Source organism: Anguilla anguilla, chromosome 6 (assembly GCF_013347855.1).
Source record: "Anguilla anguilla isolate fAngAng1 chromosome 6, fAngAng1.pri, whole genome shotgun sequence".
Taxonomy (NCBI): domain Eukaryota; kingdom Metazoa; phylum Chordata; class Actinopteri; order Anguilliformes; family Anguillidae; genus Anguilla; species Anguilla anguilla.
Window position 1 is genome coordinate 1,927,912 of NC_049206.1, and position 69,739 is coordinate 1,997,650.

General features: G+C 48.7%; 5 protein-coding genes across 10 annotated transcripts; all 5 read right to left on the reverse strand.

Moving 5' to 3' along the window:
• Positions 1-205: 205 nt before the first annotated feature.
• Positions 206-16,673, reverse strand: LOC118228870 (AT-rich interactive domain-containing protein 3A-like). 3 transcript variants are annotated; one of them, XM_035420409.1, is made up of 9 exons: positions 16,436-16,673; positions 11,202-11,980; positions 10,823-11,093; positions 4,362-4,434; positions 3,780-3,963; positions 3,146-3,393; positions 2,276-2,599; positions 1,121-1,213; positions 206-776 (listed from the first exon to the last, which is right to left on the reverse strand). In XM_035420409.1, exons 2-9 carry the CDS (start codon positions 11,537-11,539, stop codon positions 592-594), a joined length of 1,716 nt encoding a protein of 571 aa, XP_035276300.1. In that variant the 5' UTR covers positions 11,540-11,980; positions 16,436-16,673; the 3' UTR covers positions 206-591. The 3 variants fall into 3 exon arrangements, with proteins under 3 accessions (XP_035276300.1, XP_035276301.1, XP_035276299.1); XM_035420410.1 differs by having other exon boundaries at positions 1,121-1,210; positions 11,202-11,983; XM_035420408.1 differs by having other exon boundaries at positions 11,202-11,983.
• A 2,563-nt stretch (positions 16,674-19,236) lies between these two features.
• On the reverse strand, positions 19,237-28,204 carry LOC118228895 (calponin-2-like). Its single transcript, XM_035420458.1, has 7 exons — positions 27,955-28,204; positions 23,011-23,132; positions 22,370-22,436; positions 21,922-22,059; positions 21,425-21,541; positions 20,731-20,877; positions 19,237-20,570 (listed from the first exon to the last, which is right to left on the reverse strand). Exons 1-7 carry the CDS (start codon positions 28,015-28,017, stop codon positions 20,001-20,003), a joined length of 1,224 nt encoding a protein of 407 aa, XP_035276349.1. The 5' UTR covers positions 28,018-28,204; the 3' UTR covers positions 19,237-20,000.
• Positions 28,205-32,286: 4,082 nt separating this feature from the next.
• On the reverse strand, positions 32,287-40,788 carry LOC118228898 (solute carrier family 35 member E1-like). Of its 3 annotated transcripts, none has more exons than XM_035420468.1 (7): positions 40,328-40,788; positions 38,934-39,004; positions 38,567-38,704; positions 37,896-38,021; positions 36,982-37,227; positions 35,799-36,048; positions 32,287-35,700 (listed from the first exon to the last, which is right to left on the reverse strand). In XM_035420468.1, exons 1-6 carry the CDS (start codon positions 40,653-40,655, stop codon positions 35,812-35,814), a joined length of 1,146 nt encoding a protein of 381 aa, XP_035276359.1. In that variant the 5' UTR covers positions 40,656-40,788; the 3' UTR covers positions 32,287-35,700; positions 35,799-35,811. The 3 variants fall into 3 exon arrangements, with proteins under 3 accessions (XP_035276359.1, XP_035276358.1, XP_035276357.1); XM_035420467.1 differs by having other exon boundaries at positions 35,791-36,048; XM_035420466.1 differs by having other exon boundaries at positions 32,287-36,048; positions 40,328-40,787.
• Positions 40,789-42,112: 1,324 nt separating this feature from the next.
• Positions 42,113-51,159, reverse strand: LOC118229537 (mediator of RNA polymerase II transcription subunit 26-like). The gene is made up of 4 exons (XM_035421570.1): positions 50,769-51,159; positions 45,548-45,625; positions 44,497-45,126; positions 42,113-44,451 (listed from the first exon to the last, which is right to left on the reverse strand). The coding sequence occupies exons 1-4, from the start codon at positions 50,838-50,840 to the stop codon at positions 43,453-43,455; spliced, it is 1,779 nt and encodes a 592-aa protein (XP_035277461.1). The 5' UTR covers positions 50,841-51,159; the 3' UTR covers positions 42,113-43,452.
• A 2,571-nt stretch (positions 51,160-53,730) lies between these two features.
• LOC118228872 (CREB-regulated transcription coactivator 1-like) lies at positions 53,731-69,447 on the reverse strand. Of its 2 annotated transcripts, none has more exons than XM_035420416.1 (13): positions 69,212-69,447; positions 66,261-66,377; positions 65,916-66,044; positions 65,104-65,165; positions 64,879-64,973; positions 63,449-63,531; positions 63,296-63,339; positions 62,031-62,227; positions 61,242-61,366; positions 60,630-60,857; positions 60,245-60,319; positions 59,962-60,142; positions 53,731-59,076 (listed from the first exon to the last, which is right to left on the reverse strand). In XM_035420416.1, the coding sequence occupies exons 1-13, from the start codon at positions 69,335-69,337 to the stop codon at positions 58,871-58,873; spliced, it is 1,668 nt and encodes a 555-aa protein (XP_035276307.1). In that variant the 5' UTR covers positions 69,338-69,447; the 3' UTR covers positions 53,731-58,870. The 2 variants fall into 2 exon arrangements, with proteins under 2 accessions (XP_035276307.1, XP_035276305.1); XM_035420414.1 differs by having other exon boundaries at positions 59,950-60,142.
• Between the last annotated feature and the right edge of the window lie 292 nt (positions 69,448-69,739).

A 69,739-nucleotide genomic window follows, 5' to 3' on the forward strand; every position in this document is an offset into this window, starting at 1 on the left:
GTACTGTACTGTAGTTTACTGTACTGTACTGAAGTTTACTGTACTGTACTGTAGTTTACTGTACTTTACTGTACTGTACCAACACAAGCTTAAGAGGTTAGGCTCCACAGCCATGAGGTCACAACAGTGCTTTCTTATGCCACTAAGAATAAAATAGAGAATGTATTTACAAATGTCTTCTTTTTTGAAACCCTAAATATATATATTTTTTTACCAACGGGTAATAATATCTGTACGAAACAAAATGAATAAAAAATTAAACTCTTTTTTTCCTCTGTTGGGAGAGGCTGCATTGTGTGACAGCAGGTGTGTGTAAACAGTGCATTTAAAATAAACAGCCTCTTCTTTTTTTTTTTCTTTTTGTTCTCATGTGAATCCGCCCTTTTGTGCAGGAAATAAATAAAATTTCTCACAGGCTTTGAAAATTATAAACTGCCTCTGATATCTCAAATCAACCTGGCTGCTAAAAAGTAGAGAAAAACAGGAGGAAAAAGAAGTGGAGAAAAACAGGAGGGGAAAAGAGGCCTGAGCGGGAGTATCCAGGCGGCCTGCGGTTTCCGCTCTCTGATTGGCCCGAGTTTGGAGGCCGGGCTAGGTTCCTGGCTGTGGTTGGCTGTGAGGTTGCTGTGGCGACGAGTCGCCGGAGCAGGATGAGGTAGGTGTGTGGGCGGCGGGCCGGGATTCGGGGTGCCCGCTGGGCGCCTCGCTCTCACCAGAGCCGGACGATCCGGTAGGCTGGCACGGGACGGGCCCCACCACCTGGGCGAAAAGCACACCTGGGGGGGGGGGGGGGGGGGACCAGACACACGTTAAACAGATTAAACAGGATATCTTCACATGTGAATCCTGAGTGAATCCTGAGTGAATCCTGTCTGAATCCTGTTTGAATCCAGAGTGAATCCTGAGTGAATCCTGAGTGAATCCTGAGTGAATCCAGTCTGAATCCAGTCTGAATCCTGAGTGAATCCTGTCTGAATCCTGAGTGAATCCGGAGTGAATCCAGTCTGAATCCAGTCTGAATCCAGTCTGAATCCTGAGTGAATCCTGAGTGAATCCTGAGTGAATCCTGACTGATTCCTGTCTTAATGCTTGCATGTGAGTCAGTATGAGAGTGCCTTACCGGTGTAGACCACCCCATTGAGCTCCAGCGACATGCTGATGCTGCCGGTGCCGTTGGTGGTGAGGTTTAAGGCGGAGTCCCGTCCGCCCTCTGCTGGGAAGACACAGGCCACGCCCTGTTACCCAGGCAACAATGAAACGCCAGTCTAGTCTTATCAGAAAAGCTGTGTGGGTAAAACCCACAGACTAACGTCTCTCCCGGGAGCTCCAACGGCCGACACGTCGTTCACTCGCTAAGGGAAGAGCGGCCAGTCATACCTGTGAGAACAGCCCGCTGACTGAACCCCTCTGCGTCCGTCTGGGGGACACTCACACACACCATGCACTCACTCACACACACCATGCACTCACTCACTCACACACACCATGCACTCACTCACACACACCATGCACTCACTCACTCACTCACACACACCATGCACTCACTCACACACACCATGCACTCACTCACTCACACACACCATGCACTCACTCACACACACCATGCACTCACTCACTCACACACACCATGCACTCACTCACACACACCATGCACTCACTCACTCACTCACTCACACACACCATGCACTCACTCACACACACCATGCACTCACTCACTCACACACACCATGCACTCACTCACACACACCATGCACTCACTCACTCACACACACCATGCACTCACTCACTCACACACACCATGCACTCACTCACTCACACACACCATGCACTCACTCACTCACACACACCATGCACTCACTCACACACACCATGCACTCACTCACTCACTCACACACCATGCACTCACTCACACACACCATGCACTCACTCACTCACTCACACTCACCATGCAAACCACATGCTCTCACTCATGCATATCATCTCTCACCTTCTCACTCACACACTCACACACTCACACTCACCATGCAAACAACATGCTCTCACTCATGCATATCATCTCTCACCTTCTCACTCACTCACATACACTCACTCACTCACACACTCACCATGCAAACCACATGCTCCCACTCATGCATATCATCTCACACCGACTCACTCACATACTCACTCACACTCACTCACTCACTCACCATGCGAACCACATGCTGCCACTCACACGATCTCTCACGCACACTTGATCACTCGCACTCTCTCTCTCTCTCTCTTGCTCACTCACCCTGTGTGCTGACGCGGACGCTCATGGGCATGTGCGCGGCGGTCATGGCGAGCAGGTTGTGCTGCAGCGCCCTCTGCAGGAGGCGCTGGTGCTCCTCAGCCTGTAGGAGGCGCTGGTGCTCCTCGGCCTGAAGGAGGCGCTGGTGCTCCTCGCTCGGCAGAGCCATCTTCTTCTCCGCCGGCTCGCCCGACTCCAGCCTCTCCCTCAGCTGCTCCAGAGCCGCCATCTGAGCCGCCATGGCCGCCTGCACCGCCGCCGCCGATGACCCTGCCAGCGCCAAGGGCAGCCGGCTCGCCCCCGGCACCGCCATGCCCCCGGCGTCCTCTGGGGGGCAGCACACAACACCGTCACCATGGGAACGAGCCGGAGCGCCATTCCATTCCACCAGACACTGCAAATCCTCAGAGCCGTAAAGCTCTTGCAGTGGATATGGGGAACCCTGATCCTGGAGGGCCCTGATCCATTCCTGGATTTTGTGTTGACCGATCAGTCCTGGCTCAGTTAGCTACAGCAGTTTTCTCTCCAACCCTAACAAAGCACACCTCATTCAACAGCGAGAGCAGGGCTGCCCAACCCTGTTCCTGGAGATCTACCATCTAGTAGGTTTTCATTAGCACCCTAATTCGGCCCCCATGACTGTATTAATTAGCAGCTGAAGATCAGTAGCTGTTGAATGAGGTGTGCTTTGTTAGACAAAAAGAGTTAGGTACAGAGTTGTTGCCACTGAGCTACACGTACAAATGTTGACCACACCCCCTTACTCACCGACCACACCCCCTTCCTCACAACCACACCCCTTTCCTTACCGACCACACCCTCTTCTTCACCAGCCACACCCCTTACTCACCGACCACACACCCCCTTCCTCACCTTTCTTGATACGCTGCATTGGGGCGAGGGTGGCCCCATTGGTGCCCAAAGCCACTCCCAGACTGGGGGCGGAGAGCTTAGGGGACGACAGCATGGTGGGCGTGCCATTGGGCGAGTAGGTGAAGAGGGCGGAGCCGAAGCTCTGGCGACGCCCTTCCCGCCGGTTGCTGTCGATGGCGGCCTGCAGCTCTCCGGGGTTGCTGAGGCCCCTCTTGTCACATTCGTAGGGGTACAGGTACTTCATGTATCTGCCACAAGGGTCAGAGGTCACAGATCCAAAAATTACGATAAAAACATAATGGGCTAACTCTCTGGCTTAAAGAGTTACGAAACGTTACATAAACATTTAAGTTGAAATGCTTTCAATAGGCTGTTCTATCGATCAAACGTATACCTTTTTTAAAGTTTATTTTACTTGAAAATACTTTAAAAAAGTTAAGAGAATTCTGGAATTTTTGAGAAACTGTAATATTATCCTCTATTCTCTGTGTGACTGGTTAGAAAGCTCCGGCCGTTCTCATAAAGAGCAAGCGAGAGCACTGCTGTCACACTGCAGGCTTTACAGCAGGGAGCTATACAGCGAGCGGGATTCAAACCCGCGACCCCCAGGTGCCGAGGCGGCGGCGGCGCTCACTGGGTCCGGAGCGTGAACGCGGCGCTGGTGATGGAGGTGGGCAGGCTCAGGCCCTTGGTGATCTCCCGCCACAGCTTCTTGTTGATGACCTCCACCAGACCCCCCTTCTCCGTCACCAGCTGGTACAGCATGAACAGGTCCAGCACCTGCTTGGCCATGATGGGGATCCTGTTCACAGGGGACCCTAAGGTGGGGTACAGAGGCCATATAATATTACTATTGCTATTACTGCTACTGCTGCTGCTACTGCTAGCACTGCTACTGCTGCAGCTACTGCTACTACTGCTACCACTGCTACTGCTGCAGCTACTACTACTACTGCTACCACTGCTACTGCTGCAGCTACTACAGTGGCTGCTGCTACTGCATTTTTTTCCCCATTGCTACCACCTACTGCCCCTAGGTGGCAGTGCTGATTAATTTATAAGACAGCATTACAGAGCTCAGCAGCGAAAGATCAGGCCTGCATTCACGGTCGATATTGAGGTAAGACACTTACAAACGCGCACGCACGTGCACACACACACACACACACAAACACGTGTGCACACACACGCGCGCACACACACTTGCCCTGCCTACCTCTTCGCTGCATAAAGCCGAACAGGTCGTCCAGGAACTCCTTCCGCTGCGGGTTGCTGTCCAGTTCATACAACTGCAGGAGAAACACTGTGAGCACATCTACAGTCACATTCACTGACCGTCAAACACTGACCTCTCACTGTGAGCACGTTTACAGTCACATTCACTGACCGTTAAACACTGACCTCTCACTGTGAGCACGTTTACAGTCACATTCACTGACCGTTAAACACTGACCTCTCACTGTGAGCACATCTACAGTCACATTCACTGACCATCAAACACCGACCTCTCACTGTGAGCACATCTACAGTCACATTCACTGACCGTCAAACACTGACCTCTCACTGTGAGCACATTTACAGTCACATTCACTGACCGTCAAACACCGACCTCTCACTGTGAGAACATTTACAGTCACATTCACTGACCGTTAAACACTGACCTCTCACTGTGAGCACATTTACAGTCACATTCACTGACCGTTAAACACTTTTTGACTACAGTTTGTGCTTTTTCTCATATTTTGGGGGGGGATTAAAAATGTATGTACCAAAAGAAAACACGGTTAGTTCACAGGCCACAAGCAAGCTGTGAAACCTCAGCCCTGCTCATTTGGGAGTGGAGCTGGAAGTACGGCAGTTAGACGGTCTTAATCACAGGAGAGCACAGGGAGGAGGATTACACTGAATCATTCAACAGCTCTCTTTCCCCCCGCCTCCCTCTGTCTGAACCAGACGCAGTAGGAAGCGGTCTGTGTGCCACGGGTTATTGTTTCATGTGTGTGTTTGTGAACCAACAGATCCACATTGGGTACTATTAATGACACTCAGCATGTACATCATCGCACGCACGCAGGCTCACTCTCTCACACATGTTTCCTGCCTAACCCCAAACCGTCCCACTCAGTGTTTCTACGGGGGTCAGAGTAAGTGCATGGCGATGTGTTTCTAGTCCCGCACGGTTAGCCAGCTCAGCTCAGAGTTCTGTAAACTCTGTGCAACACGAAACAGCAGCACACACACTCAAGACTCTAAAAAACTCCTCGTTCCGTGGGACGTGAATACGTACACGCAGCGTGCATCTGAACTGCTGTGCGCAGAGATAGCCTTTAGCCACGCTAGGAGCCGAACACAGCGTGCATCTGAACTGCTGTGCGCAGAGATAGCCTTTAGCCACGCTAGGAGCCGAACACAGCGTGCATCTGAACTGCTGTGCGCGGAGATAGCCTTTAGCCATGCTAGGAGCCGAACACAGCGTGCATCTGAACTGCTGTGCGCGGAGATAGCCTTTAGCCATGCTAGGAGCCGAACACAGCGTGCATCTGAACTGCTGTGCGCGGAGATAGCCTTTAGCCATGCTAGGAGCCGAACACAGCGTGCATCTGAACTGCTGTGCGCGGAGATAGCCTTTAGCCATGCTAGGAGCCGAACACAGCGTGCATCTGAACTGCTGTGCGCAGAGATAGCCTTTAGCCACGCTAGGAGCCAAACACAGCGTGCATCTGAACTGACACACCTACACCACACACACGGCCTGTCCCCGTCACCCGTGGCAACCTACACCACACACACGGCCTGTCCCCGTCACCCCCGGCAACCTACACCACACACACGGCCTGTCCCCATCACCCCCGGCAACCTACACCGCACACACGGCCTGTCCCCATCACCCCCGGCAACCTACACCGCACACACGGCCTGTCCCGGTCACCCCCGGCAACCTCTGCAACCCACCCAAGCCCTCCATTCTTTGTGTCTGTACTTTGACACCAAGTTTCTAGGAAGAATACTCGTTTTAAAAAAAAAAAACAACATTTTTGCCGCTCTCTCTAAACAAAACTGAAATGCTGCAGTGTTTTACAGTTTCCATTTTAACCTCTCTCGCTCTCTCACAACACACACGCGCACACAGTGAATTTACATAACCCCTCTCTATTCAGGCAGCTCATTTGTTTGTGTAAGATCATGACTGCAGGCCTGCATGTTTCAGACGGAGGAATGCTGACAGGGACCGAAGACTCGAGTCACATGATCACACCTCCACATCAGCGCTAAACCCCCCCCTTTAGTCTACCAGTGCCAAGGGGCAAACAGAGTTCACCTACGAAATACACCAACTCCACAAATGCCCAAGCCTGGATTTAGTAAGCACTCAAACTTATGAATGCGTTCAAATCATTTGGTGGAACTAACACTGTCACGATGTGTAGCGGGGTTATAATGAGCCAGCCTGGTTCCAGTTCTACAGTGGGAAAGCGCTATAATGAGCCAGCCTGGTTCAGCTCTACATTGGGAAAGGGCTATAATGAGCCAGCCTGGTTCCAGCTCTACAGTGGGAAAGGGCTATAATGAGCCAGGCTGGTTCCAGTTCTACAGTGGGAAAGGGCTATAATGAGCCAGCCTGGTTCAGCTCTACAGTGAGAAAGGGCTATAATGAGCCAGCCTGGTTCCAGCTCTACAGTGGGAATGGGCTATAATGAGCCAGCCTGGTTCAGCTCTACAGTGAGAAAGGGCTATAATGAGCCAGCCTGGTTCCAGCTCTACAGTGGGAAAGGGCTATAATGAGCCAGCCTGGTTCCAGCTCTACAGTGGGAAAGGGCGATAATGAGCCAGCCTGGTTCCAGCTCTACAGTGGGAAAGGGCTATAATGAGCCAGCCTGGTTCAGCTCTACAGTGGGAAAGGGCTATAATGAGCCAGCCTGGTTCCAGCTCTACAGTGGGAAAGGGCTATAATGAGCCAGCCTGGTTCAGCTCTACAGTGGGAAAGGGCTATAATGAGCCAGCCTGGTTCAGCTCTACAGTGGGAAAGGGCTATAATGAGCCAGCCTGGTTCAGCTCTACAGTGGGAAAGGGCTATAATGAGCCAGCCTGGTTCAGCTCTACAGTGGGAAAGGGCTATAATGAGCCAGCCTGGTTCAGCTCTACAGTGGGAAAGGGATTTAACAGTCCAACTCTATCTTCTGGATTAGAGAGGACCAAGTAGCTCACAGCCAACAACACATGCCTAAACTGCCTTTGTGTCACAGTACTCTAACCTTCCAACACAACCTCCCACCATACATACTTCAGCCCCTAAATCACCCCCCCCCCCCGAATTATAACATCCCTACACCCCACCCTGTCCTGTACTGAGAACTACACCCCCCACACATTCCAGTATAACTGTGACATGCATGCCTCTTCCATGTATTCAGTGATCCCGGTTTGTAATTTATGGGGTGGGGGGGAGGCAAAGATAGCACAGCATTGCGGCTACAAAATATCGTAGCATAGTGGCTATACGGTAACATAACGTAGCAGCTGCAAGATAGCGTAGCAGCTATACGGTAGCATTGCCCAGCGGCCATAAGGCAGTGCAGCGTATCGGCGATATGAAGTCAGGGATTGGCCGGCAGAATCATACGCTGATGGCCGAGTGAACTTTGTGACTTTCAATTCTGTAAAGACATCATAACAAATAAATGAAATGTTTTCAGTTTTCAGCTTCTTCTCCATCGGGTCCTTTTTTTAAAAATCAGTGCCAGTACGGTGCCTCGACACACACAGGGACCATCTGAAAGCTGATAAACAGGTTTGTGATAAAAACCCAACAGTAAACGGGGGGGGCTTTGCGCCATAGCAACCAGCTGTCCCTCACAACAGTATTAAAGAGCAAGAATACTCATTTTTTTTAAGTAAAGAACAACAACTGCAACCAGCTTTTGATTTAACAAATCACTCCACAGACAAGGGGGCTCACACAGACAGACCCTCATTCTCTCTCACATAACCCCGTTTCACTCAGAGATTACCTAAACCATCACCCCTCCCCCAGGCCCAAAAAACAACCCCCTCAAACTTAACCTTTTCCTCGCCGCGTCACTCACAATCCAAGCCACACCCCCTTTACCAACGGTCTGTTTCTAATGCCCGGATAAAAACAATTTAACAAAACACTACAGCAAAAACAGTACTATGTATTACTAATGAAAATGAGCATTAATAATAACAACACTAAAAACGCAGAGGCTTCCACACGGCTTTTAACAGCCGCCCAATCCAAAGCCTCTCTTTCTGCGGAACTGGTATTTCTGACGCTTTTTGTGCTTTGATTACCCAGCTCACGTTACAGCAGGTCCGAGCGCCACAGCGATGCGCTTAGGATCCCCCCTCTGTACGGGCCCCGCACACGTGCGGCCGTCTGCACGCGGAGAGCTGGCAGAGTAACGTTATCCCAGCACGCACGCTACGGGCCCCACAGCGCCACTCGGCTTCCTGCCACAGCAACTGCGAGCGGCGCGTTTCTTCTCCTCTACGACAGCTGCACGCGAGAGCGCGAGGAACCCCAAAGCTTCCCCCAACAGCTGAAGAGCACGCTACAGTACACTGCTGTGTGTGTGTGTGTGTGTGTGTGTGAGCTATTTGAGTGTGTGCACACGCATGTATCTTGGAGTGTGCACGTGCGTGTACATGCAACGCAAGCCCAGCGACGTCCATTCTTTACTAGTAATCTTACGCAATTATCATTAAAAATGTCTTCATCCTAGTCTAGGATTCCTAGAACAGTGAGAACATATTAAGAGTGTGGGCGTGGTACAGTCTGCCGAGTAAGACAGAATAAGCAGCTCAGGCATACACAGCGCTTAACGTCATGCGTTTTTTTTTTTTTTTTTTTTTAAGTTTCGTTCGGCTCGTGTTAAAGTGCGCAGACGGTAGTAAAAAAAAAACCTGCGTTCATTCAAAATAAATTGAATTGATTTTTATACGTTTTCTGACGGGGTGGTGTTGTGCGGTGGTGTACGATAAGCCACTTCAAACACCAGGGAAAGGCCCGGATTTCAGTAGGAAATAGCAACGGTAGGAGAGTACTGACACGTCGCTATTGTGATTAGCCCACACACTGTCGCGTGCGTCTGACAGGAAAGGCAATAGCAGCCCCTGTCAGCGCGCCCCCCCGCCCCGCATTTATTGTTCAAACTGGACGAGCGGCGCTTTCTGTCTAACCGCATTTCTCCGAGCGCGGAGGGTTACCAAGCAACAACCACAACCGCGAGATCCGTCAGTCAAGAGCTGCTCTGAAGGCTGTACATAACCGCCACTCCCCTGTTTACGATAAGCAGCTGCTCTTTTTCATTCTGTTTTAAACGACTCGGATTACGGACCCGATAGACAAAAGGAGCGATTGTGCCGTTGTTCAAAGCCTTTCTCCTTGAAAGTCTGGAACGAAAAGTCTTAAAGACAAACGCGACCGTTTTATTGCCACGTTAGTTATCCATGTAACGCAGCCTACACATTGCGCTCAGCCCGCATTTTAGGAAGATCTATGACCGGGGCGGAGGGGGTTGAGGGGCGGTAAAAAGTATTAGCAGAACAGCACGTCCATAAATTGCCACCACAGGAGAGTCCACCTCTTGTACCACAGTTACGTAACGTCAGTTCAGTTCAGAGGTAAATTCCCGGCAGTGACTAAATATAAGCTCATTTGTCTTGTTAAACCCCCTCCCCCCCTCAACCCGTCTGTGCCAAAGTGCATATGTTCCGTTCATCCAGCTCCATTCACGTGTGTGCGTGTAATTCAACCAGCAACTGCATCTCAAACAAACATCTTAGGGCTACCTAATCACAGCCTCAGAAAAACTGCTAAACTGGCATCAGAGACGCAACAACACGGGGGGTGGGAAATCCACATTTCACCGTTTAACTTTACGCTCAGACACTCAGGTATCCTTTCTCCATATTACACTAGCTATTATCAAAGTCGGGTAAATCAATGAAGTCAATTTTTCATCTTGCCTACATGCGGTCAGGGCAGAGCACGTTAGGCCGAAAATGAAACGGCAAAATGTAGTTCCTCAAGAACAACCCCTGACCTGTACTCGCTGAAATCTATGCTGCAGTTAAAAGCAGCACCAGTGGCTGAATCTCATGCAGTGCACAGGTAGAATAAAAAGGTGTTGAATGTACCTTGCTGAGCTGCACAGAAATGGTTACCAGTGTTATATAAATGACAAATGCAAGAGATGTTTTAAGGCGCTAAGGTGATTCCATATCTGAACTACAGATATAGAATCACCTGTGTTCACCTGACAGGGGCTTACCTGTGTTAAAGCTCACCTGACAGTCAGGCTTACCTGTGTTAAAGCTCACCTGACAGACAGGCTTACCTGTGTTAAAGCTCACCTGACAGTCAGGCTTACCTGTGTTAAAGCTCACCTGACATAGGCTTATCAGTGTTAAAGCTCACCTGAGGCTTACCTGTGTTAAAGCTCACCTGACAGACAGGCCTACCTGTGTTAAAGCTCACCTGACAGACAGGCCTACCTGTGTTAAAGCTCACCTGACAGACAGGCCTACCTGTGTTAAAGCTCACCTGACAGACAGGCTTACCTGTGTTAAAGCTCACCTGACAGTCAGGCTTACCTGTGTAAAAGCACACCTGACAGACAGGCTTACCTGTGTTAAAGCTCACCTGAGGCTTACCTGTCTGAACTGCTCCTCGTAGGTCCAGTCTCCATGGTCCTGGGTGCCCGCCTGGCTGTGAGGTCCCAGAGGGGGCGTGGCTGAGGTGTGGGGGCGGGGCTCTCCGCCCAGCCCCGCCCTCAGGGCTTGAGATTGGGGGAGCAGGTGGCGGTGTGGCAGCAGCAGGATCCCCCGCCCCGGGGTCAGCGCCCCCCGGCCCGTGGGAGACCCCTCCTCCCCCAGCTCGTCTTCAAAGTCCTCCTCCAACCCCCCCTCGTCCCATTTCTGCTTCCTGCAGCAGGGAAAACACTTTAAAATATTCTCTAAAAAAGGCATAAGCAGGAGAAAACTGACCCCAGATCAGCACTCCTACCCCCAACAGCGGCCTGCCTCTACTCACCTGAGTTCTTCATCTGAGCCCATCATGCCCTTGTAATCCTCTTCTTCCTCCTCTTCCTCCTCCTCCTCCTCCTCCTGCTCCCCCTCCTCCGCGCTGCTGTGATTGGACGAGGGAAGGTCGCAGTTCCTCTGTAGCCCGGTGGCCACCGCCCTCATGGCTGCCAGGGCCTCCATCTGAGCGCGCTCGGGGGCGGGGCTTCCCCTCGGCTGCTCCCCGGCATTGGCCGGGAGGGAGCCGTCTGGCTGCTGCGATTGGCCGGCCTGCTGCTGCTCCAGTTCCATCTGCAGTTTGGCTCTCTGCTGCCTGTGCAGGTTCTCCATGACAGCCCTCAGCTTCATCTCTGGCCACGGCTCCGCCCACAGACCACCTGACTGTGGCTCCGCCCACAGACCCCCTGACCACAGCTCCGCCCACAGACCACCTGAGCACACCTATGCGCGCACGATCTAAGGCCTAGTTTCGGGGAGGGGGGGGGGCTTGGTTTTTGAATGTGCTCAGTTATTTTGACACGCACCTTACACCAGAGGGCTGACTTTCACATTCAGAAGATGAATATATAAGCCCCGGGCTTTGACCTCCCTCCCTGGCCGCCAGTGTGGTTTTCCTGTGCTGAGGGCTGGTTTCCTGGTGACCGTGCGTGTGGGCGGAGCCTGACAGAGGAGATGGGCGGAGCCAGCAGCGGTGTCTGGGTCTGGCACAGTGCCATGCAGCACCCGTCCCTGCTGGGCTGTGGTGCAGAAGTGCACTCTGGGTAATGCCGCTTGGCAAGCCTCCGTCAGCTGCTGTGAGAGAGAGAGAGAGAGAGAGAGAGTGTGTCACAGTGAGATGGGTAGGTGGAAGCAGAGGTGCACTGTGCACTGTGCACTGGTTACCTCTGTCAACTTCATTCAGGCAAAATTTCATTTTCATACATTTAATACAATAAACAGATGAATAAAAGAAAGAAAAGAAAGTAAATATGCGCTTCTCCATCATACTCAAACACAGTGTAGGTAAAAGCAGTGGCAGCTTTGGGGAGGGGGGGGGACAGAAAAGCGTGCTTAGGTACACTGGTCGACGTGAGGGTGGAACTCTAGGGAAAGATTAACCAGGACCATGACTGTGCAGCCCCCGTTCCCATGGCTACCCTGCAGAGGGCTCAGGCTTCACACTCACACTCACACTAACACTCACACTCACTCACACGCCCACTTGTTCTTGTGGAAACTGTTTTTCACTGGATGAGACCTTGGCCATGGTTTGAGAAGAGAGAGGTGTTTAAACAACAAAAATAATAACATCATACAGCACCAATAGAGCCATTAGAACACACTAGAAACTGTCACCGCTTCAGTTCCCATAGACACAAATCTGACCAATGTGATCCTGTGCAGTGGCAAGTGTCACCTTTTGCATTAGTGATACAACGGCCACATAAAAGCCAAATAACCTTCAGCCTGCTTCAGAAAGAACAGTTTTGTGTCGTTTCACAACAATAATTCAGCGTCACTCAGAACACTCCATACAGAGTAGCACCAATTAGAATGATGAACACACCTAAGCACCACCTACTAATTTAAAATGAATGAGCCACGGTGTGCACGTGACCCCGCCCACCCGGGGCCTGCATTTCCAGACGGGCAGCGTGCCAGCCGCCCGTGTTTCTTATCTTGTACAGTCAGCGTTGAGCGATAAGGTCCAACAGAAAGTAGCATCATCAAATCAAGTGGACAGTTAAAACGTAGGCACACGGGCCCACATCACCTTCAAAAACCAAAGCCAGTCCACACTACATCAAGCGCTATAAAACGCATGAATAAATGCATTAAATCGGCTTGCTTGTCTGCAACCTTTCAGGCTAAAGGCACAGAGCAGAGACTCACAGTCTCAATGGGGTCATTAGACTGACTCTGGGGCCATCTAATAATTAACCAGTATAATCTTAATTGAGAGGCCTCCTTATTGGACGCTTTTTTTAAATGGAATGCCGCAAGACCCAATGTTGTGAACCTTTGAATGAACCCGCTCCCCCCCCCCCCAATCTGGTTTTTCCTCTCCTGCGTGTGACCGCCGCAGGGTGTATGTGAGGGGGGGGGGGGGGGGGGGGGTTGCTCAGTGCTACATGAGCTCACAGGAGTATCTGGAGCACCAAGGGTTACAGCGTCCTACAGTGTTACCCAGTGTTCTGTAATCTGTATTGTGTGTATATATGTCTGCCTGTAGTGGGTGTGTGTGTGTCTGTAGTATGCGTGCATGTGTGTGTGTGTGTATATGTCTGCCTATAGTGGGTGTGTGTGTGTCTGTAGTGTGTGTGTGTGAGTGTGTGTGTGTCTGTAGTGTGTGTGTGTGTGAGTGTGTGTGTCTGTAGTGTGTCTGTAGTGTGTGTGTGTGAGTGTCTGTAGTGCATGTGTGTGTCGGTCTGTAGTGTGTGTGTGTGTGTCTGTAGTGTGTTTGTAGTGTGTGTGTGTGTGTGTATGTGTGCGGACAGATCCACCAGCTGACGTCGACACCAGTCCCGTCTCATGGTGCCTTCCGGCAGCGGGTGGGGGCGGAGACACAGGGAGGGGGCGGAGACACAGGGAGGGGGCGGAGACACAGGGCGGGGGCGGAGACACAGGGCGGGGGCGGAGACACAGGGAGGGGGCGGAGACACAGGGAGGGGGGTGGAGACACAGGGAGGGGGCGGAGACACAGGGAGGGGGCGGAGACACAGGGAGGGGGCGGAGACACAGGGAGGGGGCGGAGACACGGGGCAGGGGCGGAGACACAGGGAGGGGGCCGGGCTAATTTGCATGAGTCTCAGGCAGCGGTCCAGTATGGCGCCGGCCCAAAGCGTGACATCACAGCGGCACGCTCCCCCAGAGCCCGTTCTGGCCGGGGGAGGGGCGAGCGCTTTTATAAAACGGGTTTGGCAAGAGATCAGCTGACATCGGGCCAAGCCCTTTAGAGAGAGAGAGAGAGAGAGAGAGAGAGAGAGAGAGAGAGAGAGAGAGAGAGAGAAGAGAGAGAGAGAGAGAGAGAGAGAGAGAGAGAGAGAGAGAGAGAGAGAGAGAGAGAGAGAGAGAGAGAGAGAGAGAGAGAGAGAGAGAGAGAGAGAGAGAGAGAGAGAGAGAGAGAGAGAGAGAGAGAGAGAGAGAGAGAGAGAGAGAGAGAGAGAGAGAGAGAGACTTCTGTGGACTGCTTAACCAAACAGCACCTGCGTTCAGAAAGGCACAGAAAGAGGTGCAGGCGCTGTGGCCCTCCTACTGCTCCAGTGCAATCCCAGTCTTTCCCTTTCGGCTCTGTTGACAGATATTTTGAGAGAAAAGCTTTTGGTGTGTTGCACACCCGCACACCTGTCACCCAGCAGCACACGTACGTCTGGGTGCAAAATCTCCTCCTCGTGTGTCAGAAGACGTTCAGAAACCATAGAAACACCAGAGAAATCAGCGGCTTGCAGGAGCTATACCAGTGAAATGTAAACCCAAACTTGTCCTTTCGAGACAAAGTTACACATACACCAAAGAGATTCAATCATTGCTGGCACACAGTCGACACACAGAGACACACACACACACACACACACACACACACACAAATATAATCTCAGGGGCCTGTTCATCTGTTCCCACCATTGGCTCTACAGCTCACAAATAACCAGCATCACCATGCAAGCTGCTTCCAAACGATAATGCAAGAGATAGCTCTCAACACACAAGCCAGGGGGAAAAAAACTAATCCAACCAAACCTAAAATGAATCCCCTTCTTCCAGCTGACATGGATAAAGACCACTCTAAACCACTGGGCGTCGAGAGCCTTCTGACTGGGTCTTCAAAGCATCCCTCTGGTTAGCCCAGAGGTCAGAGGTAAGGTCACACGCCTGCCCTCCGCCATATTCAAAGGTTTCTTGTCAACCAACCAAACAGCAAAAAAAAAAAAAAAGCACTACTGACAGCCTCGTCCCCAAGGAAACGGGAGGAAATAAGTGATTGTTCGCTTTTGCGCAGTTTTGCAGTTGCAGGGGAACAGCGGGGTTTGGACCGCAGCTGGGTTCCAGAGTACCGATCGGCGATGGAAAATCTATACAGTCGATGCCACGTCGATAGCTGACAATGACTGGCACGTGCCAAGCTTCTGGAAAATTACGCTATTTTCCGTCCCCCTAACCGCGTCACTCCGCCATTTTCAAAGGAGTTTTCGTGACCTAAAGAGCAACAAAACATCTCCATTTCGGTTTTTTTTTTCGGCTGAACTTTGAGTCCTAAGTATATCTATATCCTGTTACAGCTTCCTGCCATGCAATGTAATGAATCGTACCACGTAGAGCTCCCTAAACATTAAACAGTGGCAGGATCATTCGAAATGTGGATTAATGTATCGAATCATAATTTGTTATATACAAACAGTGCATGCGTGCTCGTGAATTAATGCAAACAAATTTGACAAAGTATCGTAAAACACAAATTTCTCTTTATAATATCTTTTAAAACACTGCACATGAACTACATAAATGTATTACTTCGTTATTTATACTAGGCCTACTGTAAGTAAGCTACTGAAGATTTCTTGTTTAGACTAGGCCTAAATTGTTTTCCTACGTGTCCCCACTCACCAGATTGCCTTCTGAAACGCCAATCAAAGGATACGTTCAAATGAATTTAAAACGAAATTTTAATCTCAAAGACAGACGTGTTACAGGCTAAATTTGAATGTTAAATTTCTAATTAAATGTCGCTTTCAGAGTTCAGAAATGTCCAAACACATCAAATATGAAATGAAAACGTAGTGCTAGAGAAGGCTGAATATAGGTCGCAGTGTTTAGACGCAAAGTAGCCTACAGAAGCAGAGAAAACAAGTAGCTAACTCCCATAAAAGATGACAGCCATGTCTTCCATAATTATTTCCATCTAAAACAGGTTAAGCGAAGTCAAGAACGTGTCCGTTTTTACGTGCATTATGTGGTGCGAAAGGGGGTCCAAATACCACCGACTGTCCTCGTAATTTCCAATTTAATTATTTGGTAAATACAGTGAACGGGAGGTAGCTTACATTTCGTGAGGTATAACGGTAGATAAAATCTTTGTACGGCAAATAATCCGTTTCTGGAAGCTGCAAACAAAACTGACATTGATTTTGACTGTTATTCAAATACACACACGGCGCTACTGGGGGAAACACCGAAACGAAGACTCGTAAGGAAAATGCGTGCGATAACGCGTTCTCGCAGTTTCCTCTGCAAATGAGTTGGCAACCACGAAAAAGAAAGAAATCTTACCAAATTCGCTTCCGTTTTGTTTTTGTACTCTTGACAATCGAAAGAAACATTCCTGACGCCCCTGTGAATACAACTCGTTCCTGGTGTTAATGATACGCTTCACAGGAAATGTGCTTGATGTGGAACGTTATTAGTTATATTAGCATTCGATCGCATTGCTACATCTAATTCGATTGCGAAGTATGGCTTGATTTAAAAGTAACATTGTATCTTCGGTAAAGATAAGGCGTGCTCGCGGTCTTGGAGTAATATCATTGGTTGACAAACAGCAATTAGATGCAAATTCCTAACCTCTGAGTAAGGGGCGGGGTCAGCCTATCCTGGTTAAATAAAGGGATTGTCAGCAAACACGTTGAAATAATTCAGCCAAAACATATACTCGCAAAATGAAAATTATTAAGAGGATATTTTCGTTAGCATGTGCACTTTTGAACTTAGGTTATTGTCTTGGTCCTTTAGTAGCACACACAGTGTAGAATAATGAAGTTATTTTCGTGTCCTAATGCCACGGCCCTTTCGGCGATTGACCCTAACCCTATTACACAATTTCACATTTGGCAGATTGCCTGGAGTCGTGTGTGTGTGCGTACCACATGCTGAGGTTTTGGCGACGTTCCCTAAAGTAGTGAAACCTGACAGCGGGTGCGCGCTCTCTCTCTCTCCCCCTCTCCCTCTCTCTCTCTCATTACCTGCTCATATTGCAGTTTTGAGATCGTTCGACCTCCTTAGTCGCAGGAGGGGGGAAATGATCTAGCTGAATTTCGCCCATCGCATGTAGGCTATACGCAATACAGAGCTCCAACCAAACTTCCCAATCCGCTCCTTGTAACATCCAATGCACATATAGCTGCGGGAATACGGCAGATTAATTGTGAAATGTCTGAGCCTTAAATAGCAGCAGTGCACAAAGCCTTTACATTACCACATGTATGACGCTGATGGCTCAGCTGTGTGTAGATTTTCTCTTTCATTAAAGCCAAAGAACCAATGGAAAGCCAATTATAAAACTCCACCACGCGTGAAAAAAAACTCACCCTCCTCGTTCGGGTAAAAACATTCCTATTGAATACATATAAAGCCATAAGCAGTGACCTTCACTCGGAGTGCCCGAGAAGCATGATGGTTAGAAAACTGAGACTCTGGGTTTGAATCCGCGGTGGGTATGTGGTGCAATCTATGCACCTACTTAGGGCTGCAATTAGAAATACTTAATTCATCTTTGCATAGTTTTACATCCATCCATCCATCCATCCATCCATCCATTATCTATGGGGGGTGCTGGAGCCTATCCCAGTGCGCACTGGGCGAGAGGCAGGAATACACCCTATGCAACTGTATGCTATTGCTTGATGAAATTTCATAATAATAATCATAATGATTTTCATTTATATAGCGTTTATATCACAATCACCCAACCACCGCCAATGTGTAGCACCCACCTGGATTATGCAGGGCAACCATTCTGCACCGGAATGCTCACCACACGTCAGCTGAGCTGGAGAGGAAGAGCATTTGCAATTTAAACCAGGGGCCGATTCGGTGGAAGTACAGAGAGCGAAGTTGGGGCCCTCGATTTAACATCTCACCTGGAGGATTGCATCTCCTACAACCTCATTCACTGCACTGAAAAAGGTCTCACACCAAGTATGAACCAGAACCACACCTGCTTAGCTTCAGCCATTCAGTTCAATGTTATACAACCATGTGTATGGTCTTTACTAAAATCTTCAAAATAGCTCGGATTTTCTCAAAGAAAAAGCCTTGTAAATTTCGTCCGACAGATGAAGCTGGATTCGCACATGTGGTTTATTTGAACTACTGTAGCGGCCTCTAGTGGACAGCATTTGTTATGCAAAATCAGTCGTTCTTTACAAATTAAATTAGTACCCCACATTTTTTTTACCGTTTTTTATAACTTGTATTTCATGCAGAATTTTTTCTAATCAGCGTCACAGCAGAAAAAATATACCCTGTACTGTGAAAACCCTATAAGAAAATATTTAAACCATCTGATGCGCTGATGTGCTACAAAAATCACACGGCAAAAATCACGTTCACCTTTTAAGAAAAAACTATTTCTGATTAGATTTTAAATTATTTGATAAATTCTTAAAATGTTGGACTTTCAGTAAAGATAAGCCTTGCCTCGATTACATACCCCAGGAAACATGTTGACCATTGTATTTGTTGTGCAACAGGCCTTAAGACACACATCTATGATACGCTGACCTCCTGATTTAGCCATGTTATCCGTTTTGCGCGAGTGTTGAGCTGATGTCATGGATGATGATGTCATGGATGATGTCATGGACTCACACTCCACACCAGGTCTATGCATCCTGCGCAAGGCCTTTATTACGGGCACGTCTGCCCACATCCACACTCAGACCCGTGTCATTTACGGCATGCTCGCCGTCTTATCTCAGAAAAACATGAAATACATTTTTTTTTTTAAAAGGATCTGAAATACATTTACAGGTAGCGGGAAGAAGCCACAGAAAAAAAAAGCTGTTCAAAGAACTTTCCGGAATGATTTCCCCTTCGGGAGAGTCTGGGCCAATGACAAGCGCTCGTGACAAAAGCTGAAATACCTGAGTCAGCAGATGAAGCAGGGAGCGTGATGGAGGTGTTCACATGATCAGGTTTTGCCAAGCCCACATGCGTCTGCGTTGAGTTTGATCCCTTTTGAGTCCACGTGCGGTGCAGACGACTTTTGACGGAATGAAATCAGCCCGGTTCCAGTTCTGAGTTCGGAATGCTGTTTTTTTCCTGATACCCCCCCCCCCGACCCCTACCCCCCACCCCATCCACCTTGCCTGTGGTTACAGCAGCAAAGCTTCCATGCAAGTTACTGATTACACAAATATTTCAAACAAGCCCACAACAAATGAATTCTCTGAGATACATTGGTAGGTTAAATAATCAGCGTATGTGGGAGCATGCTTGGCCACTGAGAGTATGCATGTTTAGTCACCAAGGTTCCTTGGATGTGGTCTAAAACAGAATTCTGTTGCTCACAACCATCAGCTTCTGAGGACTGGAACAGGTTGCCTATCTAAATGACAGGTCGTAGTTGCAGCTGTATTTTAAAATGCTTACGTTTCTGACATTGTTTTTCTTGGGAATGTTATGTAGCATATGTAGGGTAGGATTACATATGCATAAGCGTCTAATAGCGTGCAATGCGTACATAAGTCTGCCGCATGACTGACAGCTGATGTGTGTGCAGTCGGTCGCTTCCTTCAGATTGAATCCTTGAAAAGCAGCGTGTGGTCCAGCATTAAGGAGAGGTATATTTCTGTGAGTCTGCCGCTGTCTGGACATTCAGAGGCTCTGATTGGCTCGTTTTCATCTGTGCAGCCATCTGGAGGAGAGAAATATTCTCATCACAGTTTCTTGTGTGCAAAAAAATAATCAAATAAAACAAGGCAGAGGGTATGGGAGAAAGATTTCCTGTTTGGTTCTTTTTTTTTTTTGGTCATCATTCTTTCGGGGGCACTCCATCAATTATACAAAATAAAACAAGAAGGAAGAAATCTTATTTGAAGCGAGAGGCGGGCTGACTCTAGTCATCTTTGTCCTCTTCGGTGTTTCCATCAGGTTCCTGGTCCGGCTCCTGTTCCCGTTCCAGCCCCTCTTCCACTTCCTGTTCCAGCCCCTGTTCCTGTTCTTGTTCTTGTTCGGGTTCCGGTTCTGGTTCTTGTTCCCGGTCCTCTTGCGGTTCCACCTCCTCATAATCCTGGTTCTGGTTGTCGTGGTACCCCAGGTTCTCGTCCCCGTGGTACTCTGGGTCCTGCTCGTGGCAGTGTTCGGGGTTCTCTTCATACGGGCGCTCCTGGTGCCCGTTCCCCGGGTACGCCTGCTGTTCGTCGTCCTGGTAACCCTGGTAACCGTCGTCCCGGTACTGTTCCAGGACGAGGCCGCCTGACTCCGCCCCGTTGAGCTCCTGCTCCTCCTCGCTCCTGGGGCAGTACTTGGAGCTGTAGATCTGGCGACCCAGGCCGAAGTTCTGGCCGCTCTGATTGGCTCCCTGCGCGTAGCCCATCTGCAGGGACATGGTGCTGTTGTCGCACTTGTCGGTGCCCAGCTTCTGGTCGTAGATGGCACGGCGGGTCCCCGGGGCAGTCATGCCAGCCTGCGGGAGAGGAGGCAGCGTTTCAGCAGCTGTGCTGGGTGTGGGGGGGAGGTGTTGAGTGTAGGTAGAGGTGTTGAGTGTCGAGGGTGGTGATGACTGTAGGGTTTGCTGTGTTGAGTGTGCCAGGTAGGTTTGAGGGGGGCGGAGCCACAGGACTCACCTGGCTGGCACCCTTGTTGGTGCCCATCTGCAGGCTGATGGTGGAGTTGTCCATGGGGGGGAGGATGTGGGCTTTGGGGTCATACAGGTGCCTCCTGGTGCCATAAGCATTCATACCAGCCTGGCTGGCACACTTATTAGTGCCCATCTGGAGAGAGATGGGGGGTGGGGGAGAGAGAGAGGGGTGGGGGGGAGAGAGAGAGAGAGGAGTCAGAACAGAGCACACACCAGCACTTCCACACTCAACAGAGAGCAGCCCCAACCCTGCAGCCCGAGCCCCTCCCCCCTCTGTAGCCCCGCCCTCTCCTGACCTGCAGCCTGATGCCCCTCCCCCCTCTGTAGCCCCGCCCTCTCCTGACCTGCAGCCTGATGCCCCTCCCCCCTCTGTAGCCCCGCCCTCTCCTGACCTGCAGCCTGATGCCCCTCCCCCCTCTGTAGCCCTGCCCTCTCCTGACCTGCAGCCCGATGCCCCTCCCCCCTCTGTAACCCCACCCTCTTCTGACCTGCAGCCTGATGCCCCTCCCCCCTCTGTAACCCCACCCTCTTCTGACCTGCAGCCTGATGCCCCTCCCCCCTCTGTAGCCTCGCCCTCTCCTGACCTGCAGCCCGATGCCCCTCCCCCCTCTGTAGCCCTGACCTCTTCTGACCTGCAGCTTGATGCCCCTCCCCACTCTGTAGCCCCGCCCCCTCCTGACCTGCAGCCCAATGACACACTGTCCAGCCTTCATCTTCTCCTCGTTGAATGATCGCTCCTGCCGGTCGGCGTACTTCACCCCGATGTCCACACAGGACTGCAGGCCCTTGGTCTTCGCCTGGGGGTAAAAAACACAGCGGATCACCTCTCTGGAGATGCAAAAACCACACCACAGTTCAGCGAAATCTCAGCCGTATACTAGACACCACAGTGTGGAAGAACTTGACTGGCCTGCACAGAGACCTGACCTCAACCCCATCCAACATCTTAGGGATCAACTGGAAAGCCAACTGCTCACTAATGCTCTCCTGGCTTAATGGCAGCAAATCCCTGCAGCAACATGTGTCAACATCTAGCATAAAGCCTTCCCAGAAGAGTGGAGGTAGTTCTAGCAGCAATGGGTGGACCAACTCCATATTAATGCCCATAATTTTGGATGGGATGTTGGATGTGTCCACACATTTTGGCCGTGTAGTGTACGTGTTCTGGGGGCCGTACCATGCCGGCGAGAGCCAGAAGGGTGGTCTGCACTTGTGTCATGTTCCCGCTCTCGAACAGGTCGTTGGCCTCGAAGATGTCGTGGGGCTTGAGCCCGTAGGCTGTGATGGCTTTGATGAAGTTGGACAGGTTCTCCAGCTGCGGTCAGAAGGGCAAAGTCAGGCATGAGAGAGACAGCAAGAGAGGGAGTATAACAGCAATAACAGCAACAGCAGCAACAGCAGCAACAGCAGCAGCAGCAACAACAGCAACATCAACAGCAGCAACAACAGCAACAGCAACAGCAACAACAACAGCAACAGCAACAACAGCAACAGCAACAACAGCAGCAACAACAGCAACATCAACAGCAGCAGTAGCATCAACATCAACAGCAACATCAAGGGCCCCCCTGCCTCCCTGCCCCCCTGCCCCCCAACCCCCCAGCCCCGGGGTGCAACCGCTTCACCTGGTGCCAGTTTTGGGAGGAACGGCTGATCTTCCTCACCGATCCCGGCTGCAGCTTGTTGATGAGCCTGTGGGGCCAAACAGAGAGGGGCGGGGCCAGACAGAGAGGGGCGTGGTCAGCTGAGGTCCTCACTACGGTCAACCACGCAGAGAACAGCCCGGCTGTGGGGACCAGCCGCACGCCCAGCAGTTCAGCATGTGAAGGCTGCGGGTTCAAATCCGCTCTCTCCCCGTCGGGGCACTGCTACACGTGATGACTGGTTAAAGTCAGTGTCAAAGACGCCACATGATGGGTCCACCCATTTTGAGTTTCATGGAGCCTCACTGCTGCCATTGAACTCTTGAGAGAGGTGATGTGCAAATAGAAGAAAATGTTTTTTTTGTTTTTGTTTTTGTGTTTGTTTTTTTTCACAGCTGTTCTTTTGAAAAATATTCTTCCAGGGGGGCATGCAGAGGGTTGCAGTCCCCCCCCCCCCCCCCCCAAAATTCAAACTAGTTACACCTTTGGCTGCCAGTCATTGTACTAGCGAATAACAGCCGAACACACACATAGACTGTATTATTTATGTACGCGTGCGATGAAAAGACGCGCGACGGATAAACGGCTCGTCGCTAAACGGAGGGACGCGGAGTCGCTCTCACTCGCAGAGGATGGTCCCGTTCTTCAGCCCCTTCTGGAAGTCCTCGCCGACGGCGCTGCCCGTCACCTCCTCGATCCACAGCCGAAGCTCCTCCTCCCGCCGCGCGTCGTACTTCTGAGCGATCTGCGGAACACGGCGGGGAAAATGGCGCACGGGGGCGTGACTGCGAGGAACCGCTCTGATGAACCGTGACGCAGTTATACACACTTACAGAGCAGTGATAATACAGTTATATTAATGGATTTATTTATGTATTTATTTAGGATCCCCATTAGCAATGCACAGTGTGCAGCTAATCTTGGGCAGGCTCAGTCCTGGGGTGACGGCAACCCGCCGCAGGCCAGGCCCCGCCGCGCAGGCTACCGGCGCTCTGAGCGCTGAAAACGTCAGAAGCAGCGAAAGTTCTGCGACCTGCCCGGTCTCTGCGGGGAGAAGGTCCGGCAGCACCGGAACCGGGCCGCCCCAGTCACACCGGGGGCCACTTCCTCTTCAGGAAACAAGAACATCCTGCACGCCCTCTCCGGCACAGGAAGTGGAGGGTGGTGGGGGGGGGGGGGGGGGGGAGGTTTGACAGGAGGGGGCCTGGCTGACACAGCACAGAGACGCAGGTGGGCAGGTACTGGTCTGATCCAGTCTAAACCGGAGGCTCATTACAGGCTCTACAGCAGACACTACTGCACACACTCTTCCCACGAACACACAAGCAGCCAGCAGCATCTGAACCAGTCGTTCCCACAACTGAACACTGTGTACAGTAAACCGTCAGCTTTGTGCACAACAGTCAGGTGGGTTCTCTCAGGAACTCACTTGTTTTTTGTTTTTTTTGTTTCCTTTTCTGTTTCTAAAAACGATAATTATAGTTTTGAAAATGACACACCCAAATCTAAACAAATTAAAATATAAAAGGATTCTCAGTGCACTGAGCACAATAGACACTCAAACACACACACACACGCGCACACATAAGCACACAATGCCACCCAGTTCCAAAAAGAGTTCCAAAGGATGCAAGAACGACTGCAGAAGAAGAAGCACCACGCAACACGCAGTTTTCAAAGCTGCGCGCCGTGGAAACACAGGGGGGCTGTCTTCACGGCCAAGTGTGAGGGGGCATTATACCTGCAGCAGCCCCGCCCATCGCTGTCAGCCGCACACCTGAACTCACAGGAGGCCTGATGCACAGGAGACACACGCCAAATTCACACGTCGCAAATTCATACGCCAAACCGGAGGCGTCCACGCCGACTGACAGCCATGCTACGAACAGTCCCAGGATATGAAAACAGCCATTTACCCAACTGCATTAACAAACACGCAGAGTGTGGAATGCTAGTTCCACCACCAGTTCACCACAAATGCTTTGGCACCAGAAGAAATGAAAGCAAAGAACCTTGGAACATCTGCTAAGAATTAAACCTTTTTCCCCATTTGAGCAGGCATTTCCAAAAGGGCTGAATTAAGAGACTTTCTCTGCATTCTTTCTTTTTTCTTTTTTTCTTTTCTTTTTGAGAATCACATGAGGGAGGAGGCTTATCGGGAGTTCAGAAATTTTGTAAAAGAAAATTTCACAAAAAAAATCTGCAGTTTGTCAAAGGAAAAAAAAAAAATAGAAGAATCCCCCCAATATCCAAGCACATTCACAGAAGGTGTCTAAACTAAATATTTTATCGTTGTCTTTGACAGGAAATACCATCTGCCGTTCATTCCCCCCCGAACCCAACCCAACCCCCTCTGCAGAGGACACTACACTCTGCACCATACACAGTGTTACAGCTCCAGAGCGGACCCAAAATGGCTAACATGGAGAACAATGTGTTCTGGGAGTCTGGGGTCTTGGGTTCGAGGGTGGGGGGTGGGGGTTAGGGCAGCGAGGGGGGAGGGGGGTGGGGGGGCCCTGACAACAGTCTTCCCCGAGCCCCATAAATCAGGCGATGGAGGAGAGAAAGTTCTGGAATGTTCCTGAACGGAGACGGATCCAGCCGGGGTGGGGGCTTAAATAAACGCTGGGCGTCCCGCATGAGCGACTCAGGCTGGGGGGGGGAGTGGGGTGGAGTTTGGGGGGGGGGGGGCCTCTTTTGTCTTAGCACAGCCAGGAATTCAGAGTGACAGAGCCCTTTTTCAGTTTACTTATAGCAGGAAGGAACAGGGAACTTGAGGAATGTCTGATACACACATCACTTTACGCCTCGTAAAACATTTTAAAAATTACATTAAAATTCCATGTTTTGGGGTGTGGTGTGCCCCCCCACCCCCTCCTCCACACACACACACACACACACACACACACACACAAACACACACCTTCTGCTGTTTGGACAAGGTGAACCAGTGAGGAGACTCAGGGGGGTGGATCGACACCCAATCTGGTCTATGTGCAAAACGCTGTTGCTACAGCCAGAGGGTCACTGTTTCTTGTTCCCATGGTAACTCACCATGCAGCTATCGTAGGCTCACAGGAAGTCCCACGGAATTTCCTCGAGCAGACTGGGCAACCGCCCCCCCCCCCCCCCGCCCCCCCCGCCCCCAGCCTCCGCACACCCCAATCCAACACGTGAAAGGAAGAAGGTCTTGTTTCCAAACTGTAAACAGATTTACAAACTGTAAACAGCCCCAATCTGATTGGTTAAGCACGGCTGTCCTCCGGCAACATTCAGACATTAACCTTCTCCGAACAGCAGCCCACCATCTAGAAAAAAAATGTTCAAACAAAAATACTGATTTCTTGTTATTTATGATAAACACTTACTCAAAATGAAGCAACTAAGAACAAATATTTAACTTGTGATTTAGCCCGGGTCAATTTGCAGATAATGGTCTAAAATTTACCCAGATCTTCATCGGTAATTTTAACTTACGAACACTGACGATGAGGAGGGGCTGTGTAAATAGGGCCTCGCGTCGCCAGCCAGCTGTAAAATGGCTGATAAGACCGGCAGATTTTGGAGTACCCTTTTGGAATTTGACCAGGTCACCAGAGTTAACCCTCAGCGAGTCAGAGATTCTGTTCCACGTCTCGCCAGAAAGTCCCGGAAAGATGGGCGTGTTCCCATACCGTGGAGAGAGGGTCAAACATTTTGGGGTTTTCCCCCAAAGGACCCACACCTATGCCCACAGGCGGGGCCTAGCTTATGTCCTACAGACGTAGGCGGTGACTGAGTCAGCACACTCGCCTACTGTTGAGTACACAAGTCGTATACAAGTCGTATGCCACTAGTATACTCAATAGTAGGCAAGTGCGCTGATTATAACTCCGGTTGCACAGAAGGACCAGACAAGCCCCCCTCCCCCCCACCCCCCCCCTCCCCCCCTCCCCAGTCAAAGAGACCCGAGACATTAGAGGTCTTCAGAGAAAAATAGTTATCTGATTAAAAAAGGGTAATAATGTTTTTTTTTTTTTTTTAAAGCACTGTCTTCAAAGCTTTTCAACAAAAGGAAGGTAATTTGTAAATATACTTCTGGGTTTGTGTGGGTATTTTGTGGAACCGGGACAATATTTGGGGTGTTGTATTCTGGGGGCGTGGTGGGGTGGGGGGTGAGGGGGGGGTGGAGTTCACACATCATGTCAACACGGACAGGGTCCTGTAGTGACGTCTGTCTGAGGATTATTTTACAGACTCGCATGAACTGGCAAACGACATTGAAACATTGAAGTCAGAAGCTACAGGTACTAATCGGTCACCTGCAACCTTCTTTAATCCCAGACATCCAATGACCACACCCTCGCTCCATCTTCCTGTTCAGAGCCTGTCGATTTACATTTTACATCTTTCCCCCTCACTATGACACACCCACCATCTTTTTGTCTTACTGTGTTTGTCTTACTGTGAGTTCGATCATTTTTCAGTGGAGGTAGATCTCCCTATTTCTGCCGAGTCTTCTACAAATCAGCTGATCTTGCCATACCTAGGGGTCATTTGAACTGACAACGGAGCTCTGTCTATCTACTGGTCAACGCTGAAGCTCCTCCTGTGGACCCCAAACCTGTCCTCCCTGAAGCTCCTCCTGTAGACCCTGGAATATAGAGTCTACCTGAAGCTTCACCTGTTTACCCTGAACCTGTCTACCCTGAAGCTTTACCTGTATGCACAAGAGCTCCACCTGTTTACACTGAAGCTCAATCAACTCTAAAGGTTAATTCACAGATCATCCACAGCACCAAAAGGAGCGAAACACATATTTAACTATACTTATGAATTTAAGAAAACTAAACAGGGGCATGAACCCTTTTTTATTAATAGAGATGGCATTGATTTTATTTTCCTAGAATGAATAAATTAACAACAGAGACAGAAATCATAGGCTAAATTACGTAACAGTTTAAAAAGAAATATTGTTTCTCAAGAAACCCCCGCCCGGCCCCCGAATACCAGGCCCCATACCTCCGCTGCCTGCACCCCCCAACCCCCCTTCCCCGCCCCCCAGACACCAGTACGCAGGAGTCGAGGAATTAATGGTTCAACCCAATTAGCCTTTGCGTAATCTAAAACATTGGATATCGATCAAATTTAAAGATAAAGATAACGACTTTTGACCTTCTTAAGCGATTCACCGGGACGATGACCACTGAGTCCCCTTCTACATCCAAACGAATGGGCGACGCCCCCAATTCCAAAAATGAGTTAATTTTTTACCGTGTTGCATCAAAGTTTTAGCAATTAATTAATATATAGCCTGCGCAACTATACATAAAACCGCAGCCTGAACAGTAGACCATTCTAATAAAAATGACAGCAGTAGCACTTTTTGATCGTAACAACATAAACCTTAAAACATGACAATGAGATAACTATGTAGAAGGCAAGATGCGCGACTTGCGAACTCGCAAACAGTGTAATTTAGGTTACGTTACTTAGCCATAATTTAAGACATTATGCAATTTCTATTTTGATTTGCTTAGTCCCCTAAATGTTCTATTTTAAATTCACATAAATGTTCAGAAACTTACTTTGCTTCTGACTTCGGCAGACAAGCCGTAGGTCGGTCCTTTGTTAAATTGCGTGCCGGACATTGTTCTGAGGCTGGCTGACCACTCTGGCGCGTGTTCTTCTCCGCAGTTAAATGAACGCAGCGCGCTCGTATTTTCTTAATGGTATAACTGACACCCAAGCGATCGGCTCCTGCGGTAAACTACTTCCTTTTCGATTTTTTTTTTCCCACCACCAAAACTTCGTTCATTGGTCTTAAGCTCCTCCTTCCTTTTTTTCCCAGTAAAGTTGATTGATATCGAAAAGCCCTTATATGGACAGAAAGTCCCTAATTCCTCAGTTCAGGGGAGTTTCCTGCCTTCCCACCCCGGGCGCGAGATGTGTAGTACCAGAAGAATCTCGAGTCTCAATTTGGCTACCGAATAACGTCACTCGCACAGAATTTTTCAGCGATAACGTAATGTGCATTTATGGAAGTCGTGTTCCAAGTCAGTGAGAATCGCCTAATGTTGCGATATTTATCATTTATGACGTCTATCAGGTAGCAGGGAGCGATGACAGACATCACCTGTATAATACATAAATGCTCATTTAGAATGAAAATTAAAATTCCAGAAAGAAAAAATAAAACATATAAATTAAAAACAACAGTCGCAAACAGCTGTTTAAATGGCTAAACCATGAAGATGTTAGGGCCTCATTTAATAATTCAGCCAATTTCTTTATTCACATTCATATACCACATCTGCGACTCCATCTTAACCTGCTGTTATCACTACTGATATAAAACAAACGAATGGTCACTTTCTACTGCCTCAGAAGACCCCCTGTCTGGCGCCTACACAGGGCTATAATTTGAGGTCAGGTTTTTTTCTTTCTTTTTTTTCTTTTCTTTCTTAATTGTGCCTTCAAAAGTCTATTATGAAAAGCAAATTTACCAGATAAAAAGGTGATGACTATGAGCATTTGCAAAGTAACTTCAGCCTAATCAAAGTTTGTCACATGCAGGGTCGGTTCTAGCGCCGGGCGCCATCGGCCATCCAGGACGTCAACACTTTGTCCCCCGGTCCAGAGTCTCGCCCAGGACAGCCAAAGGGACACAGCCGTGGCTGGTAGCATACAGTAAAAATGTAAAAATGCAAGTAACCCGTAATGTAGCATTCAGCCCAATAATACTGCTGGGCAGGACGTTGACATGGTAGCAACTCGACGCTGGATATATGCCGCTACACGCTGAGTCAGGTATTTTCTACTTTTCCTGAAAGATTGATTACACTCTTGGGGAGATTTGAACTGGCCTTGCCTTGTTCGTATCTTTGGCGAAAGGTCACAACGAACAATAACACCTACTGTGAACAATGGCGACACCTATACGCGCGCACGAAGGTGTGAAATCAGCTGTGGCCAGCCGCATCCTGCTCCGGCGCGGGCCACCCCCGCTTCTTCTAACCGCGCGCCGCGACAGCACTACAGCCGCGGGGCAGAGGGAAAAGTGAAAACAGCTGGAAATGTTTAGGTAGACAGCGTCCCATTCCTTATTAGGCTAACTGCCAGAGCGAACGGATGTCTGGGCGGGAAGGCATGCTATGCATTCGCCATATAGAGCGTGCCTGTTGGATGGAGGAGGTATTTTGTATAGAAAGCGCATATTTTTAGCGCTCGCGCAGCGCAAGTCCCTCAGTTTCCAGTAACAACGGAAAATAAATATATCTCAATTGTGTGGTGTAATCATTTTAGGAGCCATCGTCGATTCGTTATCGATTCGGCACATTGATCCAGTGCCGAATTTTGCCGAGTCTCCTCTGCATTCGCGCGAGCCGGTGACGGAGCACATTCCTGGCGTTTTTTTCTTCTTCAGGTTTTAGCTTTCAGCTCCCAGAGCAATACCCTGCAGTGGAGGACTCGCGTTCCTGCGCTGCTGTGAGAGGAAACGCGTTCAGACTGAGAGAGGGGGGGGGGGGGGGCACAAACATTAAATGAACATCAGGTTCTGATACAAGAAAACAAAATCCACCTCTAATTAGGTGTTAAACCTAAGTGCTAAAGAGGCTGAGTTTTAACTGTTGGCAGACAGCTGCCGGTTACTGGCAATACGCTGGTAACGCTTTCTACAAAACATTGAGGGCAGCACCTTAAAAAGCACTACATAAAGAAGCAATAATTAGATCTGCTGTTTACACGGATGTAAACAACGTGCCAACTGACAATGACAGTCATAACATATAATACCTGCTTCATGTGTATCACTGCCATGTATTGCCAAGACACAAAGCACCCCCCCATGGCAAGCAACTCAGTTGAGATACATAATCATAAATGTTCAAAAAGCTCTTATGAAAGTCTTAAGTGAGGCCTATGAAGTCTTTGTGTGATGCTTGGATGGGGCCAGAATAATTCAACCTGAGAGGTGAAACACTGACTGGCTTTAGTACGAGGTCACCCCCATAGACATTAAACCTAAAAATGTACTGAAGTTGTGTAGTTACATGTTTAGATGGAGCCCAAATCTGGACCTTCTCTAGCAGGATTTCTACCCTTGATTTAGAAGGGGGGGGGGGGGGGGGGGGTGGCGTTCGTTCTTCCATTCCAAATAACAAAAGGAAGAGAGAACCCTAAAAATCCCTAAATTAAGTTTCTCCAGACTCCCTGCGTTCCATTCGCGGTGGAAGGGTCACGGTTTGGAACGTTCACAGACGAAGAAAAATAAATAAATTTTTTAATTGTTCGTCTGTCATTCGGCCTTCTGAGCACCAAGATGGCCGCCGGAGATGAGACAGCGTAAAGATCTCCGCCGGGGTGCGCTGCCGTCGACGGAGCTTTGCGACCGGGACGGACGGACGGACAGACGGAGATTCGTGGAAGAAAACAGAGAGGGGGGCCCCATATTGGGGAAGGAACATGCAGTGCCTTGGAGTTATGAGTTTACACTGAACTCTGTGCGAGGCGAAGGAGGCCTTTTTAGGCAGGCTTAGCACGGCAGAGAAAACAGCGCATACATGGCGAGGCCAGGCTTAGCGCGGTGCGTTCAGCTGGCTGTTTATGAGCACAGATGGGCTGAACGGCGCCGCTCTCATCGTTAATCTCTTTAAAGTGTTATAACGCATGCAAGACCATTTGCTGTTGTCACTGCCAACACATGCAGCACATGGCCAAAAATATGTGGACACCTGACCTCCAACATCTCATCCAAAATTATGGGCATTGATACGGAGCTGGTCCACCCTTTGCTGCTGTAACAACCTCCACGTTTCTGGGAAGGCTTCATACTAGATGTAGGAGCGTTACTGCAGGGATTTGCTTCCATTCAGCCAGAAGAACACTAGTGAGTAAGACGATGAGAGATGAGTGTGCAAGCCTGTCTCAACCTGCCCCTCTTTCCTTTTGATTAAAGTAATTATGACATTTAGGCAGTTAAACACGGTTTCCGACACCCTTGGCAATTTGTCGCGATCGCGCCGAGGCTTGTACACTTTGACGTGCAGTCAATCTTCTGGCCCACCACTCAGAATCAGTCAAAACTCAGATTGAAAAATACAGGACCATTCAACCATTGACCTTTAACCTTTGAATAAACCATGTTTTTAATTCTAATGATGCTGTACAGATTGTACACCTCCCTACCATATACATCAGCTTTCTATGGGCTTTTATTACGTTGTCCAGATACAACTATGGTGAACAAGACTGGCAGGCTCTTAATCTTCACAACTAAATAAATTGTGGAATTTCTTATTTGTGCAGGAATGTACAGTTACAAAGGATACAAGTTGTTACATTTATGAAATATAAAATCTAGGCCTATTTGATATTCAGTGTTTGTCACTATTGGTGAATAAACTAATTTCTTGATCAGTGAAGGGGGGCAAGAGACAAACCCAGACCTTGGTTTTTTAATCGTTCATAGTTTAAAAAAATGATTTTACTCAGGGTGAGCTTGTTTCAGATTCTTCCGTACGCCTCCTCACCTTGTTAAATAAAACCCAGGAACACTGCTTAAGGTAAAAATCTCTTTACTTTTTCATCGAATGAAACGGTCACATTCAGCACAACAAGATTCCTCCCCCCCCCCCCCCCCCTCCCCGCCCACAAAAATAAAATGCACAACAGAAAAAAAAACATCTTTTAAGGCAGAGACATGCTACCCGTTAGCGCTCGTTAGCGCTCGTTAGCGCACGTTAGCGCAGGTGCTCTGGTCCGTTACGAGACGATCAGAGTCAGCCTTTTAGGGCCCCAACCATCCCTGGGCCACACATTCAAGTTTTTTAATCATTTCATTTTTTTTCTTTTTGTTTTGGAACACAGAACCGTGACTGTTTAGGGTCTCTAAAACCCGACTCTGGAGATGGGACGTATTAGGTGGCCTCATTTGTTTATTTTTTATTTCCATTGTACAGGAGTCACAAAGGTCTCCACATCCCCAAATGCTGGCAAACAACAAAGTAGCAGATTTAATAAATTACATTTTAATAAACGTTATTGAAAACATTAATAAAACATGAAGTCATCAAAAAAGAAAACTGAAATGAGAAATGTACTGCAATATGGCATGTGGTTTGAGTACGCTTTTCCTACCAGGCTGAATTTAACTTAATATTTACAGTTTGTAAATATTTTATCATAATTACATCAGTAGGACAAAATTAGCTACACAAATCCAGCTTACACAAAACTCTGTATGTGTCTGCAGTTCAACAAATTTCAGAGAAAAAGCTAATTTCCATGATGCAAATAAATTTCTGCAAATAAGATTAATTTATGAGTTAATTTGTATTGTAATTAGTGTCCAATGAGATGAACAGAAATGTTTTTTTTTTTTTTTTTAAAGAGGTTGCCTGATGAAGCATTACCATAGCAACAGGTTTTAGTATTGAATCCATAATCTACACAGGTACACCCCTAGAAACATTTAGGGATTCCATTGACCAACAACTTTGGGGGGAAAAAAAATTACAGAGTGATGCATTTATGACACAAGCAGTAAAAGGGCAGCTTCCCTGTAGATTTTCCCACTATGAGGTGCACAACTCCAACACCGCAACGATGTTAACATGCCAAAACAGCTGGCTTAGTGTCTCCCAAGTTACACAGCGATGTGCAATCGTGTGTTACAGTCACCGTACTCTGTACTCTGTGCACTCTCTGACCTCTCTGTGTTTTAACCACAGCTCGTCTACGTTCCGCTTTCCCTTCCTTCGAACAGCTCGCGCACATTCACACGCATTGCCAAAATCAAGAGCTGTAATCTCCTCCCCCCCGCCCCGCCCCGTCCCCCAAAAATATCATTTACATATCGAGGAAAGAACTGTGTGTTCAGGGTGAGGGGAGATGCGTCAGCAGACCATTTAACCTCAAGGCTCTCCCAAACCTCTTAGTTTATGTGCAAGAAGCACGTCGAGTGCAATACAAGTATAATATTACAGCATTTAGCCACATTACTACGCCTTGATCCTGAGCGTGTACATTTAAGCAGGAGAGACAGAGAGGGTGGATTCAGCACACTGCAGCACTGTGTATGCTTAGCTTTGTAAAAATAAAATAATTTTTAAAAAAGAACTTCGGTTCACAAATTGTAACGTACTCTCAGTAGTAAATTGAGGATTTGGAATCTGATTTCTATTCAATTCCCCAATTGGCTGAACTGAAATCATACTCTATGATGTTAGAATGCACCCACTGCAAAAATTACACCCACCAACAACAAAAGTACCCGCTGAAGACATTCTAATACAGTTTCGCGGCTCTCTACAGCACTTGTACTCAAGTAAAACTTTACATATGTACACCGTAGCCACACGGGACCCAGACACAGCAGGAAGATTAGTTAAAACCTTTACAAACGCCCAACCGCTTCAGTAGGAACCGCTTCAAGTCCTTGCCGGATTAGCCTTTTAAACCCAGACTGTAGTTCATAAAGTTTACCGTTATTATACCCATTGTCCTTATTACTAATTACTTATTTAATTCTAGACAACCTCAGCTGGGGGGGGGTTCAACTACTTTAACCTGTAGAAATATGATAATTTAAAGTCTCAACTGTATGAATTTAAGCGCAATGGCTATGTGAGATGGACTCATATGGCAAGCCTCTTGTCTGGTTGCCTGGTTACAAGCCAGTGACCTCGCAAGGCTCAACAAGAGTTATTGGTCACCTTCGCCTCCCTAAAGGTCAGGGGTCACCAGCCAAGGGAAGCAATCACACTCTCATTCAGGCTGCGGGGGCCGATGATGTCAGCTCTGGGGGCAGTCACTCATGCACACATGCTGCCCCCCCCCCCTCCCCAAGAGGACCCAAAAGCCCAGAAACAGCCCAACTCACTAACAGTACAGATCCACCCAACCGCACACAGCCTGTCTCCATGTGGCACCAGGTCTCCCCCAGACTGACCGCACGCTCACCTGGCTTGATCAGGACAACAACCGTGGAACAAATCCATCCAATAACAATAGCTACGCTGAACCAATGAACCCTACCGGTTACTTTACCACTTCCAAGAGACTAATGGCTAAAAACACATTACATAAATACTGCTAAAAACATTAAGCGTTATCCATTTGAATTGTTTGGTCCAGTTTTATCAAAGAAGGTAGCACTGTAAAAGAAGGTAGCAGACGTACCATTTATGGTGTTTTGTACCCCCTCAAAACAAATAAACCCAAAAACTATACAATGCATTACGTTTAAAAAAAAAACAAAACAAAGAAAACAGAGGTAAACAAATCTCTTTGACCTAAATGGCACACAAATCACGTACAAAATGACCTTTCCCTGGACACTGACGGCGAGGTCACGGTTGACCAATCCGGTCCAAGATCAGTCCAAAGACGGCATGCTTCCAGTCTCTCTCTTTCACAAACTACCCAGCTGCCATTGCAGAATTAAAAAAAAAAAAATTGTAACACAGACATTTTAAACACAGAGAAATCCCTTGAAAGTGACTGAACAAAACGCCAAAAAAAAAAAAACAAAAAAAAAAAAACACAATGCAGTTTCCATGTGAATGATCCAGTCCCCCCCCCCCCCCCAAAACGGGGGGAACAAACAAACGAATCCAGTGGAAGGAAGAGGGAACGGCAGACGTGCTGAACGCTCGGGTCCCCAGCCGGCGAGTTCGGGCGCACGCATCCTCTCTTCACAGAACGCCGTCCCGAACTCGTGAACCTCGTGAGCCTCGTGAACCCCGTGAACCCCGTGAACCTCGTGCCTGCAGGGCGCCCGAGCCGCGTTCAGGGCTCAAACACGGGGAAGCAGTCAGACGTGTAGCCGCCCTCGTGCATGTACAAAAACATAACAAAACAAAAAAAAAAAAAAAAAGTGTGCTGATTTTAAAAAATGAAAATGCAAAAATGAGCCGTGGAATGGTTCAATGTCTCGCACACGTTTGTGTGTGAGAGGCTTCATACGATGGGCTCAGGGTGAGTTTCAGGCAGAAAGTCCGCTTTTAAAATGGCACAGAGAGAGCCGGGGGGGGTAGGGGGGTACTATAATATCGGGCTGCTTCTTTACTTTGTGCCTTTTTCCTGTTCCCGCACACACACTCACAGGCAGCCTAAACGGCCTACGGTTCTACCCTATACACCACATACACACAGGTTCTACACTTCCTACTTCGCGTGACACAGACACACACGCACTGATGCAGGTCCTACACATCGTACCAAGCGTTTGCGTGCGTGCATGCGTGCACGCACACACACACACACACACTCACTGGCAGCCTGAATGGCCAACAGTTCTCCCCTACACACACACACACACACACACACAGCTCCTACACGTCGTACTGAGCGTAAACACACACACTCACACACATAGCTCCTACACATCGTACCGAGCGTTTGCGTGCACACACACACACACACACACACACACACAGCTCCTACACGTCATACTGAGCGTTTGTGTGCGTGCTCAGGAAGGGCCCGCGGCCGTACTGGAGGTGGTTGGTCCGCTCCAGGCCGGCCCGCTCCAGGCCGGGGCCCAGGGGGAAGGGGCCCGCCCCGTTGTGGGGCGCCACTTTCTCCAAACCCAGGGCTGCAGGGTCAAAGGTCACCACATCCTGCTGGGAGAAGGGCAGCGGCCTCTTTCTGGCCTCCCTGCTGGAATCGTATTTCGCCTGGCGGAAAGAAAAAAAAAAAATAATAACAGAAACGTTTAACAGACCAGTGATATGAACGGTAATGTAGGTAACCCAGTTCAACAGACAGCCAATCAAAACTCAGCGCCCCTGTTCATTACGCATCTCAAAGTAGGAGTGCTGATCTAGAGCCGGGGTCCCCAGCTTTGAGAAGGCTTTATGGACATTCTGAGTCTGCCGAAAAAACGAGCACAAATACCGTGAGCATTTGGCGTGTAACGTCACAGAAAATGTGACCACTCCAAAAATCACTGTCCCGTTCACAGCTAGCCCTGTCCCGTTCATAGCAAGCCCTGTATTAAAGCTAGCCCTGTCCCGTTCACAGCTAGCCCTGTATTAAAGCTAGCCCTGTCCCGTTCACAGCTAGCCCTGTATTAAAGCTAGCCCCGTCCTGTTCACAGCTAGCCCTGTCCCGTTCACAGCAAGCCCTGTATTAAAGCTAGCCCTGTCCCGTTCACAGCTAGCCCTGTATTAAAGCTAGCCCTGTCCCGTTCACAGCTAGCCCTGTATTAAAGGTAGCCCTGTCCCGTTCACAGCGAGCCCTGTATTAAAGCTAGCCCTGTTCCATTCACAGCTAGCCCTGTATTAAAGCTAGCCTTGTCCCATTCACAGCTAGCCCTGTATTAAAGCTAGCCCTGTCCCGTTCGCAGATAGCCCTGTCCCGTTCACAGCTAGCCCTGTATTAAAGCTAGCCCTGTCCCGTTCGCAGCTAGCTCTGTCCCGTTCACAGCTAGCCCTGTATTAAAGCTAGCCCTGTCCCGTTCACAGCTAGCCCTGTATTAAAGCTAGCCCTGTCCCGTTCACAGCGAGCCCTGTATTAAAGCTAGCCCTGTTCCATTCACAGCTAGCCCTGTATTAAAGCTAGCCCTGTCCCGTTCACAGCTAGCCCTGTGCTAACACAGCCACGCTCACCTTGTTGTACAGGAACACGCCCACGATGGCGGTGAGCATGCCCAGGAGGTTGCTGGAGTTGACGGGGTTGCGCAGCATCAGCAGGGAGATGCTGATGACCATGATCCTCTTGGTGGCGTTGGCCACGGCGTAGCTGAGCGGGCTCACCAGGCTCAGGACGCTGAACGCAATCACGTTCTGCGCGAAGTTACAGAACCCGCTGACCAGCAGCAGCAGGAAGGTCCCAGACCAGCCGGACACGTCACTCTGGGGGGGGGGGGGGGGGGGAGAGAGGATGTCAAAGATTGTGACAGAAAAAAATACACATCATACAAAATTAGCAAGAGAAGAGAGAGCAGAGAAGTACACATGACTTGGTGTAAACAATTCCTGACATTCCAGGTAATTTCTAGTGCATAACAGTGCTTTATGTTCAACATCAGGTGTGCGGAGTGAAAACCTACAGGACGGTAGATCACCAGGAACGGGGCTGGGCAGCCCTGCTGGAGCGTATGCAAGTACACGCATTGGTGAATATCACCCTCTAGTGGACATCTTGAGCAATGTGAACGGATTGCTGAATCTCTACATTACATAAATGACTTCGGGACAGGATCAAATGCAGTTGGGGCAGTACTGTAGGACAATGCAGTGTCATGTACTGCAGTATACAGCAGTGTAGTGCTGTATAGCGCTGTGAAATGTAGCATATGGTAGTTAGGTATAATGCTTCTTGCAGTATACTGCTGTACACGTTTGATGCAGTATACTGCAGTTTAGTGCAGTATAGTGTAATGGAATGTAATAGTGCTGTGCCGTATAATAGCTTAATATAGAATAGTTTACTGTAGTACAGAACACTGTAGTATAGGGCAGAAGTCTCTCTCTCCCCCCCCCCCCCCCCCGTTTCCCCACTCTCCCCCCTCCCTCCTCACCAGGTCCTCCTGCAGCAGGAAGGAGGACAGGTCCACCAGCACCCAGGTGGGGAGCATGAAGATGACGGCGTTGAAGCCGAGCACGCTGAGGAGGCGAAGGTGATGCATCCGCGTGTCCCGCAACACCTGAGGGGCCCGAAAACACGTGTCACGCAGTGATGACACGCTACACAAACACGCGTCACGCAGTGATGACACGCTACACAAACACGCTTCTCACAGTGATGACACGCTACACAAACATGCGTCACACAGTGATGACACCCTACACAAACACGCGTCACACAGTGATGACACGCTAAGCAAACACGCGTCACACAGTGATGACACGCTACGCAAACACGCGTCACACAGTGATGACACGCTACGCAAACACGCGTCACATAGTGATGACACGCTACGCAAACACTGTGAAGGCACAGGGCATGTTGGATAGGGCAGTGCAGGGCGTGTTTGTATTGGGTGGGGCAGTGCAGGGCGTGTTGGGTAGAGCAGTGCAGGGTGTGTTTGTGTTGGGTAGGGCAGTGCAGGGCGTGTTGGGTAGGGCAGAGTAAGGCGTGCTGGGTAGGGCAATGCAGGGCGTGTTGGGTAGTGCAGTGCAGGGCATGCTGGGTAGGGCAGAGCAGGGCGTGTTGGGTAGGGCACTGCGGGGCGTGTTGGGTAGGCCTCACCTTCTTGGAGAAGATGTTCTGCAAGGAGAAGCAGAGCGTTGCCATGAGGGCACTGATCAGACCCGACAAGTCAAACGACAACTCCGTTACCGTGGCGAGGAGAACTCCCCCAATGATGGGGATCAGAGACACATACACCTGAGGGGAGGAAAGGGAAGGCAGAGGAAGAGTAAGGCCTCATCGTTTAACTCAGAACTTTCCAAACTGTTTATTAACTATTTATTAACGGTATAGATGTTCTGTTCCGTCCGCCCCCCCCCCCACTCTGTCTATCTCTCTGTGCATTCTGGGTAATGAGGTGCTGGTTGTTTGCTGGACTGTGCAAACAGCCAGCACCTGATTACCCAGCCCCGCCCCTCCGTCTCACCTTGGTCGTCTGCTTCTCCTTCATGATGATGCGCGACAGCAGCACCACCCAAATCGGCATCGTGGCCTTCACTGTGACGGACAGCGAGAGAGAGAGGGGTCAGAGCGGGACACAGGGCCCAAACGGCAGAAAGAGTCAACTTCAGCGTGACACGGCAGGACAGGCCCGGGGACCAACACTGCGCGATTTAAAAGGCGTTTCACACACACACCTTGTCCCAATTCCCTTACCCACTTCAGGCCAATCTCCCTGCAAGCTCCGATAGAGATTGTGTCACATGAGACCCTCCTCCAGTCCCTTTGATATCATTCCCACAAAACTTGTCAGGGAAGTTAAGAAGGCTATTGACCAGGAGCCAGATTTTGTCCCATACCGCCCCAATTATGGCTTCTCTGTACTGACTGTCTGTTGCTTTTAGAATCAGTTTCAAAGTTTTATTAATTACTTACAAGGCCTTACATGGTTTGGCGCCCAATCATACCTTGTTTTTATATGCTTTGGAAGGCACTTCGTGCTCTATTCTTGACAGGTGCTTTATAAATAAAATGTAGGCTATTATTATTTTGGTGACTCCCAAGACCTTTCCTCTAGCGCCACCGTCAGGCCAAACATATCTCTAAAAAGACTCAACGAGAAATAATTGCATGTTTGTTTGTTTGTTTTTCTGAGCACGGTTTTGACGGTTTCCACGGGGATAGAAATGTCACGGATTGATCACCCGATGGCTGTATAACATCATGTCGCAACATGAAAACATCGACTGGTAGGGGAGAATGCACGCGGGGGGAAGGAAGAAACAACCAGACTGCACGAGAAGGTGTTGCAGCCAGAACGCGAGCGAAAGACCAGGTAGGTCTGCTGCGTTCCAGAAACACGACGAGGCTAGGCCAGTTACGAGCTTCGCGAAGAATAACTGAGCCACCTACTCTACAAGTGAAAACGCAACGACGAACGCAGCCAGAATCGCACGTCCATTTTCCCCATGATATGCAAGTTGTTGTGGACGAATATAATTTCGTTAGCTTTGTCCGCAAACTTTAGCGCCCGTGTGAGAGGCAAAAAGGAAAACTAGGCGCTACACAGAATGATAAAATCGGTATCTGGCACATCTTCGACGAGGGTTCAGGAATGAGTCTACAGAGTCAGACTGTCCCTTATCTGACCAAAACACAACTGCTTCATCACATTACTAGACTCACATGACTCCAGATTTTACACTTTAACTGCATCATCCAACCGTGCAGCGGCTAATTGCTCTCATGACTTGGCTAATAAGAATACCGTGGCAGCTCATTTAAAAATGTTCTGTGCATGCTAGCTGGCTTGTATTCACATCTACTCCTGTTTGCTGTGTACATGCAAAAGGGCACGGGGTTAGCTAATGGTGCACTTACCTGTGTGAGCGTATGAAACCGGTACCTTCCATATACTGAAGTGAGCCGACACAGACGCGAAGTATTTTCCAAAAGCTAAAGGGAGAATATACCATCGGTAGTATCTCCCAGACAGTTCAGTTTTGGGTACTCCCCAAGCACGTAATAAAGGCGGAAGGAATAAAACAATAGAAAATATGTGAAAGAGAGACACTGTGACCGGATAGGGGAATCCGTTCAGTATTATTTTGTTGATGACGTTACCCCCTGAGCTGACAGTATACCAACAGACACACAACATCGCAATCCGGGCTCCCTCCGTGGCTTGCGGACGCTCCACCGCAGCCATCTTCCAAAGCAGAGTCACCGGCAGCGGGGAGACGTGGAGCGGGTGTACGTATATCAGCCAGGCGATAGACCACTTTCTTCGCACGTCACTTCCTTCATTTAAAGCGCTCGCAGTTCATCGCCCTGTGCGGTCCAACTAGAAACAAGCAAAACTACCAACGGTCCACGTGCACCGTTAGGCTATATGAAAACCTACACTTGACTTAGTAACATACCAATTTAAATAGTGTTTTAATCTGTATTTTCTGTTTGGGGTCCTGGAAACCCTGGACCCTCTGTAACTGCTCAAAAAGCATGCCTAACTTTGTTTTATCGGCTTGATACGTAATGACTTTTGTGCATTTCACGAGAGCTGCTTACAAACACGATTTTGACTTCCTCTACACAAAATTACACTGCTTTGAATGTCTGATTATTTTTGAGGGTACAGTTGACTCGATGTTACTCCTCCAAATAAGTGTGAACACACACGCGCTCACATGCACAGAAATTTGTGCTTCATGAACACATACACATACATCCACACCACACCAGCCCCCAGCTCTGTCTCTCTCTCTCTCTCACACACACACACACAGTCACAAATGCAAACACACACACAGTCACTGCTGCATACAGCTGCTGATGAAAGGCTGCCTGTAGGCTCCTGGTCATTTTTTTTTTTCAGCATCGCTGATGTTAGCGTTTACAGTACTTCAGTCATCTGACTGCACTGCTGCTCCCGACCCTCCAGCCTACCTCTTGGTAGTGTCCAGCGCCAGGGTTCTGGGGCAGTGATCCCAAAACTCGGTGCTGGGACCCCCTCCCCCCCCCCCGCTGATTTCCAATCTGATTTTTCAGACTTCATTACCCTCTTAAGAGACATTATGTCTGAAATAGCTTTGCATTCCACTAAGAATAACATTTGCATGTTAATTAGCAAAATATCATGGCATGGCAGTGTGTCGGCCTACAAAAAAAAAAAAGAAAAAGTTTTAAATGCATACCATAACAAAGCATAATTGCCACGTCCCACTTTCACATATATTTTACAGGTATGCACACACTGTTGCATGTCAGTGGCATATACAATTTTCAGTGGTTTGAGTGCTGAAACCATTATTTCAGACTACATGCTGCAGCACCATTTGTAAGAGTTGGTGCACAACAAAAAGGCTTCATGTTCAACTTCGAGCAGATTTTTCACATTTTGGGTCTTTGACCAATCAGGGGAGGTGGCGCAAACACGCATCACTCAGATGAGGAAAAAGCAGGCAACCCCCCTTTCTGGTCAAGAGCGAGACTGGCTGAAATATCATGAACAGGACTGTCTGCAGTCGCCCACACGCTTTAGGCCAAGCCGAGAAAAAAGCCCAGAGAACACTCCACCAAAGCCAGTCCCCCAGACACCTGCTGCTGTGCCTTACGTGTGCGTATGTGCCTATGCGTGTGCATATTGAAATACATAACACGTGCAGGTTTCTTTCATTTTTTATTTACACATTTATATCACGTGTCCATGTAAAAGGACCAATTAGCAAAGTTGTTCCCTCCCACGTCTGACCGTACGCAGAAGCCCAATACCTGTACATTCACTAAGGCTCGTTAATTTTTGCAAAAAACTGTTGTGATGGATTCCCGTAAGGCAAACAATATCTAAAGGAATGGTAACAAGTATAGTTCCAGCATACAAACGTATCGCTTTTAATGTCGTTTCCTCACAGTACAAAAGTTGCAATGTAGTAACACCCTCCGTTCAGCTACCTTTTCAAAACCCTTTCACTAGCGTTTTCCTGCACTTCCTGGGGGGGGGGGGGGGGGGGGGGGATGAAAACTGTAAATCAAAAGAATATTTCTCATACTTTTAATCAGATCAAAAAAAAATGAGAAAAAAGCAGATTTTTAAAAAAATACATCTTTTCGTTTTTCCTTTTTTTCTCGTTTTTGCATTGAGAACACATTTTAAAAATATATCTTTTCTGCAGAGCAAAAAGGACTGGGCGTGGCGATGCATGAGGATGACATCACATGAGGGGTGGAAAGGTCAGGGGTGGTGGGGTAGGGTGAGGTAGGGTGGGGGGGATGAGGGTAATGGAATGTTGGTTGCTACCACACTAGCCAACCCGTTTATTGTGAGAAAAAACGTGCAAACCCTGGAGGCCTTTCCTGTCGTCTTTTTTCTCCATCGCAGAACAGGCCGAACAGAAAGAGTGATGCAAACACAACAGCTCTACAGCTTTTTTTTTGTTTTGTTTTTTTTGCACATATCAATTTTTTTTTGTCAATTTCCAAAACAAAGAGGGGTAATGGAAAATAAAGGTCAAATAAATAAGATGCTGCATACATGAGAAGGAACTTTCGTTTATTCTTTCGTTCGCTCGTGTTTTTGTCTGCCGTGCGAAGCTGCACGTAACTTCCACACAGGATCCACAGCTTCCCGAGTCGGACACACTCGAACCCTTACCCTGTCCTTTAACCTTTGACCCCTTACGCAGACAGACGTTGCCATGACTGCGGTCGTGCGGGTTGCCGCTGCCCTCCCGTCGACCCCGGTCTTAAGCCCTTGTTGGCACTTCCTGGTTGGGAGTAGCCCCCTTCAGACGGGCTGCCCAGCGTTTCCTGCGCTGACCCCTGGTGGGCGCGCGGGAAAAGGTCACCCGCTATAGGGGAGGAGAGGGACCACCGTCCCCCTCATTGGCTTGAACGGCGGGGGTGGGGTGAGCGTAAGCCACCGCCCACCCCCTCCTCTCCCCGATAGCTCCTCCCCCTTTTGTTTCCTTTTTGCACAAGAGAGAAAACGGCCGGCCGAGGGGGCGGGGTCAGTCTAGGCATACGTACGGCAGGATGTGCAGCTGGCTCTCGTCCCCGTGGGGGTCTAAGGATATGCACTGCGTCCAGTCGTACCAGTTGTCCTTGGTGTCATGGCAACCGTTGACCCCGGGCCAGTGCTGGGCGCCGACCCTGCGCACGTCGTCGGGGGTGACCTCGCGGGTGACCCCGGGCACGCCCGCGTCCGGCGCGGTGGGCACCAGCACGTGCGTCTTGCGGGCCTCCCTGCCATGGCGCTCCTCCCGCTGCAGGTACTCGGTCATGAAGAAGTGGGCCCCGGGCGTCTGGGCCCCCGACGATGTCAGCACGTTGCTCTGCAGGTTCAGGTAGAACTGGATGATCTCGTTTCTGGAAAGTTCCTTCCAGTTGGTCTGCTGGAGGGGGTTGGGGAGGGGGGGACCGGCAGCGGGGGGGTGCGGGGGCTGCGCCGGGGGTGCTGTCCGCAGGGATTCGGGCGGGGCCGAGCCCAGGGGCTCCTCCCCGGGGCAGGACTCCTTGTGCGTGAGCGACTTGATCTGCCCCGTGGTGGGGTCGAAGGTCAGCCGCCGCTCTTTCAAGCGCACGGGCTTGGCCCGCTCCTCCGCCGCCTGGCCCCCCAGGTTCACCGTGTAGTCCCGCGGCCGGTACTTCTTCTTGCGCCTCTTCCCGCCCCTCTCCGAGCCCGAGGCCCCGCCCCCGTCGCTCTCCGCCCTGCCGACCTGCCCCCCCGCCTCTGCCGCCCCGCCCCACTCCGGGGCCGGCCGGGGCGGGGTCGGGGAGCCCCCCTGCAGGGGCGGAGCCAGGGGCGGAGTCTGTGGGGGGCGAGGCTCCGCCCACCGGTACAGAGAGGAGTCGGGGAGCAGGGACGCTAGAGGCGGTGACAGGGGCGAGGGGGCGGGGCAGGGGGGCGGGCGGGGGCTGCAGGGCTTGGCGTGCTGCTGCATGACAGCAGCTCTGAGCAGCGCGGAGGCGCTGGGGGGCCGGGCCGGCAGCAGGGGGGCGCTGGGGGGCTGGGTGGGCAGCAGGGGGGCGCTGGGGGGCTGGGTGGGCAGCGCGGGGGAGCAGGTGGGTCGGGTGGGCAGCGCGGGGGAGCAGGTGGGTCGGGCCGGCAGCGGGGGGGCGCTGGGGGGTCGGGCCGGCAGCGGGGGGGAGCTGGGACACGGTCGCACCGCGTTCACGGGGATCCTGCTGTGCTTCTCGCTCTCCTGAGGCTCCGCCCGCTGGGCATCGGCCTCACCCAGGGCAGGGAAGGACTCGGGGCTGCCCCCGACGCCGTTGGTGGGCGGCGGCGTGGAGTTGCACACCCGCTCGTACGCCGCCGTCGCCTTGGCGATCTTGGCGGCGGGAGGGGCGGGGCTGTGGTGGGCGTCGCCCTTGCGCTTGCGGCCCGACGCCTTCTCGGCCTTGGGGGAGTACGTGTTGTGGAAGTCGTTCCGGCCTTTCAGCTCGGGGGCGGGCCTCGCCGCCGGCAACAGCCTGGGGGGCGTGGCGTCCGCCCGACACGGGTGAGCGCCGCCATTGGCCGAGCCCGGCGTTCCCGGCCCCGCCCCTCTGGGCGGAGCCTCTGCCTGGCCCGGCTCGATAAGTTTCTGCCAGTTCCGCAGGAGTTTCTTGGCACGTTTGGCAAGGTCTTCGTCCTTCGTCTTCTTCCTCACGTCATTGATCAGCTTACCCAGTCGAGTTTCCTGAAACAGGAGGAACAGGAAGCCGGTGATCGAGATCAGAGCACACAGAGCAGCCCGTTAGCATCAGAGCGCACAGAGCGGCCTGTTAGCATCAGAGCGCACAGAGCGGCCTGTTAGCATCAAAGCTCACAGAGCGGCCTGTTAGCATCAGAGCTCACAGACCAGCCCGTTAGCATCAGAGCGCACAGAGCGGCCTGTTAGCATCAGAGTGCACAGAGCAGCCTGTTAGCATCAGAGCGGCCTGTTAGCATCAGAGCTCACAGACCAGCCCGTTAGCATCAGAGCGCACAGAGCGGCCTGTTAGCATCAGAGTGCACAGAGCAGCCTGTTAGCATCAGAGCGGCCTGTTAGCATCAGAGTTCACAGACCAGCCCGTTAGCATCAGAGCGCATCAGAGCAGCCCGTTAGCATCAGAGCTCACCTCCAGGGCTTCTTTGGTGATGGGGTATCGCTCCAGATAGGAAATCACTTCCAGTACCGCAACCATGTTGCGGATCTGCTGGAGGTAAAACAAACAAACAAATGGCATTATTAGTCATATAATCAAGCAGAGTGTGTGTTTGTGTGTGTGTGTGTGTGTGAGAGAGAAAGAGCGTGTGTGCTTGTGTGAGTGTGAGTACCTCACTCAAGGACAGTGTAACAGGTGTAGGCATGCACACACACCCTCGCATGTGCTGCCTAATACCACTCTTCATGACGACTGGAAAACCCCTTTAAAACAGCCATCTGTGGAACTGGCTCGTTCAAGTTGCGCTGCCCGGGAAACTACACGCGATTGCTCTGTGCTGGAAGGCACGGGGTCTAAGCAAGGCTTTCATTTCCAAGTAAAACAACGCCAGTCTCCACCTCACACTGCCCGTGGCCCAGCGCCTGGCCTCAACACTGCAGCAGACACCGGCCTAGCCGCGGTTAAAAGCACTAGAATATTCCACCGCTGTGAAGAGAGCAGGCAGGTAGGGGTATCACAGTGCGTACTGCATCAGGACGCTCAGAGGAACCTCACCCGCAAAACCACTCTGTCTGTGAGCATCATGAGTCACGCATCAGACAGCGAAGCCAGCGTGTGCCTTCCTGACCAAGCACTAGGGGGAATTCCTCTGCGTGAGCATCATACGTCACCTACAGTCACCGGTTTACCCAAGGTACCCATGACGACACCTCTCGACCAATCGGAACAAAGATGGTCGCTATTTCGCCCCAGGCAGACAACTTGGAAATCGCAGCGAGCAGTCGTGGGAATAAAGCTGGAGATCCTGCAGACCTGGAAGCAGGTGCACACACACACGCGCATGCACGCACGCACGCACACACGCATGCACGCACGCACACACATGCACGCACACACACACACACACACACACACACACACACACAAACGCACGCACGCAGACACAAGCGCTCGCACACACACGCAGGCAGGCACACACACACACAAGCGCACGCATGCACACACAAGCGCACGCACACACACACACAAGCGCACGCACACACACGCACGCATGCCTGATACCTCCGTGATGAAGGGGGCAGGGTCGCGGGACACCCGCGAAGGGGGGAAGGAGGGCATGGATAAACAAACCGCGACCACCAACACCCGGAGTAAAACCAGGAGTCAGGCAAGCGGCGAGCGTGTAACATCCCTGCGTGTAACATCCCCGTGTGTAACATCCCTGCGTGTAACATCCTCATGTGTAACATCCCTGCGTGTAACATCCCCGCGTGTAACATCCCCGCGTGTAACATCCCCGTGTGTAACATCCCCGTGTGTAACATCCTCGCGTGTAACATTCCTGCGTGTAACATCCCTGTGTGTAACATCCTCATGTGTAACATCCCTGTGTAACATCCTTGTGTGTAACATCCCTGTGTGTAACATCCTCATGTGTAACATCCCTGTGTAACATCCTCCTGTGTAACATCCCTGTGTGTAACATCCTCATGTGTAACATCCTCGTGTGTAACATCCCTGTGTGCAACATCCTCGTGTGTAACATCCCTGTGTGTAACATCCCTGCGTGTAACATCCTTGTGTGTAATATCCCTGTGTAACATCCTCGTGTGTAACATCCCTGTGTGTAACATCCCTGCGTGTAACATTACATTTATTTGGAAGACAGTAAGCATTACTCTGTCCTAACCTATGCTAAGTCAAACTAGGAGGCATGACAAGCTACAACATCAAGATAACGACACAAGTTTAATATATGTGCTGGATGGAGGTACATGCACTGTGAAACTGGTACAAGAGGTACATGTGCAAAAGAAAAGTGTTACAGAAACAAAGTGAAAAGATATAAGTGATAAGAGTTATCCTAGATTGGGAGTGCCCTGCAGAGTGGTTATAGTTAGTCCAGGTATAGTCTGAAGAGATGTGTCTTCAGACCACGGCAGAAGATGGGCAATGAGGGAGAGGTTCATAGAGGAACAGGGAGTTTGTTCCACCACTGGGGAGCTAGGGTGGAGAAGCTCTGTGGTAGGGACGAGCGAGAACCATTTACCCAGACGGCAGGGGGTGCAAGTCGCCCTGCTGCCACAGAGCGGAGTGGTCGAGCTGGCATGTAGGATTGAATCATCTCCTGTATGTGGGCGGGGGCTGTTCTGTTGGCTGCAGTGTAGGCGAGGGTCAGGACTTTGAACCTGAAGCTGGCAGTGACCGGTAGCCAGTGGAGTGACATCCCTGTGTGTGCGGCTGCTGTGATGTTCTACAAGGCACACCTTCACGACTATTTCCGGTGAGAGGGTTTCCAAGGGCAACACGCGATTGTGCAAGAGACACACAACTCTGAGCACAGATCCCAAACTGCCGTGGTCCAGCCAACAGAGGTGGTTGGGATGCAGAGGGGAGCTGGCCAGTTCTTCCAGGTATTATTTCATCCAAATCCACCAATGACCTTATAGTTATACTTAGTCAAGTTCTACTTTAACCCCAGACACAGGATTAACACTATAATTTCCCTCTTCATTGGTGATGTGTACAACTATACACGGATACTATACACAACTTATTATTCCAACCCTAACAATGCACGTGTCATTCTACAGTTAGAGATCTCGTTCAGCTGCTAATAAGTAGAATGAGGTGTGCCAAACTAGGGTTCAAATGAACACCTACAGGATGCCAGATCTCTACGAACAGGGCTAGGAAACACTGTGCTAAAATATGTATCATGTCTGCAGTTGAAAGCCATGCATTCCATTTGATCACGCTAATGAAAAGCGCTAACAGTTCTGCGCTGAATGCAGGGCTAGCTCTGTGACCGCGCTCTCCAGGGGAAATGCATGTGTCAATCAAGCAGGAAATAAGTGCAATGATAAGAGAGGGGCTCAGCCTCAGCTGAGGTTACTAAGAGGAGACTGGTTCACTACAGGGCTTTCCTTAAAAAACAAAACAAAACTGAACTTCCCGCTTTAACCATTCTATTACAACGAGAGATGGCTCGTTATGGAGCCCCACGGCGAGGTCAGTGGGCCGATTTCTGTGTCAATAAGCCATTTTTTGGCTACAACTGCCAACTGGTCGTCTGTGTTACCTTATACAAAAACTATAGCCGTTTATTGGCCAGTGTAAATATTTATTTTTGCAATCCCGGTACTTTGTGATACCACCGGGAGATCAATTCTGAAGTCTCAGAATTACAGTAATGTCATACACAGCTAGCCAGGGAGGGAGGGCCGAATCGCCTAGACAACACAGAGGCTCGTTGGCTTAAAGAAAAGTTTTTTTTTCAACGCAATGATTAACTAGCTGACATCATTTGACAGAGAAATGTCTCGCTGTCTTGGCAAACATTCCGTCGCCACACCACACATACAATCAAAATGAGCTACCAAGTAAGTTAAGATGACCAACGGGTTAAAAAAAAAAACCTGTTACACGCCAGCATATATATAAAGTTAGTAAGATGGCTAGCTGGCTAAGGTTTGCGACCTCAGCCTACATTAGCCACGAGCCTGGCGTCTTAATTCACGTGTGCTGCTAACCCTCTTGCTCTCGAAAACAGGAAGATTTAACCACTAAAACGACCCAACGAAGAAATGTATTACTTCTCCGGTTGCCGAAAGCTGCGAAAACAAAACAAAAAGTTCAACATCTAGACTAGCTAGGCCGTACAAGACCAAAAAGCAAACCGAGCTAGCTAGCTAACGGATACCTTTGTCAAACCAGGCCATGGCACATAATGCCTTCACTGGGCAGTATGGGGCTCGGATAGCAACTCGTAATAAGTTTAAAGAATATATTAATATTTCTGCTCAAATTTTTTAGCTAACGCCAACAGCTTGTCGCCAAGAAATTTGGATAATGTAAACTTAGCGTGTGAGTCAGCGACGCCAACAAAGTTAGCTACCGAACAGTAGTCGGCTAGCTAATAGCTAAATGAAACTGGATGGCAAAAACTGTAGTAATAAAAGCTAAAGTATCATGTTTAGTGACCTAAAAACGTAGTGAAATATTGCAGCCGTCAACTTAATTTCTGGTTCGCTAGGAAGGCAGCAAACTATTGCATTATTATTTAGCCACGTTTAAACAAACCACCCAACTAGCGAGTTACTGTTGGCTAGCTAACTATGGTCCTGTGACAGAGGCGTTAGACAAGTGTAACTAAAGTTAGCTAGCCGGCTAGCTATACAATTAATTCCACACGGTACACAGTTAACCAGACAGGTATGTATGCATTTTAAAACTCTGCCAAACTACCTACAATCCACACAGTGGATTCCAGCTAGCGCAACCCATTTCTACGGTACGACTCGGTGTTAGTGATGCTAGCTAGTTGGTAACTTAGTTTAACTGCTCGTTAACAGGAAGCTAGAGCCAGCCATCTATATAGTTGATGCATCCAGTAATGCATGTAGCCAATGGCAACGTTATTTTAACGAAGCTAACTTCAACATTCGAGTGTCCAAGTCCACTTGAGCAAACTTGAAAACCCACATGCGGCACGTCCCCAGGAGAACGACCTCGAAGCAAACCAAGTTAACAGTCACCGTTAGCTTAGCTGGCTTCATATTCATGCTGTGTACGCCAGCAAACGAGCAATATCAGATTCACATTTTCAGGCGGTAAGTTTTGTCAACAAGGCCAAATGTACTTTGTTTCTGCGGGTTACCCAACAACAAACTGCCTTCACAAATTAGCAAACACACCGGGCAACAAATACGCAACTTGTACAGGCCATAAACTGTCAAAAGCTTATAGCTGGCTAGCTATCTATAGATAGCCAACAGCATTAGTTTCGTGACGTTATTAACCCAAGTTTTCGGGCTACATGATCAAGAAACCTGACCAGCAACCCAACTGCCATGCTGTAGTATCAGGCGCTACAATAAAATCAGGAGTCAGCTCTGTTAGTGTGGGTTTGTAACTTCAGCTGAATTGTATTAAAGACCATGTATTTGTTACCAAGCTAACGTAACGTTAGTCTTTCAGCCAGCTGGCTTGGTAGCTTACAAGCCACTGGTGCCTGCTAGCACGCTAGCCAGCCACCAGTATCACCATTGGGAGGTAGCTAGCGCTAGCTGGTTTGTTATGGAGTTGCCTGTGTAGCCAACACAGCGATCGACACAGCCAAGCTAACGTTAGCTACAGGAAGCGGAGATGCTGGCGGCTGATGTTAGCAGAGGCAGGGCCATGAGCTACTCACATTGCTCTGGCTATCGATGGCCTGCAGCAGCCGGTCTCTCATCTGCTGCGGGGTTGCCGAGGCCGCTGTCATTGCCTGGTCGGTGCGGATCGGCGGGCGGGGGAGGGGGGAATCCTCCGTAGAGACGGGTGGGTGACTTGTAGACACTCACAGTCCTTTCGGGAGATGTGCTAGGAACTGAAGCCTCATGTTTTATACAGTGCTTTTATTGCTTGTTTGTTTTTAAGTGTATATCACCCGGAAGATGGAGCTCGGATTGCGCTTGTTTCAGTGTTTCTCCGGTGCTCACCAAACTCAACAGCTCCCTGAAATAAACTGGACCAAAATGCTCACGCGGTGCATAGTGGGAATTACAGAACGTGATGCGCCAGGACGTAACTTCCGACGCAAATACGTAACCCACCTGTCAGTTTAGCGCATGGTCAGACAGCCAACTCCAATACTATAAAAGCAGATCAAACGAGATAGCCCGTACAGCACCTCCCCTCTCTGTTTTACTTAAGTATTGAATTCAGCCAATTGATCTAGCCTTACTACTCATTGGCGGTTATTTATAATATTATTATTATTATTATTATTGGAATTTACTCTTCTTACGTTTGTTTCTACATTTTAAATGATCAGTCAATAAAGTTATTATACTAAATTTTGATGAAGAAGAGACCAAGATTATCCAAGCACCAAATCCTCATACCTGACCACATCTGTTTTATACCTTCCTACCTGAGCCCTAATCCGACCTAAACACATCCTGCCCCGTCTGTGACGAGGGACTCAAGAGCGTAGCCCGGAGCTGCCCCTACAAATGACGGGTTTCCGACGAGTTCCGAAACGAGGAGCAGCAAACCAGGGTAGTCTCGCTCGAATCCAACATACTCACGAGGGTTGAGGGTGAATGTATGCTAGCAAGCCGAGTAACATATGCGTATGGGTTTTCTAAAGCCAAACAATTATTTTTTTAAAGGTAACATTTGATGCGCAATATCTCATACAGTTCGTATAGCCTTAAATAAATAACCCTCAAGTATGCACGTAATGATAAGAAATTGCCTACTCGTAGTGCAAGCGCTTTGTTCTCGATTGAAGCGCTGCAAACTATTGAAATACATCGCCCTCTGCTGGACACCCAGGAAAACAAAAATTGGTTAAAAAAATGAAACTGCAAGTGGTTTGTTTTTCTTTTATTATAATAATAATAATAATTATTATTATTATTATTATTATTATTTTAAATTACATTTCATTTACAAAGAGTAATGCAAAGATACAAAGACAGAAACCTTCACACCGGGTATCATTTTCAGCTCTCAGGTATCAGCACATGCAGTTAGTCCACCTTGCATTTTTTAAATATAAAAAGCACAATGAATAAGACCAGATTTCATCCGCTTTTTCTTCTTCTTCTTCTTTTTTTTTTAAAGGGTCGGCTCAACAGAGGTACTGCTGAGGCAAGCTGTTGAATTTTACCGTTTGCATATTTAATGAGCAGAAATATGTACTGTAGTGTTGGCTTGGAGATGCAGCATTCAGACAGTGGAGTGCAACATTTCACTGTTTTCACACGTAAATAAAACCGTCATGCTGTTCAGCTGCCGTTGTGCAAACAGGTCAGGCAGGCGTGGTGCTCAAAGCACAGACTCCGATGTTTTTCTTATTCACCAGTTACACCAGCCGTTCTTTCCTCTGGTTCATTTCCATCAGTTTGGCAGAGTTTCTCAACACACATCCTGATACAGTCACTAACTAAAATCAGATGCTGATTTCGTCAATGGAGCAATGTTTGAGGAGCACTGTAGCACTGCACAAGGCACTTGCTGCAGTTTGTTAGCTAATCTGAGAAGATATTTAGTCTGAGTGGATCATTTTATTTTAAAAAATGAAATGATCACAAAGGAGCTTTGAAATCTGATCACAGAGATCATTTAAAAACTGGAAAGTCATCCACATTGGATCCTCCGCTATTCATTATATTTTATACAGAAGATACGTCTGAAATAAACACGCATATCTTTCTTAGAAAGTCTCTTGCTCCCCATGTAAACAGATCAGACTTGATCAGCTCTGTTTCTCTGCAGCGGGTCGGGTAAACTCAGCTGAAGGACAGAACATGCAGTTTACATTTATCTGACGAGGAGGGGACTGAAACAGGACCAGAAACAAAAGTTTGGCTGTCTTGACTTTTGAAATCTCTTTGGAATTTTGAAATCTCTAGTGTCAACTTCAAATTTAGACTTTGGGTCCGTTTAGACTTTGGCTTGACTTGAAGGCATGCCCCCAAACTCCAAGTGTGAGATCACACATATGTGATTAGAATGTTCTTAACTGAACATTCTACTGATGATGTGACAACCACTGCTGATAATTGATAGCAGTGGAGTTCTAGAATACTGACTTAGAATATTGAGAAGAAAAAAAAACATTCCAAAATACCTACTCTTCAAGAGGTTCAACAGAACTCTGTAAGTACTCCACACATGACACAAACTCAAACTCCTCTCTCAAACATTCTCACATAATAATTCCATGACATGAGAATGCTAAATTTAAACTGCTAACGTGTCAATATTGACAGAATGATTTAAGATATTTTTTTTAAAAAAACCTAAGTGCAGTTTTGAGAAAATGTGTGAGGCAAGAATTTTGACTAGATATTTTTCTGGACATTAGCAGTCACAATTAGCGTACTGCTAATGTCCAGGGAAAAGTGCTCTTGCAGGGTGGTTTTCAGGCAAATTGCTAGATCTTCTATATTCTTTTGGTCCAAACTGATCAGTCTGTTCATGTTGCACATCCACGTTATCGCTAAAAAGAGTGTTATTTTATGGAACTTTAATTTTGTGAGACCCCTCTCCTGTTTTTTTTTTTTTAAATACAGAGAAAAAACTAGTTCTATGGAGGTCTCGCAATTATCAACTGAAATAGCCATTTTTACAGCATAAAAAAATTAAATGAGCCTATATTGTTTTAATATCTTTCTACATATATGTTTATTTTTAAAACTATGACATAAAAGACACAACAACATAAGTAAAACGATTGCTGAAACATACACTAACATACTTGAGTAGTATTTCCCCGCATCATTGCATAAATTCTTCGTCACATTTAAGTACAGGAAAACATGTCTTCCTTTGTTAAAACTGTCCTCTTGATTTCATCATCTCTGCAAACACAAAAGTGAGTTAAAGAAGTGACCCATCTTTAAATAACGTGCGTCTCAAAACTGATTCAGTCCTCTAAAGCCAGAGCTGATGTGTACAAGCTGAATTATTTTCAGATGTTGTTTTACAGATAGCAGTTTACACAGTATACCTCGGAGAGCAACCTAACGATGCAGACATTAAATAATGTCTTACATTACATCCCTGAAACAAAAGAAATAAAACTATTTAAACTATAAAAAGTAAGAAAATAAAGGAAAAGAAGTCTAAAGAAAATCAGTTCCATAGTTTTTCAGTGGTTGTGGCAAACGTTGGGAAGGATATAAAATGCCGACTATTTTGTAAAGGAGATTTGTAACTAAGATAAGGGACACTTGAAAAATTACATTTTATATATTCATAATACACATATATGCAGACCCCAAAACCTTTTAAAAACACAATGTGTCTGCGAATTTAGATGGTAATTGAGCACAAGCGAGACCAGTAGGATGCATTAACGACGGGACAGGAACCATTTTGCTACCTGCCGAACACAAACTGCACTCCGTATTTTAAAAGAATGTTAAACCAATAACATGTTATACATTACATCTTGCTTCATAAAAAACAAATACAGAAAGAAACATACAAAATACATGCAGAATATGCTCCTGACATAAAAAATAAAAAAAACAGCAGACGCAAGCAAAGCGACTAGACAGCAAGCTTCTTTTTTAACCAGCGCAGCCAGTTGCATATGATTGCATCTATGTTGGTTTGTATGTATGTATGCGCATATTGACAGTATATTGTATGTGCATATCGAGTGTACTTTTCACGTACTGGTACTCGTTCACATGCACAAGCATTTAAAAAGTGAGATTTCGAAAGGAAATAAACCACAAGGGAGGGGCTTAGAAAAGCAGGCTGACGGCTCGTGCCGTTTGTCCAGCTCGAGAATGAACTGAGCATCGAGTGCGAAAACGATTCACTGAGCACAGAAAAAAAAAATCTTCCTGTACAGGAGAAACTCCCCATCTGAACTCGCCTGAACTCCAGAACAGGAGTGTGGAGCACACGCTCCGAGGTACAACTCCACCTCTGTACCTCGGAGCACGTGCTCCACAAATGCACATCGAACGCCAGAGGAAAACCAGTTCAGTTATTAAAAAGTTATTTGAAAGTAAGAAAGGACAATCCGCGTGTTCGGCTGTAGCTCTGTTTCAAAGCAAAGCGTTCCACAGTCCCACGGTTACAGTGACATCACTACAGTCAGCAAAACGATTGGCTTGGATTGGATGAGTGGAGGATAGATGACAGCGGAAGAAAAAATAACTGTTGAGAAGTGTTGCGTCCCAGCACTCGAAAACGGTATCCTCCTTTTCTCCACTACCACCTAGTCTCCTCCGTGCACTGGAAAGCGATCTTTGTATCCTCCCTCCCTCCAGTGTCCCAATATCGGAGGAGACGAGTGAAGCGCACAGAACTGTACTGACGAAGCGACTTCAAACTGGTCTCCTTTCCTCCACATACTTCCGTGTAGGAGACGAGTGGTAGTGGGAGAGTGGAAGAAAGGCGGTGGGGAGTGAAAGGTAATGGGACGCACCCATATAATCCCAAACGCGTACGGATCAGGTAACGTTCAACCCGAAATCCTCTTTTTCCTCTGCGTGCGTTTCTCATGCGTCTTTGTTCGAGTGATTGCGCGGCTTCAGAACGTCTTGCAACAGTTCTTTTTCAGCTAAAATGCGGATGTAAGCGGAGGTTCCCTGCTTTTAGAACTTTTTTGCGCGTTTTATTTCCAAATGAAAGTACAGAAGTCACGAGTTTGCGGGTAACTTCGTCTCACATCACATCATCTTAATACCAAATAAAAAGATCTGCAGCAAATCAACCAGCCCATCTTCTTCCTCAGAGGTACTGAAGTTCAAAAGTACTGCGCAGGAAAAAGCAATGCCAGAGGCTAGTCACGGACAAGTGAACCTGCAAGAATCCCCAAAAGCAGTTGCTCACCTGGCCAATCAGCTTGCATGTTAGACCAGTGACACATCAGAACAGAGCAACAGTTCATAATTCAGACAAAACCGACGGCAGAGTTTCATAAAGTACTGGACACAAAAATGAAACATACGCTGATTAAAAATGACCTCTGTTACACACAAAAAAACACACAGACAAATTTTCTTTAAAAATATACATTTCCGTTTTAAGAGTAGAAGGCAGGTCTGACTAAACGCTTGGAAAAATAGGCTCAATACACATAACAGTCGCTCACAAGGGTTAAACATTTCAATGCCAGAAAGTCCACAAAAGTTGCAAGTGCAAAGCAAATAAAGGGTACAACGGGAAAACCGACGACAATGGCATTTACACAGAGACATTACCGCTCTACAGCAAGACACACTGAGGAAACAAATCCAAAAATAATCCAAACTCCAATCAGGGCTGTTAAACACAGCAAGCTCTGGCAGACCGTCTGAAGAATCCTTTCAGGGCTGAAACATGACGTTACAGATTAGAACAGGACAGAACGAAAGAATCACAGTGCGAAAGAACCACTGATTACAGTTTACAAGTCATCACCATGAGACATGCCCCATTTCCTTCCTCCCAAATGTATCAAATGGGAAAAAACAACAACAAAAAAACTTTGTGGCAGAAATGTTTTGGTCCAACACGATTCCCGTCGTTATTCCGGAGCTAACGTACGTGGTTTGCGTATAATCCTGTTAGCGAGGTAATACAGTACGATACAATCTCTGTTACCTGCGCAACAAAACTGCAATGAAAACCAAAAGAAGCATCATAGCGCAGAACACACACGTGCTCCCTGCCCCGGTGCTGCGCTTACTGAACAGCGGCAAATCTAATAATATTCATTCACAGCCATTTTTATTTTCCATCGGTGCGAATGTGCAGGATATACTACGCATTCAAATATGTATCTGGGATGAATACTGCAAAAAACCCCAAAAACAAACAAACAAAAACAAGCAAAAACGTGTTTACAAAAGAAAGTTCTAACATATTTGAATGAATGGCACAGTAACAAATAAATAAATCCTTTTTGCAAAAAAGAAAATTACTAGTAGTGCTTCAAAACAGCCTTTGGGTTTTTGTGTGTTCACCTGTCAAAGGGTTTTGCATAGACATCAGCCGCTCATCCTTAGTAAGCAAAACCCAATAATAAGACGTCTAAACTGAAACGCTACAATATTACAGTAGAAAACAAACTTGTTGTGCGTTCATTTCTTTAAGATACAGACTTGTAGTCATTCTCAATTGGCCACAAGAGAAAAATATCCCAAAATAAAGATTAATTTAGATAAATATTTACTAAAACCTTAAAAACCGTCACAGAAAGAACATGGGCCATAATTTATAATAAAAATTAAGATAGATAAAAAGACAGCAGGAACAGCTCTGAAAAACGGCATTCGTTCAGGTGAAGGCAACACTGGGCGATCACAGTGATTCGTGTTTGCCTTCTCAGCTCATCCGTTACCGGCGACCAGGCGCCAACATCCGCCGCAGCTATCGGCACGGCGAAGGTCCGCGTTCAGTCTAACCGCCAGCGTTTCAGTAACAAACCGAAACAAATGTTGCTCTTTTTTCCTTCACAGGTTTTTTTCTTCCACCACCGCTCATAATTTGCGAGAAATCAGCCATCAGAAAAGTTCGGTATTTGTTTTAAATTCATTACTTTTTCACGGCCATCCATAGCGATCTAGCATTCCTGGAGGTGTTCTTGATGGACTTGTAAAATCTAACCAATGGAAATTAAAAATAATCACACAATAGCGGAGGACTCCACTATCCAGTTGTGCGAGATCCTCAGAAATACAGTGATGCGCGAGAGGTTTCCTGAATCCGAAAGTGGGCGTAGCCATTACGCGTGGCCAATCACTGAATGTGACGGTAGTGATTGGCCAGTGATTGGAACTTTTTTTTAACACTATGATTGAATTTCGTGATCCACTGACGAGTTATGATAGCCCCACCCACAAAACCTTCCTATCATTATAAATTAGCGTCGGAGAGGTTTTCGGTATATATGACAGGCTATGCCATTCGCATCTCCAGCAATCTTAGTCATTTTTCAGGCCTACAGACAGGCGTGTATGGGCGCCTGTGTTTAATGAATGCACAAGCGATGAATCCATGCATGTGCGACACACATTAAGAGAAACGTAAATCTCAGGTAAAGAAAGGCGAGACAGTTTATACACCCCCCACACAAAGGCTCAGAACCAAAAACACCAGATCGCCAGATGCACTTTAAATCAAAGTAATAAAGAAAGATGAATCCACACTGTTATAAATATTCACAATTTTTGGTGAATTAAAAAAAATAAAAAAATATGGCAATTATAAAATAAATCTCATTTGTAAAAAGCACCCCCCGCCCAAAAAAAATAAATAAATAAACAAAAACTAAATAAATCTGAGATACAAAACGAAATGAATGGCAACAGAAACACTGAACGGAGGAAATAAATGGTCAATGTGCAGACATCCAGTAGCTGTCCTTAATAATGCGGTTCACTGAGCTTCTGTTGCAAAACCAAGACCAGAAAATGAATAAATCCAACAGCCCAAAGCAGGGGTTTTGTTTGCGAACGCCTGTACAACGTATGAACAACGTATGAACAACAGAAATCCTCCTCAGCTGCCCCCCATCACGGGACCGACGGCAACCGGGGGGGTGGGGCGATGGTGGTACTCCTCAGGACGTGACCATGTGCCCCCACCTCATTTTTTAAATCCCTCTCATCCCCCTCTCTCGCTCTCTCTCTCTTTTTCAGAAGTGGCACAGCTTGGGGAGTTCTCAGTTTTGTCCGTGTGGTTCAGGGGTGGCGTTTAGGAGGGGGGGGGGTGGGGGGGTACTGTACATCCTGGGGTATGTGGGAGCGGGTAGCAGCTGGGTGTTTTTGGGGAGCCCCCCCCGCCCGGCCCGTGTCACAGCCTGTCCATCCGGAACGTGTCCTCCGTGGCAGCGTCGGTGAGGACCATGTCGGGGTCGTTGAGCATGTGCAGTCCGTCCAGGGTCAGGGGGTCGATCTTCAGCTCGTCCAGCGGGAACTGGGAGTCCGCGTCGAAGCTGACGTCAGCCGACAGAGAGCCACTCAGCTCCTTCGACAGGCTGGGCGGGGACTCGCCCGACACTGAAACAAGCAGCAGTGCAGTGCATGATGGGTAAACAACCAACATCTGAGGGGAGTTTGAGGTTGTGGGGTGGACTAGTAGGGGTTTCTGAGGACTGAAGAAATCACAAGTGTGAGACAGGTAGGGACAACCTCTCCCCCCCTGGGGAGTTACCCTGCCAGGGCTGCTGGCCATGGTGCTGATTCAGAACCACACACTAGAACAGATCCTAAACAGATACCAGACCATGGGGCCCATCCACACACTGGAACAGAGCCTTAACAGATACCAGACCATGGGGCCCATCCACACACTGGAACAGATCCTAAACAGATACCAGACCATGGGGCCCATCCAGACACATTGGAACAGAGCCTTAACAGATACCCAACCATGGGGCCCATCCACACACTGGAACAGAACCTTAACAGATACCAGGCCATGGGGCCCATCCACACACTGGAACAGAAACTTAACAGATACCAGACCATGGGGCCCATCCACACACTGGAACAGAGCCTAAACAGATACCAGACCATGGGGCCCATCCATATTCTGGAACACAGCCTTAACAGATACCAGACCATGGGGCCCATCCACACACTGGAAGAGAGCCTTAACAGATACCAGACCATGGGGCCCATCCACACGCTGGAACAGAGCCTTAACAGATACCAGACCATGGGGCCCATCCACACACTGGAAGAGAGCCTTAACAGATACCAGACCATGTGGCCCATCCACACACTGGAACAGAGCCTTAACAGATAGCAGACCATGTGGCCCATCCACACACTGGATCAGAGCCTTAACAGACACCAGACTATGGGTAATGTTTACATTACAGGTGAGTGGGGGGCTGGGCATGCAATGGTTCTCCTAGCACAGCCCACCTGCTACCCTACCTGTGAGGATGATGTTAGGGATGTTGCCGTGGTTACTGTATCCCAGCTGCTGGATGTCCGGCAGGTTTCCATGGCTCCCGGTGAGCCCCATCATGGCTGCCTGTGTGTAGTTGAGGGTGGAGCCCTGGGTGTAGAGGCCGCCAGAGCTGACGGGGGTCTCCACCATGCCGAACTGTTCCAGCTGGACAGCGAGCACACAGAAGAGCAGCTCAAAACTGGGCCGAGCTCAGGCCCCTTGGCCCGTGTGCCCTAAAACAGCAGCTCAGGGGCAGGGGAGTCTCACCTGGTGGGTGTGACGGGACAGCGGCTGCTGCTCATAGAAGCTGTCCCCGTAGACACTGGCTAATATGGACGTGTGCTAAAACAAAAAAACACAGCAAGAGTTAAGCGACTCTTTCCACACGCTCCTACACAAGCACACACAGCTTGTTCCTGAAAACAAAATGGAAGCCAGGGAACCAAACACCTCGTGTCCCAAAAAAGCTTGCTTCCCTACTACTGAGTATGCAAGTTGCATGCACATTGTATACTCAATAGTAGACAAGTAAGCTGTTTTGCACACAGACCAACACTTTCTACGGCCAACTGAAACCTTTCCCTCAGATTGATTTAAAACACCTTTTTTCCCCTTATGTACTCCAGGGTGGGGGGAGGGGTGCGTTACTCACTGAGTTGATGTCTGCATCCCCGCCCGTCGCCTGCGTCTGACTGGCTGCGGGGGACGGCGAGGAGGAAGTGGTGGTGGAGAGGGGCGGGACCTGGACCAGCCTGGCCAGCTGAATGCTCTGATTGGCCGGCTGAGATGTAGGCTGATCTTGGGCCTGTGATGTGGGCGGGCAGTAGAAGGAGTACTGGGACAGCTGCTGCTCCAGGGTCAGAGTGTCCATCGCAATGGCCTGAGGAAGCAGGAAACAGGAAGCAGGAAGTCACCAAGTTTCATGGCCTCTTTATGTAAAGTAACATATAAGAAGAAAATTTCCAAAACTTCACAAATTTGGAAAAAAATTACAGACAAGATATAGCCCCTTGCAGAAATGACATTTTTACTGTATTTAATTGTTGAATTATTTATTATTGATGATTCTCATTCAATTTATTCTTGTTTCATTTTTACAGACTTGTGCATCTTGTTCAATGCACATTTTGTAAAACACTTTGGCTAAAAGCACCAGTGTGTGAATGCATAAATCATAAACTGTAAACTTATTATTGCAAGGACCATCATTCCATTAATTCAGATTAACACCCTCTCTTCTGAAACATGCGCTCTCTTCTGATACCTGGGTGATGGTGAGGGGGGATGAGAGGGTGGGGGAGAGCTGTTGGAGGGGCGGGTGTCGGTGGGCGTCGCCCTCGAGGGAGAGCGGAACTCCGTCCGGCGTTCTGGACTGGGCCGAACCACCACCTGTATGGGGACAGAACCCAACTCCCGAACATTAAAAACACACACAGAGGAAATGCACAGGAAATGCACAGGCCACACAGCCTGTCACCTAACCACTGCAGAGAGAGAGAGTGAGTGAGTGGATGGATAATTCCAGATGAGTGAGGGATTTAGCTAGCATGGCTAATCCTCGGCGAGTGAGGGGTTTAGCCAGCATGGTTAATCCCAGGTGAGTGAGGGGTTTAGCTAGCATGGCTAATTCCAGGTGAGTGAGGGATTTAGCTAGCATGGCTAATCCTCGGCGAGTGAGGGGTTTAGCCAGCATGGTTAATCCCAGGTGAGTGAGGTGTTTAGCTAGCATGGCTAATTCCAGGTGAGTGAGGTGTTTAGCTAGCATGGCTAATTCCAGATGAGTGAGTGGTTTAGCTAGCATGGCTAATCCCCGGCGAGTGAGGGGTGAGGGGTTTAGCTAGCATGGCTAATCCTCGGCGAGTGAGGGGTTTAGCTAGCATGGCTAATCCCCGGTGAGTGAGGGGTTTAGCTAGCATGGCTAATCCCAGGTGAGTGAGGGGTGTAGCTAGCATGGCTAATCCCAGGTGAGTGAGGGGTTTAGCTAGCATGGCTAATCCCCGGTGAGTGAGGGGTTTAGCTAGCATGGCTAATCCCAGGTGAGTGAGGGGTTTACCTTGGCCGGTGGAGGTGAGTCCCAGGTGGGTGGGCATGGCGTTCAGGGTGGGGCAGGCGGCAGTGTCCTCAGGGTCCAGCGGGGTGGGTAGCGGGGGGGGGAACTGGATGTTGGTGAGGTCAGGGAGGGACCCTCCTGTGTTGTGAGTGGCGGGGATCAGGGTGGCAGTCATCTCCTGGTCCGGTGACGGAAATATACTGAGCAGAGAAACAAACGCAGAAAACAAAACTTAAATAATCTCCCATACACACACACACTCACACACTCACACACTCACATAGTGGCTTTATTGTTTTTTTTTCAACAAAAAAAGCACAAATATCCCTTCATACTGCCTCCACCACAGTCATCACCCATACCTCCTCTTCACAAAATAAGCAGTCTCCAATAAGCAGCTCTCACCCCCAATCACATCAGTGATCAGCGATCATGAAATTGCTACAATGGGGGGGGGGGGGGGGAGACCCCAGGAAATACAGCGGAGCCTTTATCATTTTTAAACACGGGGCCAACCTCACTGCAGATCATCAGGGCATCAGCGCAGAACGTCACGATGGCTCACCGTGCCAGTGTTTCTCAGCAAACTGGTCCCGGATTACCAGGGACACAGAAATCTATTTAAACCGCATTTGAATCCCAAACGCGCTGCAGCTCCATTTCCGCGAATGACTGGTTAAGGTGGCAGTAACATCCCAGCGGTCTTCCACCGCAGAGAGGCAGGAAGCACTTACAGCCGGTCCAATTTACACCCGGTATTACACCCATTTATATGCTAATGTTTGTCACGGCTCAATTGACCAGGGTTTATGAACAGGAGGAGGGAACCAATCAGGACAGAGTGATTCCAAAGCGGAGGGTCCACTATTTCCAATGGCTGCAAAAGAAATCGTTTTAGCCTTTAACGATATCGTATAACGATATCACATTTTTTGTCGTAAATCTCCATTCTCCACATCACAACGGAAACATAAAAGATATGACTTACGAATACCAGTTTTTAGCCTGGGGTCCACCACCCCCAAGGGAGGAGCTTAGCACTACTGAAGGAGGGGCTTAGAAAATATTATGGGAGGGGCTTAGCAGCCTTGAGGGAGGGGCTTAGTGCCACAATGGGGGCTGATTGGCCATGGAGGATTCCAGGCCATAGAGGAGGGGCTTAGCGGCATTGAGGGAGGGGCTTAGTGCTACAATGGGGGCTGATTGGCCATGGAGGCCTCCAGGCCACAGAGGAGGGGCTTAACAGTGGCAGTTTTGTGCAAACTCACTTGATTCCTGGCACCTTGCAGGGTTTGGGCCTGGACAGCACATTCTGAAAGATGAACAGAGGCACACAGTGAGAAAAGCAGCAGCCTTTTTCCAACCAATCAGAAAACAAGACTCAGGAGATGGTGAAAGGTGGGAGGGGCCAGTTCCTTCACCTTTTCGTTCCAGCTCTGCTTCTGGCCATCTTTATCCCCCTCTGAGTCAGCATCTTCCGTTCCTGGCACTGTGAGGAGGAGAACTGGGGAGAGAGGGAGAGGAAGAACCGTTAAACCAGAAAAGACAGGGCCCCCTCCAGGACAGGAGGTAAACCTGCAGACACTGTGACCCTTCCAGGACTAGAGTTAAAACTGCAGACACTGCGACCCTCCAGGACTGGAGTTAAACCTGCAGACACTGCAGCCCTCCAGGACTGGAGTTAAAACTGCAGATACTGCGACCCTTCAGGACTGGAGTTAAACCCGCAGACACTGTGACCCTCCAGGACTGGAGTTAAAACTGCAGACACTGTGACCCTCCAGGACTGGAGTTAAACCCGCAGACACTGTGACCCTCCAGGACTGGAGTTAAACCCGCAGACACTGTGACCCTCCAGGACTGGAGTTAAACCTGCAGACACTGCAGAATTTGAGATGCCTGATCGAAAGTATCAGAAGTCATAATGCCTTCCACACAGGGAAACAGAATCTGCCATTCAATTAAGGCATTTGAATGAATGCACTTCAAAAACACATTTGAATATGGCATCTCAACCACCGAACTGCCTTCTGATGTGTCTCTCCTGTGCTAAAGGAGGTTTGAATTTTGCCAGTCGTTCATTACTGGCCACGTAAACAAACATCTGCTGTCCTCCACATATGTGATGCATCTCAAGGTATTCCCAGAATCAGCTCCTACAAATTTATTCCTCTAAAAATAGGAACGTGAAACCCGGAAACGGGAAGGAAGTCCGTATGCTCATTCAGAGCGCGCGTCCCAGCAGGCTGCCACACTGTGTTTGTGTGAGAGTAAGTCAGTATTCAGGATCTGTGTTTCAGTTCTCGCTCAGTGCAGTTGCTTTGCAATAGTCCCGCAGCGATGTTACATGTCCATACTCGCTGCTCAGGGAGCGTTGCTAGCCAGGTCCAGTGCTTTACTGTACATTACATTACGGGCTGTTAGCAGACATTTAACAGGCATCTTATCCACAGCAACTAAAACATTTTTTTTTGTTTTATACAGTGGGATGTGTACTGTTAAGGCCATTTATATGGCGAGATATATACTGTTAAAGTTAGGTGTCTTGTTCCAGGATACAATGGCAGGATACAAACCTGCAACCTCCAGGTTAAAAGACCAGTTCTTTGGTCATTATACTGGGGCAGCATTCTCATGTAAATATAATGAACTTATATTCTCTAGCACCGTAAGGGCATTTGCTGAAATGAATGTAAGGTAATGTAAAATGAAACCCACAATACAATGTACGGAGGTTGGTCAGATGTGCATATCATTGCTCACTGGCCTACTACACCATAGAGGAAGAAACCCTGGTGCTTGTGCTTACGCTGGGAGCTCACATTCAGGTGGCCTGCAGGTAGGAGGTTACCTCTTTTTGGCTGCAGTTCCTGGGACCCTCCCATGAAGCCATCCTGAGGAGGGGGGTTCAGGGTGCTTTGGTGCAGGGCAGAATCCGAATTGGTCCTGCGGGGGCACAAGAAGCAGGGGGGTACGGGCACCCCAGTCAACCCAGGGGCCTGTTCCAGCCACGCCCACACACGCCAGTGAGGGCACCACTGAGAGAGGTCAAAGGTCAAGGGCATCATAGGCTTACCTCCTCCAGCTGGTGTCGGGGGGAGGCGACAGGTACACCGCGCCGTAGGGACAGCTGTCGATGTGACACACCCAAAATTAAGGACAAAGAAACAGGCCCCTCCTCTTCAGAACTGGATGAGTAGCAGATAACTGATTGACTGACTGGCTGATTGGCTGAGTGACTGTCCAACTGACTGACTGACTGGCTGGCTGGAAGCTGAGAGACTGACTGACTGAATGACTGGCTGACTGACTGACTGATCGGCTGACTGGCTGACTGAATGGCTGGCGGACTGGCAGGCTGACTGACTGATTGACCCAATGACTGGCTGACTGACCGGCTGACTGACTGACTGACTGGCTGGCTGACTGGCTGGCTGACTGGCTAACTGACTGACTGGCTGGCAGGCTGACTGACTGACTGACCAGATGGCTGACTGACTGACTGACTGACTGACTGGCTGGCTGGCTGGCTGGCTGGCTGGCTGGATGACTGACTGACTGACTGGCTGGTTGGATGACTGACTGACTGACTGACTGGCTGGCTGGCTGGCTGACTGGCTGACTGGCTGACTGCCTGACTGACTGGCTGACTGACTGACTGACTGGCTGGCTGGCTGTCTGGCTGACTGGCTGACTGGCTGACTGACTGACTGACTGGCTGACTGGCTGACTGACTGACTGACTGGCTGACTGACTGACTGACTGACTGGCTGGCTGGCTGACTGGCTGACTGACTGACTGACTGACTGGCTGACTGGCTGACTGATTGACCGCTCAGTGCAGAGCTGCTTTAGATGGCGGCTGGAACAGAGGGGGCGGAAAGGATATCTGGCGGCCATGTTTATCCACAGACTGCGGCCGTCGGTGCGGGGAGGTAAGGCGGTTCCGGTCGCGGTAAACCCGGTCCACCAGGCCGTGGTGCCGCGTGGTTCGGCTCGTGTCCGTCTGGAAGGGAGTCTGAGGAGGAGTGCAAATACACACATGAAAATTTTTGGACGAAAAAAAAAAAGGGAAAACGCCTCCATCTACAGCCGAGTTAAAGACCGAGTGCGTTGCAGATAGATTGAACTGGTGCTTTCCTCTCGTTAAAGAAGCACACTTCACTGCTTTAGCATGTGAGTAAGCTAATAACTGAACCCATAAACCCACACAGATGAAAAGATGGACACGCACCTGGAAAGGCAGGTCAGTGCTGCCGTTTCCTATCTGGTTGACGTTGGGGAGCGAGCCTCCGTAGTACTGCCCGCGATTCTGACCCAGCTGCAGGTACTGCGTCTTCTGTGACTGTAACTGCGTGGTGAAAGCACAGAGTGTGAACACAGGGTGTGAGCACAGAGTGGAGCACATGGTGTGAGCACAGAGTGTGAACACAGGGTGTGAGCACAGGGTGGAGCACAGAGTGGAGCACGGGGTGGAGCACAGAGTGGAGCACAGGGTGTGAGCACAGAGTGTGAACACAGGGTGTGAGCACAGAGTGGAGCACAGGGTAGAGCACAGAGTGGAGCACAGGGTGGAGCACAGGGTGTGAGCACAGAGTGGAGCACAGAGTGGAGCATGGGGTGGAGCACAGGGTGTGAGCACAGGGTGGAGCACAGGGTGGAGCAGAGCGGAGCAGGGGTGAGAGCACAGAGTGGAGCACAGGGTGGAGCACAGAGTGTGAACACAGGGTGTGAGCACAGAGTGGAGCACAGGGTGAGAGCACAGGGTAGAGCACAGGGTGGAGCACAGAGTGGAGCACAGAGTGGAGCACGGGGTGGAGCACGGGGTGGAGCAGAGCGGAGCAGGGGTGAGAGCACAGTAATTTTACAGATTTTCCTAAATTTTCACAGCCCACCGAAAATGTCCATTACAATGTGCTTTGTGACAACATGTTTGCGAATGGCGTTGTACAAAATAATAATAGAAAAAAGATCACTTTCTACGATAAGCTTATATCACTGGTTATAATAATGTAAAACTGTGGGTTTAATATCTGGCTCTTGGATATCTAGGCTGACTGCAATGACTTGCGGTGGTTTGGAAAAGACAAGCAGCTGTCCACAATCTCCCTCTCCCAATCCCCACAGCACAAAAAAATGTATTTTTTATTATGTATTTGCTTGTATTTTAAATCACCCAGGGGTTTCGGCAAGCGAGGCAGACTTGTTGAAACCCTTTCCGTCCTCACCCGCGGACGGCCATTGTAAAAGGGCACTACAGTGTTCATTCAAGCAACTCCATTCACCCCGCGCGCACCAAGGCCGGCCACGGACCGTCTCGGACAGCCTTGGCCAAGGGATACCGCCCGACGTCACTGGACCCAGCTCAGGTTCATTCATTCCTTTTTGCCATTTCACTGCGTCGGACGAACGAGACACCGCGCATGCGCATGTGACATACAAGCGAGATGGTAGAACTCAATATTTGGTTTTTCCGAGCGTTTGTTCGTTCCTGTCCGGAGGTTTTTTTTTTTTGATACCATGGCTATAAATTCGCCTAACGAATGTATGCTGCTGCATAATCTGATACAATTCTTGTCACGCAAATATTCCAAACAGAAGAAAAACATTAGTAAAAGCAACGTGTCCTGGCTAGGTACCGTAAAACTGTGAACGCAGTTGACCTAATTTTGAGGTATCCATTCACAAAAACATACGGCGTCCTCAACTCTGCAGCAGCAGAGAACGGCATAGGTACATTAAAAAGCGGAGGGTCCACTATTTCCAATGGCTGCAAAAAAAGTAATTTTAGCGTTTAGCGATATCGTATAACGATATCACCTTTTTTTTTTGTTATAAATCTCCATTCTCGCTTTTACAGAGTACAACGGATTATGGGATTAGTTTAGCGGTTTCCCCAAACATCTGATTTACACAAAATATCTTCGTTTGGAAAAAAAATACGAATAATTATTATATGATTGAAAAGAATAAAACTGTTAAGCTCTTGATAGCCAGATGGGCATCGATAGCATTTCGCTCTAAAATCAAAATATCAACGACGCTCACAAAAAACTCCTCCATCACATTACTAAGCAAATCGGCAAACAGAAACAAGACACCGTCGCCAGGTTAGAATAAAATGTGTCCAACGATAAGAAAATTTACATTTTCAGCGATGTGATATTACTCATAATATGATATTTCATATTTACCCGTCAGATACATTCTTAGTGCAAGACTAAATTGCACTTAGTAACTGTAAAATGCTTACAAACGTACCATAGTAATTGTTTTGTTTTTTTTAATCTCAACTGCAGAAACAACACAACTAAATAAATAAATCAACAAAAAAAATCAAACCATCGCGCAATAAATATTGGCCTTTTAGTGGGACAAATATTGCAGAACTCTGGGAGACATGGGAGTTCGATTCGCCTCGTCAGAACCCGCCCCTTTTGAACGGTGAATCCATGCAGAAAAAACAAAACACACTTGGTACTGAAATTGACCCACTGCAGGGATTCACAATATACAAAATGTAAATGAGCGAGCCGATTATGAACCCCATCGATGTCTTCCAGCGGCTATCGCCCATCATTCTTACAGAAACACGACGAACTTGCGATGGGGTTGGCATTCAGCTATGATTTTTACTTAACAGTGCCAAGCGAGCCCCTACCAAGCTCAGCTGGATACTACACACCTGACACAGTGATATTTTTCCTTCCCATGGTTAGCTTTGGCGGACACCCCACAAGAGTTTCTCTCTCTCTCTCTTTCTCGCTCAACTCTTCACAGAACATACGGACCAGAATTCCTCCATTCACATTCACGGGATAACAGGGAGACTAGCGCAAATCTGGTATCTTTTTTTTTTTTTTTTTTGTGCGAACTGTCAAACGCGCTTATGCACGCTCGTGCCGTTGCCAGCAAGTGCAACCGCTTTTTGATTTAGGAACATTATTTCCCATTCTGGCGTTAAGCGGGAACACTACACTGACACGGATGTTTGGATTCCTCTGCGCGTGAACAACCATACCTATGAATTACTACTTGCACTAACTCGTGTTTTATTATTGAGTAGGGTAGACAGTGATGGTTAGCTAGTTAGCTAGCTGTCTATACCACTTCTATAGCCACGGCACGGGTGCCTTACGCGCATTCTGCACATTAGAAGCGTATCTAAGAAACAGGGACGCTTACCCTTGCTGCCCTGGTAATGCTCAGATCTTTCATCACCTCCTCGAACGCCGCCGTCTCCTCTGCCTGCTTCTGGTTATGCAGAGCGATTTTCTCGCTGAATTTCCGCGGATTGTTCGAGGTCGCCATATTTTGCTGCTCTCTCTCCCCCTCTTTCCCTCAATGAGACGTAGCGTGCCCACGTCCGTGCGCGTGGGCGTAGTCAAACACGCGCATCTGGAACGCCCGCATTCTCTCCACTTCTCTTTCCCGCTTTGATCTGCGAGGATTCGCGTGTGGGCGAGAGACTGAAGTGAAAAATCGGATTGCGCACTGTGGCAAAGTAAGTTATGCGTTTTGTTCTGAAAAATGGAACCCTGCAGGACGTGTAGTAAGAAACCTGTTACCTACTTATTGTCTAGTACACAGCAATTGCACTCACTTTATTAGGTAGGCTACACCTATCTAGTACCAGGTAAGACCCCTTTTGCCTCTAGAACATCTTGACCTCTTTGTGGCACAAATTCAACAAGGTGCTGAAAATATTCCCTA

Coding starts and splice junctions, on each gene's coding strand:
- LOC118228870 (XM_035420409.1), bottom strand. CDS start 11,539: ATGAAGCTGAGGGCTGTCATGGAGAACCTGCACAGGCAGCAGAGAGCC. Junction 11,094..11,201: donor GGCTCAGATGAAGAACTCAG/GTGAGTAGAGGC, acceptor TCCCTGCTGCAG/GAAGCAGAAATGGGACGAGG. Junction 1,214..2,275: donor CGTCCGCGTCAGCACACAGG/GTGAGTGAGCAA, acceptor GTGTCTTCCCAG/CAGAGGGCGGACGGGACTCC.
- LOC118228895 (XM_035420458.1), bottom strand. CDS start 28,017: ATGTCCGGCACGCAATTTAACAAAGGACCGACCTACGGCTTGTCTGCC. Junction 20,878..21,424: donor AGTGTGTCATTGGGCTGCAG/GTCAGGAGGGGG, acceptor ATCTCTCTCCAG/ATGGGCACTAATAAGTGTGC. Junction 20,571..20,730: donor CCAACAAGGGTGCCAGCCAG/GTGAGTCCTGTG, acceptor CCTCTCCCGCAG/GCTGGCATGACTGCCCCGGG.
- LOC118228898 (XM_035420468.1), bottom strand. CDS start 40,655: ATGGCTGCGGTGGAGCGTCCGCAAGCCACGGAGGGAGCCCGGATTGCG. Junction 39,005..40,327: donor GGTTTCATACGCTCACACAG/GTAAGTGCACCA, acceptor TGTCCGTCACAG/TGAAGGCCACGATGCCGATT. Junction 38,022..38,566: donor AGAACATCTTCTCCAAGAAG/GTGAGGCCTACC, acceptor CGGGCCCCTCAG/GTGTTGCGGGACACGCGGAT.
- LOC118229537 (XM_035421570.1), bottom strand. CDS start 50,840: ATGACAGCGGCCTCGGCAACCCCGCAGCAGATGAGAGACCGGCTGCTG. Junction 45,127..45,547: donor TCACCAAAGAAGCCCTGGAG/GTGAGCTCTGAT, acceptor CTCCTGTTTCAG/GAAACTCGACTGGGTAAGCT. Junction 44,452..44,496: donor CCCGACCCACCTGCTCCCCC/GCGCTGCCCACC, acceptor CTGCCCACCCAG/CCCCCCAGCGCCCCCCTGCT.
- LOC118228872 (XM_035420414.1), bottom strand. CDS start 69,337: ATGGCGACCTCGAACAATCCGCGGAAATTCAGCGAGAAAATCGCTCTG. Junction 63,532..64,878: donor GGAACTGCAGCCAAAAAGAG/GTAACCTCCTAC, acceptor CTCTCTCCCCAG/TTCTCCTCCTCACAGTGCCA. Junction 60,143..60,244: donor TGTCCCGTCACACCCACCAG/GTGAGACTCCCC, acceptor CTCGCTGTCCAG/CTGGAACAGTTCGGCATGGT.